Raw genomic sequence first — 72089 nt, 5'->3', positions numbered from 1 at the left:
TGATTCTTTATTTAAAAAAGAAAATTATAATTATTTTCGTTGTATATTTGTTTTTTCGAGCAAACCAACGTTTCGGGCCCATTACAGGTCACATGGTGTCAGTTGACTGACCAAGGGACCTGTAAAGGGCCCGTAACGTTGGTTTGCTTGAAACAAACAAACCAACATTACAGGCCGTTATTTTAAAAACAAATATACGCTATTTAAATCCGAAGAAATAGTTTCATTTCCATGTACATACGTAACCAGTTTAACAGCACCATAACTTTTTTTTTTATAGTGTAATATTTTTTATTTATTTATTTATTTTCAGGTTACAAAAGACCCATAAAACACATACTTTATAAACTAACATACATAATAATATGCTAAAAACAATTTATTTATTTACACGTATGGACCGCGACGTGTGACGCAAGGTGGATGTCCGATAGCCGTCCTCGGAAATGCCGGAACATGACACCCTTCGGCCCAAAAGTCCTCCTTCATGAAGGTTGACAGATGTTGAGTTGGTACTCTCACCACCTATATAATATATTTTTTTATTTTTTTTTTTATAATATATATATTTTTAATAGTGACGAGACGAACAATCGTACGCCTGGTGGTAAGCTACACGCCTGTCCATAACAGTTGCAGTGCCACTCACAGCTTTAAATTACAAAGATCTGAGGGGCACTGCCACTGCGCCCGTCACCCTAAGACATAAGTTGAAAAGGTTAATTTGTGCCTGTAATTTCACCAGCATCCTTAACCTTTCAAAACCTGAACGCAGTATTGCTAACATTACTGCTTGGCGGCAGGAATAAGTAGGTGGCAGTACTTCCGTGGACGAACTCTTTCATAAGGAGCTCTACCGCTGCTACTTATTATTTAGGTACTTCCTAAGTAATATCTAAGTTGTGCAGATAATAAGTTGTGATATAAGTCACCATTACACGATTGTAATAACCAAAAATAGCGCCTGTCCTGTGTTAAAACAATTACAATATAGGAAATGAAACTATTTTTCCGGATTTAAATCGCGTATATTTGGTTTTTCAAACAAACCAACGTTTCCGTGACCATGGGACCTGTAAAGGGCCCGAAACGCGCGTTTATACGCGTTTAAATCCGAAAAAATAGTCTCATTTCCTACGTGCAATAATCGCGAAAACCTAAGAACTCGATAACAATTTTTTCCAACTAATCAAACGTGTTATTTTCTTCACGTGGATGGTCTATAGTCACTACCACTCCTGTTTGAACGAACGGCGCCTACAGCCGTCACTTTCCCGCTTTATTGACAATCAATCGCGCAGATCAGGTCTTTGTTGCACACCGACTGTGAAACAAAGTAATAACGATGTTCATACACGTTTTCTACATAAGTGCATCGCCCATACGTGGCGTTTGTATGGTGTGTGTGATCACCATAAGAGGCCGTCCATTTGGACCACTAAAGGCGTTAGTAAACACTCTAAACTGTCGCACTAAAAGCCGTTAATAAAATTTTAAAACAGCTAAACCATAAATGGAATATACCCGGAATTCTTTCTAAATATGGCTGCGGTGGATAGCTTATGCACCTAATCATTGAGTAGGTAAACTGTTTGATTGTCAAACCTTTTAATTCATCGTAGTTTCTTTACTAAGCGCATAAAAATGTCTACAAATAAAGTAACAGACAAGTGAATCATAAAATGTTAAAACAGACATTGTACAACAGATTAAACATCTGTCAAACACACTGCGGGCACAAATGAATATAATTTTAATATATTGGTATTAAATGCTCTACAAGAAACGATATTCTTTCTATTAAAGGAACAAGAAAAACAACTTTAAAATCCTATTTCACGTGAAAACGAAGTTATAAAACGGTAACAGGGATATAAAGTTATTCTACAGCTTTTACTACAAAAGTAATAGAAACACATGTACTTGCACCTTGTTTTATATGTACTTATTTTGTCTTAGAAAAGTAGCTAAGATATCGCAGCACCCGTCGGTATATTGTCTAGCATTACAATACTGATATTTATAGGAAGCCAGAAGTGCTTTCAGTCGGAGCCGTTATTAATCTCGCTTTGTCGACCGTCTAACCGTCTGTCACTGTAAAATACGGAGATCCTTTTAGCTATCGATATTTTATGGCTCTGTTTTTCAAAAACAAATGACTGTGTTCAGAATATCGAGAAATGAATTAGAAGAAAAATCCTGGAAATAAATCATTATGTAAACTCCAGGTACTTTATCTCGGCTTCATTACAATCTAGTGAATTTGTGAAGCTTATTGGCTACGTCAATAAGTTTTGTATACTTTTCACTCACAATTACTTAAAAAAGAGAACAAACTCCTAGTGGTTAAAAAAAAGGTTCTCAGGAAGATACTGGGACCAATCCGTAGAGAGGGTGGCAGTTAGAGAGTACGCATTAGCGCCGAATTGAAAGAACTCGTCGCCTCAACAAACATTATCGGCGAAAGTAAAGCTCACAGACTTGGGATGACACAGAATGAGATCATGAAAAGAGCTGATGTGGATCGGCCTATTGGAGAAAACCAATTGATCGCCCCAGACATAGCTAAAGCGATGTCGTGGAAGCGCACCGGCGTGAACTCCAAGGCAATGATTGGTGAGGGATAGCGCAAGATTGAAGAAAATGACGTTATATCATCTCGATGATCAAGACGTTTTGAGTCGCTGACCCAGCAGAGTGAGAAAGAAAGTACTTGTTGAAATCTCTTGCGAGCCAGAACAATTACACAAACTTTTGTGGTTTCTTTATAGAAAAAAAGTTTTTTGTAACTTAGTTCTTCATTTATCAATTCTAAAATATGAAAATATTTTACACAATTTCAAACATCTTACTCCAAATTTAACGCTTAAAGATAAGCTCTATTCAAAAGTCATTATCACGAGTATACACAATATACACAACGGAACATCACAGGCTTAATAACGTAATGGATACGGTTATCCATAAACAGCTTCTCAATTGGGAGATGGATAAGAAGGTACATAATATACTGTACGTATTGTTACCTAATAACATTTAGGGCAATGGAAGTGATTTGGTTTAGCTCAAGAGCTAAGCCTTCGAGTGGATTATGTGGCGGATAAATTCAGCTTTGACAGAAGCTTGTTCGTCCTTGTATAATATTGAACTATTGAAGCGAAATTGATGGAAGTACATTAAGAAGCAAATGAAAAAATTGGTTCTTATACGTCACGTTTCCATAGTATAATGTCCTATTGGATTCTCATGTGGGGTGAAGCGGCAGATATTCAAACCATATTTGTATTGCAAAAACGAGCGATTCGTTCTGTGTACCGTCTAGGCTCTCGGGTTTCTCTCAGAGAAAAGTTTAGGGAGACTGGTATCATGACTGTGGCATCACAGTACATTTACTCATATATTTTATATGCCCGTAAAAATATACATAATTTCAATAAGAAAGAAGATATACACAATATTAACCTTAGAACTAATTCCAAACTCATGGTACCACGATTTCGTTTAAGCAAGGTTAATAATCTTCGGTCTTTTATGGGGAACTGTACACGTTTTTACGATAAGATTTCGGAGCATATATTCAGTTTCTCATTTCCTAAGTTTAAAAACTACATTAAAAATATTTTGATCGAAAAATCATATTACAAAATTGAAGACTACGTGTTAGATAAAGATGTATGGAAAGACGACACGGCTCCAGAATCCACACAAATTTGATTCAAAGTGTATTCCATAGCATTTAAGTTTATTTGAAAAAAACTATCCTTAGAGTTTCTTGCTCGTTCTTCTCAGGGAGGTTAACGTAGTGAACGAGCAGTAGCTTAAATGTAACGTTTTCAAGTGTAAATTTATTTTACCTATGGAATAAATAATCTTTGACTTTGACTCACCCTTTTCAAAATATTTTTTTTTTTCTATATTTCCCTTGAAAACTGGAAAATTTGTTTCTTAACGGTGGCATGCTATGCATCTCATTATCGTATAAGACATACGTTTGCATGATAGTTTTGGTGACTTTGTAATAAGGTTGGAACTGTTAAGTACATACAAAACCAATACTCAATCTGAATAGATAGTTCTGTCTTTTTTTTTTCAGCCCCGTACTAGGGAATCCCTGTATCGCAGGTGCCATGGACATACACATAGACAACCACAAATCACACTAAAACTCACGAGATAATTAAATGTAGACCATAAAAATATTTCTCTCGGCACGGAAATCGAACCGGGACTTCTGCCTGGCAGACCAGCATGATAACCGTTCGACCATCGAGATTGTTAAATAAATCTATACTTTCTTGGTCAATGAAATGGTATCAATGAAACTATACACACAAACAATCACATCGAAACAATCTAGAAATGTCCAAAATATATGCCAAATTCCTTCACATCTAAATTATTGGAAATATCACTATACTAAAACCATTACATTGAGGGTTCGCCTGGTCCTGCTTAATATCTCCGAAGCAATTAACTGTTCATTCGTGTAGCCCATCCACCCGAGTAATGTAAAAGAGGATAAATCAAAGATTTTCTTTGACTTATTGTTATTTCTTCCCACGTAATGGTTTTATGGTACAGATTAAAATTATGTAGCAAAATTTGATTAGGAAATAAGACATACTTCAATAATCTACAATGTTAATAAACCCCTGATAATTACCAATTTTTATGAAATTTTACAAGATTTTTTGTGATCATAATACTAAAGAGCTAGTTTTGTTAAAATAAGCAGCGAGGCTTTTGAAATAATATCACAATACGATGAGCTTTTGGCATTACAACTTCTTATTTACAACTCAAATTTCAATTCCCATTTCAATTAAAGGATAACAAAAGGTTGATTTCGGTGTTCCATGTCATAACAGTAAACAAACAATGATAGGCTAGCAGTATGAGCAATGATAGGCATACGTTTCGTTACCTGAAGTGTAACCGTTTAGTAGCAGTAGCGCTCCTTGTGAAAGGGTTCGTCCAGGGAAGTACTGCCACCTTAACTATTCCTGCCGCCAAGCAGTAATATCAGCATTACTGTGTTCCGGTTTTGAAGGGTAAGGGTGCTGGTGAATTACTGGCACATGGGACTTGTCAACGTTTGTCTCAGGGTGACGGGCGCAGTGGCAGTGTTCCACAGATCTTTGCGATTTAAAGCTCTGTGGGCCTGCCATAATCTTTCCAAAAACAGTCTTATTTCAATGTAAACTTAAACTAAGCTTATTATAATATTAATCATATTCGAACCATGACGAACCTGTTTACCATGTAATGTATTATTGCAAAAGTGATTGAAAGAACGAATGATTTCCCAATATGTAGTGTATTCCTTACTAAAAGTATGAAAGAGATAACCCTATGTGAACTATGTATATAATGCCATCTCTTTCTTTTTTGATGTTTCAAATCGTCTTATCGTAGTATAACACTTAAGTACATATATAATTGTACGTCAATGAGTACATAACGTTATTTATATTCAGAGAATTTTAAATGCCAAAAAAAGAAAATTTATGTAATAATGAAATATATTAAAATTACGTTGTTTTCGAAAAGAAAGAGAAAAAGAAAAATAAGTAAAACAAGCGGAGTATTAATAGTCACATTGTGAATTCTGAACCATAGTCTAGTGTCAACTGTTAGTTTCTCCACGGAGCATATAGATGGCACTGTTATGATTTTACGAAATAAACATCGCGTATTTTTATTTAACGCAAAAATTATTTACTATGTGCTAGTAAATAAAAAATAAACAAAATATTGAAGAGATACATGTAAATAAATAAGTACAACTTTATCGAGTTCCTAGGTTTTCGCGATTGTTACACATAGGAAATGAAAGTATTTTTCCGGATTTAAATCGCATATATTTGTTTTTTCAAACAAACTGACGTTTCGGGCCCTTTACAGGTCCCATGGTCACGGTTGACTGAGGTGGTACAGTCTTCAACCAGTTATGTCTAATATTGATGCAAACCACCCTATTTTTTTTTTTCATTATAGTTACAATAGTTATTAATTAAATACCTTATTTTTAATTTTACAAGGAAAACATTTCTTTGTTTTCAAATGTTTATGTTTATGGACAAGCGTGTAGCTTATCATCAGGCGCACGACTTGTTCATTCCATCACTTAATATTATACAAAAAAAATACAACAGGAATTTCTTTAATGTATATGTACCATTGACTTACAAATAAATGGACGACGGGTCTAATACAAAAACCACGAAAAAAATGTCCCAAGTCAATCTATTCGAAATTTAAATTGTTATGTCATCGCAGTATCGCGCTGTCCGTAGAACAAATGAAGACTAAAGCGGAGTGTCGCGCTCTGTATACGATTTTAGCGCCTTACAAGTGCGGACACTTTTTAGCGCGGACCCGACGTCCATATAATTGTAAGTCAATGATATGTACCGTAAATATCGTATATATCATACAAATCTTGTTACACTTTTAACACCTATCCGTACCTACCTACCAGTCCTACACTATCTTCTCTTGTGTGAATGTGATCACACGTCAAAAGTGCTTTTATTACATAAAAATCATAAAAATAATCCGAAGTACATGAAACCAAATTATTTATTTATTAAACTGTATTGACCACAGAGTTATGGTACAAAAGGCGGACTTAATGCTAAAAGCATTCTCTGCCAATCAACCATTGAGGAATACGAAATTCACGAATGCGGCAAATGAAACAAAATTATAAATGAATAATGTATTAATAACATAAATATAATAAATATACAATAATATATATAACAAACAAACCTAATATATACCTATATAGATAATACATATATATGTACATATATTGATATATGATACAATCAATAACAGAAGATGATGATGATGATGATGATTATCGCTGTGACAAACTATTTAAATGATGCTCTTGGACATCCTTTTTGAAAGAGAATTAACTAGGAGTCCGGGAGAACATTCCAGAGACATGTTGAATGGAGAATGAAGGAATCAGACATGAAGCCAGATTGAAAGAGAGGTATAGAGAGTGAAAGAGGAATTGCATATTCAGTATTACGGAAATTATGTAAAATTATTATGTGAAATTTTATAGCTCTTCTAAAGTTACCGACTAATTTCGTTCGTAGAATCTTTAAACCTCTCTCCTGACAAGGTATCACTTTGCAGATGTGACCTTACTACATGAAGGATGCGCATTCAAATAATATTTTTCTTTTTAACTGCATATGGAATGAGCAAGGTCAATTTTTAATAACATACAAAAATATTATGACGTCACTATATTGCAATACAATAGTACTACATTAATCAGGAATAAACATGTTTCAGTGTTCAACTTGAAGATTAGTTATAACGTTATCGTGATTGTATTATCAAACAATCTTCACGCTTTACCACCTTAATGGTTCATTTTATATACAGGTTGCTTGTTTTCATAGTGTTTTTTGTACGTTCTTTAAATCGTCCTTATCTTGAGCGTTGTAAATAGCATTAGATTATTTTTTCACGTAAACGCATTAGGTACTGACTCGTGTTGATGTCGTTATAACAATATATGTTTATGATGGTTAGTGGCGAATATTCGCTTTTGAGTCGAACACGCGACGTCTTACTTAATTGTGATAATATAACCTAAATAATTTGTAAGGTCTGAGAAAAACTTTATGCTACATAAAAAGGACAAATAAACAACTTATACTATTAAAATGTGTTGTACGGCGTCCGATTGTCTAAATTACAAATCTCTAAGTTCATTACGTAATTTTTGACGTTTCGTCGGATAAATTCATAATACACAAACGTCATAATTACTAAATATAGGACAATACGACAATCTATTATTATACATCCATGTTATATATAAAAAAGGATCTAGAAATTATAAATTAAGCTTTAATTGCTCGATATTGCGCTTGAAGAGTAAAAACGGGATTTCGTCCAAAAACGGAGTTACGAGGTTTTCAAATTAAGCCGAACGTTGTGTTTGTTGGTTTTTATTTGACAACGTCACATACGTTGTTCGAATCCCAAAGTAAGTAACTAAATCAGTTGTATCCAGGAAACGACGACAGTATACAAATACCCAGACCCGAGACAATAAAAAAGTTAGATTTTCTACATTGACCCGGCAGGGGATCGTACCCGAGACCTCACAGATTGCGACACTACGAAAGCCGGTGCGAAAGCCAATCGACCACCGAGAAAGTCAACGTTTTAATGTTACACAAATTATTATTACCATTTATTGTTACAATTTACCCTAATTATCATTGAAAATTAATCCCTATAACTACATGCCACCACATTTAAATTACTGCCTGACTTATTAATTCCCTGTAACATGGAATTATTAATTATGCACGCCCATGTGATATTAAAAAAAAATATTGAAGTGCATGTGATTAAATGTATAATATACCTTCAATATGTTTATAATTATGCCGAATATTTAGCTGGGCGCTGCATAACTATACTTATTAAAAACAAAAATAAAGAGTAACAAACGCATTCGAGACTTCCATGGTTTGCTGACTCGATACGTGGCCGAGCCGAGCCGATATGTAACAGACACGGGTTCGGGTCCTGTCAGATCGAATGGATTTTTCTTTGCGTTCGATCTTTGTATTAATTATTAAAAAAAACTAGTAGAGTAATTCCACATGTTCGAACTCTATATTAATTATACAAAAATGTAATCGAGTAATTTCACACGTTCGATCTCTGTATTAATTTAAAAAAAAACTAGTACAGTGATTTCACATGTTCTATCTCTGTATTAATTTTCAAAAACTAGTGCAGTAACTTCATAAAAATTAATATCATAGTCATTGACTTACAAATAAATGGACGACGGGTCTAATACAAAAACCACGAAAAAAATGTCCCAAGTCAACTTATTCGAAATTTAAATTGTAATGTCATCGCAGTATCGCGCTGTCAGTAGAACAAATGAAGACTAAAGCGGAGTGTCGCGCTCTGTATACGATTTTAGCGCCTTACAAGTGCGGACACTTTTTAGCGCGGACCCGACGTCCATATAATTGTAAGTCAATGATCATAGTAGCAAAACATCATAGTAATCATTGCAATCAATATTATAAAAGGATGTCAAAGTGACTACAAAAGTTATTATAGTAATATTAAAACAAAAAAATTAGGACCCATCGTCAAACTTCAGTGCTTCTAATGGTACCTTTTTAAAAAAAACGTGTATTGGCAAAAGTACATATTAAAAATTCGAGAAACCAAATGATATGTGGTAACTTTTTTCTTGTTTGTGAATAATGACGCGATGTGACTACTTGGGTCTTGGCCACACTCTAGCTTTTATCGCTAAGTTATTTCCGCCTTATCCTCTTTACATCATAATTAAATGCAAAGACATGGACAAACAAGCGGAGATACACGCGATTAAATTGCTAGTGTCCTAATCTCCCTGACTGGACCATTACTCGACCACCGCAGAGTAATCACTGATAGCTAAATGAACCAGGACATTAAGCCGAATAAGGCAAATGAGACGTTCTATAGACTCTAGGAGGTCTTTTATCGAGAACGTGGGACTGAAAGTTCAATGTTAGAGCTGTCTCTACGATTGTGAATTTTACACAGGGTATTATTATTATTATTATATATATTTATATACACTGATTTACACTTTCACGATTTTACACATTACTTCATTTTAAATTGGTAACTTATACGTGAATAATAACTTATTTTTATGTTTCGGACGTATTGCAACGTCCATAGACCCGACAGGACTGAAGAGGCGAGTATACCTAGACAGTATTAGATTTTTTCAATGTCTATCCTAGATATATTAGTGTCTTTAGGCAATATTCGTGTTTTGGCTGTCGTCGGATTTCTAACCGTCGGCCTTTGCACTTGGTGCAAACCGGACGTAATAAACGACTTGGAAGTAGATAGTGTAGCTAGAGAAGCTAAATACTCTTTATTATGGTTATGTTTTTGAAGAACGGATTAGTAACCCGAAAAAAACTTTAAGATTCATTTTTAGTTATATGATAGAGGAACACTTTATTTAAATAATGTTTTTATTAATTTACTTGGAATGTAATGTTATTATAAAAAGGGAAATAGTGTTAGAGCTCTATACAGAGCGTCTACGACCGTGAGACACGCAGGAAAAGTACTTTATAGATATGATAGGATATTTTGCTTCATGGAGACATAACACTATTTTTAAAAGTAAGTTATGCATTCAAAGAGTTTCAAAATCTACTTATCTCGTTTAGAATTCTGATTGACAAAATACGAAAAAAAATCACCATCAATCATTTTTATAATGCCGATCGAAAGGGTCAATTATAACGATTAACTCCTTATCATTAACGTAGTAAATTTAAAGGAACTTCTTGTTTCAAGAGTAGATACTACCTGAGTTCAAATTCAAATCTTTCCCGTACTAATACGATCCTTTTTGGTTGGGCCGAGCGGCAGGGACACTGGCTTTAATTCAGAATTTATTTTTTTACAAACGAAATTATGGCCATTTAAAAAATGTATACCGTATACTATACTTGTACTATTTAGTTCAGTTGAAATAAAAAAAATCATTGGTATGTGTAAAGTACCTATTGAATACATCGGTTGTTTGTAAAATTTCGAGGTAAGTTTGTGGTTTTTTTCGATCGTGAAAATTTTTAGGTATCGTGTTTTCGCACCGTAAACAGCATATATCCTCAATTTTAGTATATATTTTTTCCAAGTGATTGATTCAACACTTTCACTGTTATGCGGAATCAACCAAAGCCATTTGAGGTTATATCGACTCTATAACGTCTCACTGCGGGGGCTAGATCTCGTACATTAAGCCCTTATTTGGAATTACTTATGTTCTGTTGTTGCTTTTTGTAATAATACAAAGTGACGGAAGGGACGGACTGTCCCTACGGACACGCAACTGTTATCAGTTGCAGTGCCGCTCAGAGCTTTCAATAGTAAAGATCTGAGGGTCATTGCCACCGCGACAGACATAAGGTAACAGGTCCTATGTACCTGTAATTTCACCAGCACTCTTACCCATTAAAACCGGAACGCAGTAGGTAACGCTCGCATTACTGCTTGGCGGTAGAAATAGGTAAGGTGGCAGCAGTTCCCTGAACGAAGTCTTTCACAAGTAGCTCTAGCTACTGCTACTAAATAATTTATATATTCTAAAATTTTACTAAAAATTCGCTTTTCAAAGTTGGTAGGTATTTGTGATAATGATGGGTGTCAAACTATTAAATTTTTAATATATCTCGGTCCAATCTGTAAAGAATTCTAAACCAGTTGCATAATTGACGTTTTATATTAAAAAATAACGATGGTATATGAGTCACATCGTGAGAAGTCGCCGCAGCGGCGCGAGCACATCGCGTGGGCGAGCCGGTCGCGCAGGCGTACTAACAAATTACGTTTACCTACTCCACAGATCATGAGCCGAGTAAACGTGCGGCATATAATGGGTGAACAGTGTTAGATACGCATCTAAAATATCTACGCACAGGTTTTACAATTCTAAACTTCATTTGCTTTATATGACAAGGTTTGTAAACCATTTTAAGTACTAAATTGTAACAAACTATAAATCTACTTGTTGCAATAAGTCTCTTCGTATATGTCCATTTTCTCTTTGTACTTTTAGTTTGGCTGCTTAAGATATTTTTCTTTCTTTTGTATAAAACAATAAATGCGCATTTCACTTCCATCTCACCTGATGAACGTGACGATAAGGTCAACGATGTAGCGCACCTAAATAATGCCTATTCAGTATCACCTCAAAAAAGCCTTCGCCACACAAAATGGAAACGAAAGGCTTCGTGGTGTTCCACCCCTATGGGTGCAGCATACAGCCAAAAACCAGCCGTACGTCTAGACGTAGGCTGGTTTACGGTGGGGGTCTAGTTCCTCCGTTGATGGAAAGGTGGAGGTGGAATTTAAAAATGCAATTTCATCGCACACTCTCGGTTATACATTCTGTAGAATACATAAGCTGGCAACTATAAGGCGGTCTTCAAGACTGTATGAATCACCTATAAGCCTCTTGGCATGCTTTGGAACTGACTTCAAAGTGGTCAATTGGTATTTAGCAGAAACATCCCCAAGGAAAAGGTGAAAGAGATTTGTCAGGAGCGTTGCGAGTGAACGTTCGTGGTATCTACCTACCCCAATGTGAAACAAGCGTGATGGTATGTACCTGTGTTATTGTAAATCCTAACTTTATACTTCAGTATGAAAAAATAAAGCCTTAATATAAACAGACTTTAAAAACAAACATTTCAAAACGGACCAGCTGACAGAGGTGTACATTTGGAGTATTGCATTATATGGTAGTGAGACACAGACATTGACGATAGAACGGTACGACGTGACGATAGAACGGAGATTCTGGCTTGGTTGACGTGCATCCTTTCAAACAAAAAAAGAATATTCAAAATAGGTCTACAATTGAAAAGATATCTCAAAACATACATACAGCCGAACGCATAACCCCCTCCTTTTTTTGAAGTCGGTTAAAAATAAATTAAAATATACCTTATGTAATAAACGAAATTCCTAAAGAAATAAAAATGTAGTTAAATTATAAAAACATCGAAACTAAATTAACAAAATTACTTTTTAGAAAAATAAAAATTAATACTAATATTGAATAAATAATTACACCTATCTAACTATAACTAACAATATCCAACTCCAAATTTAATATTAAAGTACTGTTCACGACCATTTGTTAGAAGAGACTCATGTTCAGCGGTGAGATCTACATACAAGGATTAAGGTTAAGTGACACCGTTTATTAACGACTCTCACGCACACTACGAGGCATATCAACATGCAACAATACGAACGCATACACTGCTCATAGAAATGTTTTTGTAAAATTAGTTATGTTTATGTTATATAGCAATGTTTTGTTTTTAGCTCATGAAATATATAATAATGATAACAAAAACTATAAAATTCAATGAATATAACTTTTTTATTAAAAAAACCGACCTCAAAATTTTGTGGAATTACATCTATTTGCCAAGTTTTACTGAAATTGCTCATCGGAAAGTGCGTGAAATGCAATAAACCGGATTCATCCACTAATTTGCCACCGTTAGAGGTGCAATATTTTCTTCAAATTTGAACGAGACCACTACTGAGGGATAATCGGTTCACAAATATAGGAGTAATCGCGTAACATATACACAAAAAATACAAGCGAATTGAGAACCTCCTCCTTTATTTTGAAGTCGGTTAAACTCGACTACATACTCGACTAATACTGTCGATAGAGTTACAAGAATTGGAGCGGATGTGGGTTATATTTTTCTGTATTTAATGCAGCAATAACATTTTTGACGTAACTCCACTTATACCATTCTTCCATGAGTGGTGCGATTTTATTTATCTGGCAAATGCCCTTGCCTCGCTATCAGCGCTTTTTTCAGTTATTGGTCAATACAGGCATGTCAATTTTAAATAACCAAACAATACCCACAATATTTTTATATTGCCGCAGTATTCAGTGCAACTATTTTCCCAATTTTTCGGGCACTGGAATACTAAAACTTAAAGCTAGTACTAACACTTAACAGTGGGCAAGTCATCGAATTTAAACGACTCCAATTTGTATATATTTTTTTATATAATCACTCCTGTTTCATAGAAAATTTTAAAAATAAATAAAAGAAAGAAGTTTTCAATATTTTATACTCTATTTGGATCCTGAATAATCTACCTTCGGGTGTTACAAAAAGTTAACAAACATATACAGAGTGAAAAAAAATACGTTGGAAATTTCATTGAATAACTCTTTCCACAATACGGAACAACTTTCCCTAAGGAACCCATAACCAATTAGCAAATTTATTTTAGGCGATTAACACACTGCCCCGCGCCAAGCAACGATTCTAAGCTTAGCTCATGCTAATCCTGCAAGGCAGTGTAATAATCACTTTACTTATTCGGAAAATTTGTATTTAATGTTTCGTTTTAAAATTCAGTGCTAAGACGGAGTCACCCCAAAAAATTTAAACATATTTTTTATAACGTAGGTGACAATTAATAATATACATATACAATTACTACCTTGTCAAATAAACACTGTTATATCAAAAGCAGAGTTTAGAGAAAAATATAATTATACACACAAGTTGTGTTTATTATTCTGCGATGTTCTCAAATTGAGATAACTTTTATCAACGTCTTTATTTTTTATTTGCCTGTTATGCTACAAGATTATTTTGTTATCTAGTTTGACATATAAGCAGACCTATACAATTATATTCAACATAAGTCGTAAGAAACACCCGTATGGATTCGTGTTGGTTTTTTAAAAAATACGAGTCACCAAATCGTAGCTAAAGAAAGACAGAAATTTCTATCATAGGTATACTTTTTCGTAGCTTGCATAGTATTTCTCGGCTGTACAGCACATTGCAGTAATAACGCGTATCTGGCCTTAACACAATTTTAAGCTAAGTAATATGTTTTAAGTTAAATTGTGTGTGTATGTCCTAGCCAGTTTCGGCAACAGCGACTGCTATGGTTTAGAATTAGAGCTACGGTTGTTTGCTCTTTCATGTGCCCTTAGATGGCTACAGTAGCCAATCTTATTGGTAAATGTGGAAGGTTCAATATATTTTTAGTAACAGTAGAGCACCTTGTAAAAGAGTTCGTCTTACTTGCCTATTTTTGCCGCCAAGTAGTAATATAAGCATTCCGCTTTGTGACGGGTGCAATGGCAATGCCCCTTAGAACTTTGTGATTTAAAGCTCAGAGTGGCATTGCAACGGTTATAGACAGACGTATCGCTTACCACTCGGTGCACAACGTCCCGTCACTTGGTATCATAAAAGAAAGTATCAGAAAAACCAAGCGCAAATATAAGCAAAAGTAGTTCGCTTATAAAACAATGCTCTATAGCAGCTAAAAAACATTATTATCTAACCTACGTTACTGTAATCTTTACATACATCAAGGCCATTAGATAAAATTATGTTCTTGGTTACATTTAGCATTTATTTTTGTTAGTGCCAATTACACCAGTGCCCGAATTACTTTGTCACAGCTGTGTTTTTATTTATTTGTTCGATAACATGTCTGTACATAAAAATATTATATTTGGCCACCAAAACCTTGTCCTGCCGGTTCATATGAATTATGGAAAACACTTTCTTGAACAAATTATAGACTTTGAGGATAAAGTTGCTCTTGTAAGTCCTTTGTTTATAGTCTGCTTAAAATTGTTTGCAAAGATCGCTTAAGGACCTTTTCAAGGCGAGAATTAATGGCATTATTTACATGTGTATGCCATCGGCGACCTCATCATAGCTTTCCATCAGGTGAGATGGAGACTCCCACTGTGCCAGTCACCCTGCGACATACATAAGTTGACAAATCCCATGTGCCTGTCACTTTACCAGCACCTTTACCACTTCAAAACCGAAACGCATTAATGCTCACATTACTGCTCGGCGACAGAAATATGTAAAGTGGCAGTACTTTCCTAGGCAAACATTTTCACAAGGAGCTCTACTGCTACTAAATAATTTTGTGTGTTATTTGCTAACTTTACTTAGCTTCAATTAACGTATCAAAAACATTTTTTTTTTAATATGTAATTAGTTTCTTTGTAGATAAATGGAGTTACGGAACAACACATTACATACGCCGAATTGGCCCAGCAAATATTAAATGTCGCTGCGAGCTTGCAGCGTTTCTTAAAGAAAAATGAAGTGGTTGCTATCTGTAGCGAAAACAGAATTGAATTCATAGTTGCTGCAATTGCGGCGCTTTATATTGGTTCTGTGGTTACCTTCATTAATAGTGCTTATAGCAAAGGTAAGTATTTGTTTTTCCAAAAAAATGTTTCTGTGAAATATTTTTCAAGGTTGCCTGGAAGAGATTGCTATTTAGCAATAAGGCCGCTCGTTGTACCTGTCATTTTTACTTTTTTTGTATTTGTCCGTGTGCAATAAAGAATGTTTTCAAATTGTGGATTTTAATAATATTTTCAGATGAGCTCGTGCATGCTGTCAGTATTTCAAAACCAAGATTTGTGTTCTTGTCAGAGGACGCATACAACAAGCACGCCAAGAGTTTTCTCCACGTTAGATTTATCCGAAAGTACTGCGTTTTTGGTAACTCTCTTAACAAAGCAAGAACTTTATCTTTCACGGACCTAGCTAAGGAATTCGCTGATAGTAAATCCATAATACCCGCAGACTTCTACGGTAAATATTAGAATACACAGTATTAATATGTATACTATAACATTATTTACATATTATCCAAGGTATGGAACGATCTTCCTCCGCCTTTACGAGACTGTCTTATATTGTCATAACGTAATTTCCGTAAGAAATGCTTTAATTGGTTATTGTACAGACAAACCTTAGAGGTAGACGTTGTCGTGTAGTTGTATGTGGGTAGTGCTCTATGTGTAATATAATATATATATAGGTAACGATTCTTGTTTTGTGATAAGTATTTAATAATCTGCTTACACACACACTCATAGCTCCGCACTAGGGAAACCCTGTATCGCGGGTGCCATGGGCACACACATAGGTAGACAATCACAAATTACACCTAAACTCACGAGAGAAATAAATGTAGGTCATACAAATATTTCTCCCGGCCCGGGAATCGAACCCGGGACCTCTAGGTGGCAATCCGGCATGGTAACCGTTCGGCCACTGAGGCAGTTAATATCGTAGAACTTGAACTATGGTGTGTGTTAGTTCGTCTTCTTTTTTATGGACTTGCCAGGCTGTAACAGAAAATCAGCGGCGCTAAGACACTCTCGCCATTGTGCTGTTCTACAGACCTTTTTCTCTCACCACTATTGTTGTTAGTAAACACTGTTTATATTTATTTATTGTTTTGTATTGTATTTGTTTATATTGCGATAAATAAATTATTATTACTTATTGTAATAATACTCAAGAATTTAGTATGGGCCGGGCACTGGTATGGGCCGCTACTTGTGCAGACACACTTGCCCCATCCCTTCTCCAGCACACCAGCAAGACGGCGGGCTCCGCAGCTGAGCTGGCGTAAAGAATAAAGAGTAATAAGGACCTCGGCTCCGACTACCTATTTACAGCATTTGGAGTCGAAACCCTTGGCCAGTGGGGTCCCGGTGCCCTCCATCTGTACATAATTTTGTCCAAAAAATAATACTCCCTAGGAAACCCAAGGGTCAACAGCTATTTTGCCCAATGTATTAGCATAGCCATACTACAGGGGGAACGCCACCAGCATCTTGCCGCGGGGATGCAATTTTATTCATATAATTGAGTCCTAGTGTTAGTTTCTAGTATTTATGCTTTTATTGTACCTTACCTGTATACTTTTACTTATTGTGTAATAAATAGAATGTAGTTGTATTTCGCTGACAGATTTACCTAATTTATGAAGTTATTACCAGGGCTTATTATTAACGCAAGTTTTCAATCAACAGGCAGATCAGAAACAGCCATCATTCTCTATTCATCTGGTACTACAGGTTTACCTAAAGGAGCTAAAATCACACATGTTAACATGATTGTTACGTCACAACAACCAGAGTTAGTAAGTCCTTGGTTTCAGAAAATTTAATAAATTTTACGTAGTTGTTAAATCCTACATTTAGTTAGGAATACAGAAATATTTGTTTAACTTTTTAAAATAAGTTCCGATTTTATTCGAATCAGCTGCCAATTTTCATAATTGATTATTTAATATTTAAGTATATATTGGATAACATTTTTGCAGACCAACCTCGCGAAATTTAAGAACACTCATGGTCGCGCCGTGGTGTACTTGTATGGGATGGGATCTTACAACAAAATGCCTCTTTAATGGCAAAACTGTTGTTTTCCTTTCTAGATTCAATGAGCAATTATATTTAGAGGTTATTGAAAAATATAAGGTAAGATAATTGTTCCTTTAGCATTTTTTATTCACACTCACTACAGAGTGTGATGGAAAATACCAAATACAGAAGCAAGGAGAATATCGTAAATTAAATTATTTGTTTTTACAGGTTGGATTTCTCGTGATAGCTCCCCCTTTAGTAGTAATGTTGTGCAAGTCAACAATATTAAAGAACTTTGATGTGAGCTCGGTGAAAACGATGATAAGCGGTGGTGCACCCCTTGATGATAAGATAATCAATAAAGCAAAGCAGAGGTTTGAATTAAAAATATCGACTTTAAACAAAGATCAATGCAGTATTAGAAGTATAATGCAATAAATGTATATAATATGTGCGTGTAAGTACAAATAAGTACCTATTATCCTTATTTCAGATTCCCAAACCTGCGTATCGTTCTACAAGGATATGGCATGACTGAAGCTACGGGAGCCGTTACCACAGAAACGGAAACCATGAATAAGCAAGGCCGCAGTTGTGGAAAAATTATGCCTGGAATTGTCATCAAGGTACAAATTACACACATTTTACTTTAAAAAACCGTTCCAAATAGACAAAGAAAAGTATCGTAGATATATTAAAAGATTCGTTCGTAACAACTAAAGGTGAATTGAATATGAAACTTTGTATAGCGATCGCAAAAATTTAAGAACTTGATAACTAGAGACGAAATTTGAAAAACAAAATTCACTATTTTTAATTTAATAATAGTAAAACCATCACACTGATGTTTACATTTTTCTTCTAGGTGGTAGATTTAAAAACAAGACAACCTTTAGGGCCCAACCAACAAGGTGAAGTATGCGTGAAAGGATCAGCTCTGTTCAATGGCTATGTCTGCAAAAAGCAAGAGCTTGATGAAGATGGCTTTTATAGAACTGGCGATATTGCATATTATGACAAAGAAGGTTTCTTCTACGTAGTTGATAGATTGAAAGAACTCATCAAATACAAGGCTTGGCAGGTTAGTGGCTATGAATATTTGATAGCTAATAAAATTGCGTAACAAATGCTTCTGATGTTAGTATAGTCAATAGATTGAATTGAGCAAGACGGTTCGTAAGATTTCTATCAGTCTTTTAATTGGAAACAAATACGTTTGGATGACGGTGAATATTGTTACATAGTTAAGTCTTTGAAGTATCATTTTAGTTTGTTATTATTTCAGGTGGCACCTTCCGAACTCGAATCAGTGATACTTCAGCATCCAGCAATAAAAGATGTTGGTGTTGTTGGTATCCCTGACAAGGTGGCTGGTGAGGTACCGGTTGCATTTGCTGTGAAGAAAGGCATAGTCAGTGAAAAAGAACTTATGGATTTCGTCTCATCTAAGGTATGTTAATTTTTATTGCACAGAAGCAGCTGTTCAGAGTTATGCGGTAGATCAGGTTATAAATATTATATGACGAACGTCTATGGAGTGGAATTCCTTACGTACCTACATATTCCCTGAACGCTATAAGTTAGGCCTTTGCAACGCGGGGTGAATAGGCATTATTTAGGTTCGCTTGCTCCATTGTCGACCTAATCATCACTTGCTATCAGATGAGATGGAGGTCAAATGGGCACTTACTATGTCATTAACAAAAATATTACCGATGGCTCTTGAAAATTAAACTATTATACTAATATATATATAATACATATAACTATGTATATTTATTTTCTTTTTACTAAGAATCATGTGTGATTGTGAGACCTGTAAAGAGCCTGAAATCTTGATTCGTTTGAAAAACAACCATAACAACAACAACAATCGCGAAAATCTAAGAACTCTTATAGTTTGTTTACACCGCCACAACACAGCTTGTGTTTAACACAAGCAAACATTGTTCATATCATTGATATAAGCAGTAAGAAGTTTGTACAATAACTACATTTGTTTGTTTCATTTGCTAGGTATCACCATGGAAAAGACTAAGAGGGGGAGTAAGATTTATCGACGAGATCCCGAAGACTGGAAGCGGAAAGATTCTTCGAAAACAACTGCGCGCAATGCTTGAAATTGTTCCTACGAGCAAATTGTAATTCAACCTTTAGAAACTATGTAATTGATTCCTCAATAATATGCTAAGCCTTGAAATCAATACATTGATAAGTTTTACACTGTTTTATTAAAGTCCTAATGTTGATTCTCGATTTCAAGTTCGTTTTGATGATGACGTATTTTTGAAACATAATCAGACCGCTGCTTAAATGATATATAGCTTGTTTAGTAATCGCTAAACCTCATATTACTGAATTTCTGTAATGCAATAAACAACTTTTGTTTTACTTTTGGGAATACGCTCAATTTTTATATTATTTCGCATATAAATCGAAAAACATAGAATGGAGGTTTGAATGAGAAGTAAAAATATCCGAGATTTTAACGTCCTAAGAAAATATTTAGATAAAAATGTTAGGACTCCGTGAACCGAAAGAAGTGAATGCATAAAAGGGTCAGATGATTATGACAGCTATGTCAGAAAACTCGGAAAGAATCGTTTCTTTGTGTGCACTTGAGGACTGGTTTTACCAAACGCGCAATAATGCGTACTACGGCAAAGCAGACTTCGCTTTGTAGAATAGATTGGATGAGCTTATCAAATACAAATATTGGAAGGTTAGTGTCGTCATGAATATTTCATGGCCAATGAATTACATAACCAATGCTTTTGATGTTGCTGTTTGTATTGTCAATAAATTTGATTGTGCAAGAATGAAGATCTAATAAAATTGTTATAGATTTGTATCAGGCGTTAGCATTGAAATAATATATCTGAAAGGGAAATAAAAATGTCTATGTGCATATCACATGCGATTGCGAATTATAGGAAAGCAATTACCCACATAGACATGTGAGCTTAAAAGATTTTCATTGTAAATTTTCTTAGAAATAACCTGGAATGAGACGCGATATGAGACATCTAGATAAGATAAACTACATAATATATTATGTCTATCTTATGATTTAGAGAAAATAGGAAGAAATAAAATTTGGCTTTAACAAAGAGATAAATGTACATTTAAGAGGTGAACTAATATCTGCTACAAGTTTACATAAACCAAGAACTTGTGTCTGCTACTCTAAGGCTTGATTCACATCGCGGAGACGCTACGCGACGCGGCGCGGGCTTGCATTCAAGCGAGCAATGCAAGATAAACTTTATCCTCAACAAAATAAGGCAACATTTCATTAAACAAACAAATGAAAACGAAGATGCAGTAAGCGACGGCGGGCTGCAGAGAGCTGCGGTAGGCCCACTTTATAAAATGCAATATACTATAGAACATATTCTCCACTAAATAAGGTGTACATTTCTTCAAACAACAGAGAAAAGCAGCGCTGCGTCACCTACGGTAGGTTACGGTTGGCGACGTCGGTAACCGTAGGCGACTTGTTCCGCCTTCAGCAATGCAAAGTGTAAATTAGCTTCTCAACAATAAGGTATATTTCTTTGAAAGGCATATTGCGTGGTAGATGCAATGTAGTATAGAATTTCATATTTACTAAACAAAGTCGATATTTCTTTCTTTTCTTTTTTGGATATTATTTCTCAAAAAGCAGCGCTGCGTCGCGCTGCGCCGCCAACGGTCGCCGACGCGGCTCGGTTTTTCTCTTTTGATAGAAGCAATATATACTTTATTCTGTAGATAATATGTTCTATATTATAATGCATATTATAAAATGCTCCCGGCGCAGCTCGACGTCTCCCACGGCCGCTTGCTGCCGCCTCTACTGTGGTCGTGTTTAAGCAATTTGTAGATTATATGTACATGCAAATAATATTGCGTGGGTGAGAAAGTCCCGGGTTTCATTACCGGTAGAACCAATTTCGAAAATGTACTTGTGTAAAGTGTTTTTGGCCTAGGTGTTTTGGGTAGTGCCGCGGAGCGAACTTTGTAGCTCTTGGTTCCGGGTTCGACTCCCGGTAGAACCAATTTTGAAATGAACTTTTTCTAAAGTGTTTTTGGCCGCCTAAGTATTTTGGGTAGTGCCGCGGAGCGAACTTCGTAGTCTTATATTCCGGGTTCAACTCCCAGTCAAACCAATTTGAAAATGAACTTTTCTAAAGTGGTTTTGGCCTTGGTGTTCTGGGTTGTTCTGGGTTGTTCTGGGTAACTCTTGGTTCCGGGTTCGATTCCCGGTAGAACCAATGTTGAAATGAACTTTTTCTGAAGTGTCTTTGTGGCCGTCTAGGTATTTTGGGTAGTGCCGCGGAGCGAACTTCGTAGTCTTATGTTCCGGGTTCGACTCCCGGTAGAACCAATTTAAAAAATGAACTTTGCTAAAGTGGTTTTGGCCTAGGTATTCTGGGCAATACCGCGAAGTGAATTCCGTAGCTCCTGGTTCCAGGTTCGATTCCCGGAGAACCAATAATAATAACCCTTTTAATTGCATCGTTGTAAAACGATGAAACAAAAAATCGTTCATTATCAAATAAACAAAAAATAAAATTTTAATAAAGGCAACATAGCTTTATGGAGTGTATGTCACGGGGATATTTATCACATATTGCATGCGATATGCTGTCATACTACGCATGCTGTTTCTTTTTATTGTTTCTGTTTATTTCGTTTGTCGCGCTCAATTTTTACGTTGATAAAATTACCGTGCAGTACCGACAAAATGTTTTAAAATCCGCTGTGACCATGTTTGACACTGCAATATTGTTTCGCGGCCATTGATTGAGGCGCGCGCTGTGCGTCAAAAATGTGACGTCACGGTGCTCGCCATATTCGCTATAGTGAAAAATAAAAATTGCAGCTTTATCAATTTAATTTGATAGCTAATTGCGGCGTCATGCTACGGGCTATCGACTTTGTTTATAATAGTTTATTTTATGTATAATATTATATACTTAGACTTGTCAACTATACATCTCAGGATCACAAGTGCAGTGCAGCTCTTCAGGTGTTTGCGACTTAATGCAGCTGTCATGCCATGGGCGTGTCGCTTTCCACCAAGCTTGTCCATCCCGCCATATCATATCATTAAAAAGAATAGAAGAAGAGAGAATCATGTCAATAACTGGCAAGTGTCCGATGAAGTTTCCTTTTTGGACAAGACTTGAAAAAATTTAGTATACAGTTAAGTACCAAGTTCAGTAATAGGAGTAGTAGATCGGTTCAGAGTTGCAGGAGAAGGTGTTACCAGAGAGGCTGCTGGATGGATACATCACAAACAGTTACGTAGAAGAAAGAACTAGCATCGAACTTTCCATCGTCGGTCACATCGTCGCTTAACATCAGGTAAGATTGTGGCCAAGCGTGTGTCTATTATACATTAAAAAAAACTACACGTTGCCACTCTGCATGTACGCTTACTACAGCTCGTCTAAGTCGAAGTAACTTCTAGCACACATTGATTAATAGCTACACTCTATTGGAAGATTGGGAGATATTTTTTACTACCCTGATATTCAATTATTTTTTGAAATTACTCCTCAAGTTTGTTATAATTATTAATGCAAAGATCAAACACAAAGAAATATTCCTCCTCATACCTAAATTAACCTCGCCATACCGTGGTTAAAGCTCTCTCAACTGAGCTACGGAACGAACCAGCAGACCTTACAAATTTTTCTATATGCAGATCTTTATTTTTGGTTTAAAAGATTTTTTTTTGGCGCAGCTCCATCTGTGAGAAATCTATGAGTTTTTTTTTTCAGGACAATATTTCAACAGATAGGCACATTCATGTATACATACTCGTACTAGTAATTAGAAGACGGCCCAATACATAAACCGCACGATAAAAAACACCGCTTGATTGCGTGGCTACACGATACAGTCATTATTTGATAACTGTTTTTTTGTTCAGACACATATCTTCGCAGGATTTGCGGAAGTCTTGATTTTTTTTAGAGAACAATTACTTTAGTAAGTCAGTATGTATAAACATTGTAATTATTATAATAAATCTACATGTTTTAAATAAAACTGAAAATGCCTATATAAATTTTATTCATCATCTGAATTTTATATGCATTGAAATCTATGAATCCCGGGTTTTTTTATCATCACGAAATGGATATGTCCAAACCAATAACTTGGTCCATGGTCCATACTAAAAAAACGTTCAAACTTTACGTAAATAACACAATACTAAATGTATTACTTTATCAGATAAGTCGAATAGTTCATTAGGGTTCCATAAACTATTTCATTATAATGTATATTTTTCATTAATTATCTTTTATCTTACGTAACAAGTGGGAATTAACTGTAAATCTACAATTTTGGTGCCAAAATGTAAAAAATCTTATACATCCCCAGCAATCGTAGGTCAGTGCGATAATCTAATTAATAGTTAATGCCACTCTCACGCTATAAATATAATGTAGTTGTGTATTAATTTGAGTGAATCATCATATATCGTATTAAGGAATACATATTGTACACGCTTTTAGCACTGTAAAATAAGACCAGGTAGGGCAACTCCCGTTTGTTGGCACATCAATCTACAGTTCGTTTGGAGCATAGGGTAGTCACATTATTATTTTAGTTGTCGCTACAGGTTATAAACATAATTTGAAAATATTAAGGTATTCATCAGTGTTTTCGTGCTATATTGAAATGAAGAGAAAAGAAAAACATAATAATAATAATATAATAAATATGCCAGGCGACCACGCTTAATACCTAAATTAAGGAATTCAATGTACTATGAGTACCAGAGCAACGAAATTTACCCGGGGCATCATCCAGGACACCCAATTCAGAACCTATTTAGAATAGTTCGTTTCGGGAACTTTTCATCTTATACCCATCGTGCTAACCACCGAACTACCAAAGTCGTCAAATAAACAAATAAATAAAAAATATGTAACTTACTTCACATGTTTAGTAGGTACCGAGAAGAGCGACAATACTGAATTTGAGGCGTTCTTGTTCTACCAATAAAAACACAACAATAAACACGTTTAATTGATGTCATTTTTCATTAATTATTTTCATTTTTAAGACATCGAACGAACGCTTAAGTACTATTGTGAATGGAGCATGCGACGACCCGCGCTATGCAACGCCACTGCAACGCAAGTGCACTCACCACGAGATTATGCGAATGCGTGCATTTCTTTATAAAAAAATAAGTGCGCATTTGACCTCCATCTCACTTGATGGAAAGTGACGATGAGGTCGAGGATGTAGTATGCACAAATAAATAATGCCTATTCACTCTCGCCTTCAAAAGGTCCAAGTTATAGCGTTCGGGGAACAAGTCTGCAGGCAGGGAAAAACCACTCCCTAGCCGCTCGCCATCCAAATGTGGAAGCGAAACGCTTCGTGCGTATCCGGGGAATATCCGCAACATAGGGATGGAACCCCTTCCCACATCTTTATCTCCCGATGATGGAAAGGGGAAGGCGGAATCAATATATGCAATAACATCGCACACTCTCCGTGATATATCCTGTAGAACACCGATAAGCTGGTAACTCTACGGCGGTGTTCAAGGCTCTGCAGCTTCGCCTCTACTAATTCCGAGTCACCTATAAGCCAATTATCACGCTTGTCTATTGAATCCAAGGTGGCCAGTTGGTATTTAGCAGAGCCATCCCATAAGTGGCAGCAGTACTCCATACACGACAGGACTTGTGCTTGGTACAGCAGAAGCAACTGTCCCGTTGTGAAATAACGCCTCGCCTCGGAAAGGATGGATTCAATGTATCTGCCGAAGTTCAGATTGGACGACAGGTCCGTTACAAGTAAGTGAAGACGGTCGGCTATCGGTATGGATATATCACGAAAAGTCGGAGTCAGGTGAAAGGAACTCCGCTTAGTGGAGAAAAGATACGCCTGCGTTTTGGTAGCATTAAATTTGACAAGATTGGCATCGCTCCAATCGAAGACTACCGTAAGTGTCAAATTCAAACGACTAACCATGGACTCTCGACAAGACTGGATTTCTTCTCCACTGACCCTTGCGTCATTACACGACGCGCGGTGGGCGTGCATACAAGACACGCTGCAATTTTTGTATAGAGTTACCCTACTGGGACTTATTCTACAACGTTGTTTATAAAATTGCCGGCCACTGAACAGCAATACCGTTCCACCTTTGCGATTTATAAATTTAATTTTGCATACCGAATGTTAACATTGACCAAATATGACCACCAATACAAACAACTGTTATTGGTCATATCAGGATGACATGCAAGCATGACAAGCAATAAACGGCCCAAGTCTATCTACAACTTAAACTATAGAAATATAACATTACGGAACCAAAGCTACGCACTGGACGAATTTATTTTCAACGGCTAACAAATTATTATCATTCTTCTACGAGATTGCGTATGGTAAAGACAAACTAACTCTTTAAACAAAATGAAAATTAAAGACAATATTCTTTACGGAAATCAAGACATAGTCATACCTTCTCATATGAATTATGGAAAATTTATTTTGGACAAGTTTCGACGATTCAAAGACAAAATTGCTTTGGTAAGTAACACTTATTTTTAAGACATTGTACTAAGATTATAGTTAATTAATTATGTATGTTACATCTAAGATTGATGGCGTTACTGAGGAGAAGATTACATACGAAGATATGGCTCAACAGATATTGGATGTAGCACAATCACTTAATAGACTTGGTGTGAAAAAAGGGGAAGTTGTAGCTATTTATAGTGAGAACCGAATTGAATTCATAGTGACAATCTATGCTATTATTTACATAGGAGCAATTGTAACTTTTATTAACAATGGTTATAGCAAAGGTAACTAAAACAACTACTACATGTCTCTTACATAATCATCTTATTTCACTTCTCACCTTGAATACCTTCATCTATCACCTCAAAGTCGTAGTAATCTATGTAGTTTCATCGATTTCACGCGGCGAATTTTAACAGCGCGTCTTCAGCGATTCCGTTGCAATGCAGACAATAATCGTCTACCTTTACACACATGCGCGATGTACGTTTTTAGTGATTGAACATAAGTTTGCATCGATGTAATCACGCATTTGCATCGATGCAATCGCGCATTTGCATAGATGCAACAGCGCGTTACACATACGCGCGTTTGTATCACTGCTAAATATCGCTGTGTGTAACCGCTCTTATCCTTACTCACCCTTCTTTTCTTTGACTATCCCCGGTGATGTTTTACTGAAATTGTGTCGCATAAAGGTAATCCGTCACTTTCTTATACGAGTATTCTCTTAGTATTTATTATACTTCCTTTTTCTTAACGTGTGCTAACTTTCCCTCATTTGTCGCCCAATTAAACCAACTTATTCCCTTCATTCTTCTTGTCTATATTAAGTAACTAATAATAATAATACTAATGATAAATTTTTAGATGAAATTCTACACACAACGAACATATCTAAACCGAGGTACGTGTTTTTTTCTCCAAGCACCTATGTGAAAGGTCGGGACATATTCAAAAATCTGAACTGTATTTCCAAATTCTTTATTTTTGACGGTGAAATGGAAAAAGACACGATAAGTTTTAAGGAACTTGTAGGATCCAAAGTTGATGCAGAAACTAGCACACCTGAAGTAGTCGATGGTAAGTAATTACATGTATAACTACATCATTATCATATAAAAGAAACCATATTAATCATATAAACTTTCTACAAGTAGTGCTGCTCAATATGTAACTAGTTACATTCATACTATAGGTAAGCATTTCTAATATCAATATGTAACTAGTTACATTCATACTATAGGTAAGCATTTCTATAAAGTTTTTGAGCATAACGTATCAGGTATCATATTAAAATCATTTATACACAATAAACACATCTAGAAGTAATATTACTTTTACTATAGGCATTGTCAGTTTTATGACACATTATATGTATATTTTTTAGGGATAATATTATTTGATCCTCAAAGATATAATTGATCTATTGTAAATGTGCACTTTTTTAAATAAACGATTTTTTTTACATTTGATATATATATTAATTGTTCCATCTATATTAGTTGATCTACAGATAAATTATAAATGAACTGCATTCAAGGTAACACTATCACTATGTTTAAGTATACTGAATTAAAATTTGGTTTTCAAAAATAATATTCCATCCTCTTTTTATTATAGGTCTTTTACTTTAACGATTGATGACATTTATAACCAATATAATATCTTGATGTTGATCTCCCAATGAATCTTGGGTGCTTGGTGGCGCTCTTCATTCAGTAGGTTAGGTTAGGTTTGTATATGAATAAGCAGCACGAACCGAGCGAGCGAAACGAACTTTTTGAATGAGTTTACTTAGTTTTAAAAATAAGTATATAGATTTTATTTTTATTGCATTTGTCTTAGTTTTGAAGCCCAACATAAAACTATCAAAGTTAATTTATACAAATCAAACATTTATTGCGTAGCCCAGAATAGATTAAAATATCCATTGATTTAATTTAGTTTGTCTCAGAGAAAGAGGATCAATCATTAAAAAGATGACCGTTTTGATTTTTTTGCCTACTGCTTTTGCAATTTTAAAATGATCATATGAATACATGCCTATTTTTTAATACGACATGATACGCTGTACATGCTGTGTTGTGTTGGTGGCAAAGACTTGGGCTGCAACCACACCAATTACTCAAAGTAGGGAATCCCCTGTACTATGATTACCAGATCTAACAAATGATTTAACTTAACTTAACAAATTGATTCTTTGTTATTCTATATTGAAGTCAATGTAAATAATCCAACTTTGGCTAAATATGATTTTCTGTCTATGTTATGTATATAAATGAGTAAAAAACAGGAAAATCGTATTAAATGAACATTTTATACTTCTCAATTAATAAATCAAATGACTAAACAAAGGCAGTTGTTATGTAACGGAAACACGTCACTATTAATATATGAAATGAGGTACCACCTGAACGACATTAAAACTGACAAGGTTATCTGCATTTTATAGAAACTATTCAATAACTGATAACAATGGACACAATATTTTTATGAAAGATGCAAGATCATCCTTACAATGATAAGAAAATGATAATTATTATTATTCGAAAAGCACTTTTTAACTCTATATATATAAATAAACAACAATGTGTATAATTCAGTGATTGTATAGAATACCTCGTCATTCTATACAATGCCGGGTTTCTTTAAGCAATGTATAAAATAGGAAATGAAACTATTTTTCCGGATTTAAATCGCGTATTGATTTTTTTTTCAAACAAATCAACGTTTCGGGCCTTTTCCCGGTCCCATGGCCTCGGTTACCTGAGGTGGTAAAGTCATCAATCAGTTGTCTAATATCAAAGCAAGCTACTCTATTTTTCAATATAGTTACAAAAATTATTAATTAAATACTTTATTTTGAATTTTACAAAGAGCATTCCAATTTACTTCTATTATTTTAATCTAATAGCATTTATTTGTATGTGTAACAATCGCGTAAACCTAAGAACTAGAAATGTATAAAATAGTTAACGTTTTCCAAATGTTATGCACATTGCCTAGACATTATATGTAAATTCTAGGTTTGTATAGAATGCCAGCGGTAGATTTGGAAAAGTATTAAATGAAAGACAAAATAATCAATTTTGTAATACTTGTTTACGTTTCCGAACTGCTTTGGCCTTCCATTCTGTGGGTTGAAATTAGGTCAGTATATGAAAAAGCTAGCGATATTGTGTAGAAATACCTTATTTTATTCATTGAGTGACTGGTTTAGGCATTATATAGAATACCGAATTACATACATTATCAATAATATATTACGCTAAAAAACCATCTATCTCTAACCATTGGACCCATGTTTTTTTACATATATATTTCTTTGCGAATAATCAAATTATTATACATGACGTTTCTGAGTACATATGTACAAATTATATTTAGTTTAACTCTCGCAAATTGGTGTTTAACGACTTTAACGGAGTGGCTATCGTAAAATTTATTTAGCGTAATTTTATTACCTGCTATTTCTCCGCTCATTGCAGAAACCACTTTTCCAGGTTAGTTAATAATAAATTATTTTTATTAAATAGCACTTAAGAGCCATTCTAAACATATTTTATGATTTTTGTAGGCAACGTGCATACAGCTATAATAACATATTCGTCGGGAACAACAGGATTACCAAAAGGTGTAAAGTGGACACATCTTAATATGATAGTTTCTGCTTCACAACCCATGTAAGGACTATTCGCTACATTTACTTGCAAATATCTTCTATCAGTATTCCTTTTCCAGATAAAAGTCGAAAACGTTATAGGTGTGTGATAACTAGTTAGTTGGACTAAATGATCGCAGGGTCTATAGAAAATGTTTTTATTGATGAAGAAATGACGAATAACATTTTTTTATGATATCATGTACCAAGTACCAGGACGAACCTGGTGGTTTTTACACAGGGATGACTCCTACCTTTTCGGTACGTGAATTTGCCCGAATTCGACCCCCTTGTTTACACCGAGTGGACTGCCGCCTTCGCCGAAATCACAAAATTATCAATACGAGTTTACGGACGTCTGCCGTCAAGCAGTAATGTGAGCATTACTGCGTTCCAGTTTTGCAGGATAAGGTTGCTGGGTACCTGGTTACTTGTTGGTTACCTTTGGGTAGATCTATGGTTCATGGTTAAATTACAGGCACATGGAACTTGTCAACTTATGTCTCACAGTGAAGGGGGCAGTGGTTGTTCTAGGTAGGTAGGTAGGTAGGTAGGTAGTCTCCGGCCCCCAGTACGGGCATCGTGGTGACGCCGACATGTTACAACTTATTTGGCCTACCATCCGTCCTTGCTAAAGGCGACCGAGTCACCCGACAGTGTTTAGTGATTATACCTATACTCTAACCAAATTCGATGAAGAATAAATGTTAACAAACAAAAAAACATATGATTTAAAACATAGTATTTGCACCTCAGATTGTTTCACGGTTACCACAATTTCAATATTCTTCCCCCAAATTCGATCAGGCTATTGATAATAGCAATGTTTCTTTTTTTTTATAATAACGCAACACTCAACATAGCCCAGCACTAGGGAAACCCTGTGTCGCGGGTGCTATGGACACACACATAGACAGCCACAAATGTTGAAGTCATATCGGTGAATTTTATTAAATAAACGTTTAAAATCACCTAAAAATAACATGAAAATTATCATTAGTTAATTTATTTATAAAAATGTGTCATCCTGGATCTAGAATATTCCTGTCGACCTAGTGTAAATGCGCCCTAACAGTTGCAGCGCCATTCAGAGCTTGAAATCGCAAAAATCTATGTCTATCACTCCGAAATATAAAATTGATAATCCCATGTACCTGTACTTTCACCAGCACCCTTCAAAACCTATTACTAACATGATACTCATATTACGGTTTGGTGGCAGAAATAAGTATGGTAGCAGTACTTCCCTTCACGAACTCTTTCACAAGCTGCTACTAGAATAATATCATGGCCTGGTCAAGATTATAAGTGACTTTATTTCTACACATAAATAGCACCTAAAATATACCTATCTAAATTCCATTTTTAATATGTTAAATTATAGAAATAAAATCTTCTTACAGACCATCAGAGCGGGATTTAATATATCTAACTGTAGCCCCGTGGTCCAACACAGTCGGGTACATTAACACAAGAGCGATTCTTGTATATGGAAGAACTATAGTATTTATGTCAAGATTCAACGAACGCTTGTATCTTCAGTGCATCGAAAAATTTAAAGCAAGTCCCTTCACTCACGTTTTGACTTTCTTAAGATAATTGACTTGATGAGAGCAAGTTTTGAAAATATTTTACTTCAAGAACAACGTAGCATGTTACGTTAAGGTTTCGATACATATTGTACGTTTAACGGCCTTTAGCTTCATTTTTTTTATAACATCAAGTGACAGGACGAACAAATCGTGCGCCTGATGGTAAGCTACACGCCTGTCAATAACAGTTACAGTGGCATTCAGAGCTTTAAATTGCAAAGATCTGAAGGGCACTACCACTGTGCCTGTCACCCTGAGACATAAGTTGATAAGTTCCATGTGCTTGCATTTCACCGGCACCCTTACCCTTCAAAACCGGAACACAGTAACGCTGACATTACTGATTGGCAGCAGAAATAGGTATGGTGACAGTACTACCCTGGACGATCTCTTTCACAAGGAGCTCTACTGCTACTTGATTGATGATTGATTATAATAGCGTACCCGGAAACACATTCCATTAAACAGTTTGGTTTTCTTAGTTAAAAAAAAATCTAAAATTGCCGGTCCTGTGGAATATTAGAAGATGCAAATCACTTGTTACTAGAATGTGTCCTGTACGACCAACATAGGGTAGCGTTGTTGAGAGACCCGCAGATTACTGTTAATCTACCGTCGGAACATCCGAAGGTGCTATAAATTATTATACACTGGGCAACTTCCATACGAAAAAAGGCAAAAAGTCTGTTACCATTTGTTGAATCGGCTCTTTAACAGCGCCGTCCAGACATATAAGCTAGTTTAGGCTACACTGGTACTGACGTATGCATTGTATGAAAGTTTCTAAATAAATAAAGATTGAAAAAGTACTCAGTACATTGATGTAAAGGCCTCACACCAAGGTTAAAGAATCTGGATTATAAACAAATGTGTATATAAATAAGTTGTTAACAGAATTCATACCATTCGCAGACATAACATACGGTATCTAGACGTTATTGGTTTAAAGCACTTATATGAAAATTTCAATATACAGGTGAACTACTTGATGGCAGTGCCTACCTTGGTAGTGATCTTGAGCAAATCGACTATTTTAAAAGATTTCGATGTCAATTCTGTTGAGATAATTTACTCTGGTGGTGCACCTCTTGATCCAAAAGTAGTAGATGAAGGCAAACATAGGTAAGGCTTATCAACTCGAATGTTTGTAAATTACAGGTATGTCTAGTTTAAAACGTGTCACAATAATTCTTGATTAATTATGTAATCGTTACCTATTCCGAATTCATAACATTCGTGATGAAACCTTTTCATTGCTGTGTTCTGTACCAACCTTGTTTATTTAATATAATAACATATACGTAAATACTACGTGTAGAGCTTTTTTGTTATTACAAAGTTACACCATCGGGTGGGCATTGGAAGAGTTATTTAATATACTAAGTCAATATCGGACTAGTACTAATTGTTATAACTCTCACAAATCACAGATTTACAAATCTAAAATGGGTATTGCAAGGTTACGGAATGACAGAAGCGTCAGGAAAAATATCGGAAGAGGATGAAGAATTTAATAAGCTTGGCAGTGTCGGCAGAGTACAGTCTGGACTTATTTTAAAGGTAAGTAAGGTATCGCGAAGTTTGAACTTTTATTTTGTGTCCTTTACATTTCAATATCAATCCATTTATATGTACCACTGCTGTACACGAGCCTCCTCTCAGGTGAAGATTTAGGCCATATTCTGCCACGCTGAGCCCATTCGGGTTGGTGACTTTATTCTTGTTTATTTAACTGCTTCCGTAGCAGAATAGTTACCATCCATACCGGTCTGCCACGCAGAGGTCCCAGGTTCGATTCCCGGGCCGGAAGAAATATTTGTGTGGCCTACATTTATTTCTCTCGTGAGTTTGGGTGTAATTTGTTGTTGTGTAGCCGCCAGACCCAAATAAGGATCTCGACGAGCTCGTAAAATTAAAGATGATTTAAGTTGACTGTAATATATTGCCAATGGGTTACTGGTTTACAGGAGTAGTGCCATTAGTCGCTAAACAGTGGTGGTTTCTTATGGAAGTACATTTCAAAAGTGAACGTCCTTTTTGACCTTTGTTAGTTCGTATAAAAATTTCGTTAAATTGTGGTAGGGATGAAATAACTTGTATGTGGTGTTAGTTGATTGGTTCAAGATATTACCCCCGGCCTACGCAATGTGCCCTTAACGAGAGCGTATAGTTACTGCTTTGAAATATCGAGTTCTTAGATTTTCGCGATTGTTAAACAAATATACGCGATTTAAATCCGGAAAAATAGTTTCATTTCCTACTGCTTTGAAAGTTATAATAAATTTTACTACAAAAATTCCGTTGTGTTCGCAACAGGTTGTCTATGTGTGTGTCATGGCACACAGGGTTTCCATGGTGCGGGGCTATGTTGAGTGTGTGCGTTATCATTGTTATACTATTATTATTTGTGTTCCATAATGTAAATTACAGATGTTTTATATAAATATTCAACTATAGACCCTGGAAAGGGCACAGCAAATAGTAGAAGAGAGGACTAGTCTCATCAGTATTAAATTGTTATATTTACTTAATATGCAATTAGATATCTACCAATAGTTTTATATAATTTAATGTAATGTTGTTATATGTATGTATTTTTCTACTGTAACTAAAAGTAAATAAAAAAAGTATGTCTATTATCAACTAATTAACAAACTCAAGTACCTACCTAGAATCTATCTCCTAAAAACTCTTTTACATTTTTAATTTATAAGCTTTAATTTATAAGAAATTTTTTTAAGTTTAAAAAAATGTTCAATTTTTATATTTTCTGGAAGTTTGTTGTATATTTCTATTATACAACAAAAATAATGGTGTGTGGTATGGGCTAGAAAAATATTATTAGCATATTTAATTTAGAAGATGGTAATATTAATCTGTTTCTATTACGAAATGCATTATGCAATGCAATTAGCAGCAGTAGAGCTCCTAGTGAAAGAGTTCGTCCAGAGGAGCACTGCCACCTTGACTATTTTTGCCGCCAAGCAATAATGTCAGCATTACCGTGCTCCGGTTTTGAAGGGTAAGGGTACTGGTGAAATTATAGGCACATGGAACTTGTCAACTTATGTTTCGGGGTGACGGGCGCAGTGGCAGTGCCCCTCAAATCTTTACTATTTAAAGCTCTCGAGTGGCACTGCAACTGTTATGGATAGGCGTGTAGCTTACCATCAGACGCATGACTTGTTCGTTCCGTCACTTAATATTATTTAAAAAAATTTGATTGGTGTGTGTTTACGATTTTGATATAGGTTTTTGATAGTTTCGTACAAGTCTACAAATTTCTAGTTTTTTTTAATAGCACTAGAGAAACCCTGTGTCGCGGGTGCCATGGACGCACGCATAGACAACTACATGTGACCAGTAAGGTAACCATTCAGCCACGAAGGCAGTATCCAGAAACAAGGAGAGTCAGGATTTTATGTTTGATAAATTGGGGCTTACAACTATTTGTTTAGGTGAACTTAGGATTTTCCGAGGGTTGTGAACCTTCTTCGACGTGCCGGTTTCATCACGATATTTTCCTTCACCGAAAATTTCAAATTAAATTTCTTTCTTTATGTATTTTTTTCTTTTTTATAATATCAAATGCGGAACGAACAAGTCGTGCGCCTGATGGTAAGCTACACGCCTGTCCATAACAGTTACAGTGCCACTCAGAGCTTTAAATCACAAAGATCTAAGGGGCACTGCCACTACGCCGGTCAGCCTGAGACATAACTTGACAAATCTCATGTGCCTGTAATTTCTTCAGCACCCTTACCCTTCAATACCGGAACTCGGTAATGCTGACATTACTACTGCTTGGCAGAAGAAATAGGTAAGGTGGCAGTACTTCCATGGATGTACTCTTTCACAAGTAGCTCTACTGCTACTATTTTCTACTCCAATTTTCTATGAGCTGCAACATTACAAATATTCACTTGTGACTTAGGTCATATTTAACGGTAAATACATTATTAATTAAATGACAACCAGTATAAGCCCGCTGAAATCCAGTAGGTTCAAATTTTAAAATAACTTCTCAATTTTTATTTCAGATAGTAGATGTAGAAACTCGAAAAATTCTAAGTCCTAACCAGCAAGGCGAAATATGCTTGAAAGGACCAGCTTTATTTGGTGGATACATTGGGAAAAAATCAACTGAAGACTACGACGACGAAGGATATTACAAAAGTGGAGACGTTGGTTACTATGATGAGAAAGGTTTTTTATTTATAGTCGATAGAATGAAGGAACTTATTAAATACAAAACCTGGCAAGTAAGTAAGAAACAATGTATAATGTGAGTACCATAAATAACTAATTCTTATAATTTAAACTAGCCTGTAACAGAAATGTATGTTTTCATGTTACCCCTTCATGCAATTATACAGTAAAAAAAATAACGTTTGTTAATAATTATTAAATACAAAGATCGAACACAAAGAAAAGAAAGTTACTTCAACCCTACAGGACTCGAACCGGGGACCATGGGATTCCGTCTCCATTGCTCTTCCAATTAAGCATACAGGTCGAGTTATCAAGTCGATAAAGTTCACACAGAATCTGTTACAATCTTTGCGTTTCAGCTTTCGGCTTTTGGCGCCGTAAGCGACATCTGCAAGAGATTTTATGAACCTTCTCACTCAGCTGGTAAGTTTCCAGTTACCACAACATGTATTATTGATTTGTTTTTTATTTTGTGAATTAACTCCACTACTTTGCTGTAATTGTTAAATACAAAGATCGAACACAAAGAAAAATTCCTGCGACCCGACAGAACTCGAACCTGCTACAATCTCTCAGAGATAGCGGCAAATTTTCTTTGTGTTCAATCTTTGTATTTAATAATTATGGCAAACTAGTGGAGTCATTTTACAAATAAAAAAAAACAGTAATAAACGATTGTTAATCTTATTATTTATACAAAGATCCAACAAACACCAATAAAAATTCCTTCGATCCTACTGGATTCGAATCACCGTCTGTCGTCTCAACGTGACAATAAGAATAAAAAATAGTAGAACATTTTCATAAAAATAGATGAATATCGTAGTAGTAAAATAAACTTATTGCAATGAATATAGCGACATCTCTGTGATTCTTTTGGTAGGTGTAAAGGTATCTGGCTGAGTGAAGTACTTTCATAAATTCTCACAGGTGGCGCTACGACAAAAAACCTTTAAAACGTTTTGGCATTGGGTTTTAAAAAACGTTTAACCCAATACCAAGACCTGCAGCAAGCACATAGAAACAATCGCAAGATCTGCTGAATGGATCCGTAGCTCAGTTGGCAGAGCGGTAGCCACGTTGAGGCAACAGACGCAGCGTTCTAATCCATTTGTATCGAAAGAATGTCACTTGGTGGTTGTTCGAACTTTGTATCAATAATAATGACAAACTAGTCGAGTATTTTCACAAACACTATATGAATATCGTGGTAGTAAAAACAACATGATATTCAATAAACATAGTTTTTGTTAATCTTTTGAAATTAATTTTAAAAAGTAAACTGCATATGTTTTCAAAGGTCTCACCATCAGAGCTGGAAGCAATATTACTCCAACATCCAGCAGTTAAAGACGCAGGAGTAATAGGAATACCAGACACACTTACTGGCGAAATTCCTACAGCTTTTATCGTCAAGCAAGTAGGTGCTAGCGTTATGGAAAATGATGTTGTAGAATTCGTAAAATCTAAGGTGAGATTATTCCTAATATCAAAATAGTGCCTTGTGAGGAGGCAATCAGTATACGAAGGAAAGCATATCATAAAAATAAACTGTAACGCGAGGTTGTAATCTTCAGGTATCACCATGGAAACAACTACGAGGGGGAGTAAGATTCGTTCAAGAAATACCAAAGAATCCAAGCGGTAAAATTATGCGGAGAAAACTAAGAGAATTGTTTGATAAAACTCCGAATAGCAAGCTTTAGAGAAGATTAAAAATAGAAAAGTCGAAGACCGCTAATGTGTCCAACGAAAATCAATTACATAAAAAGCCAGCAAGACCAGAGAAAAGGCAAAAACCAACTTTCCGAAGTGATAATTTATTCAATTAGCACAGCAAGTGTAAATACTACACAAAAGTGTACGCTTGTCTCTACAACTTGCAATGATGTCATTCGAAGCACTTAGCCAGATATAATAACTAGATTCTGTTATAATAGTTCCATAGATGCATTCATTGGAGTTGTGCTTTCTGTAACTAACTCCATATTATTATTTATTATCATTTGTTATAAAATGTAAATTATTAAAGAGACATTCTAATATACTTAGGACAGTAATGTTACTTAGCCATAACTTATGTGTATTATTTCAAAAATGTTTCACTAACCAAATCAGATTAACACAAAATAAACTTAAATGTTGTAGCTAATTATTACTCCTTCCTCAAATTCCATTGCTCTAATTTGTAATTAAATTACAAAAGACATCAGAATTAACATAAAATGGTTATAAGGCAGCTATATTTGCATTAAAATCGAGGAATATTCAAAGTATGCACCTAATATGTATATAGACCACAAGTGTTTGGAATTTTAACGCCCAATCGAGTAAATTGCATAGTTGTAATTATACCCACGTATATAACCACGTTCCGACCTCCGCCCACGCGACGGCCGATGGCGTTCACAGACCACTCCGCCTTTGGCGTCAGTAATGACACTGCAAATAGCCTATTTAGAAATTTTAGTATTGTCCACTGACATTTGGAAATTCACTTTATTCCTATTACCGCTTTCGTGTTTAAATTAAATTCTTATCTACAAAAGACATAATGGCTCAAAACACCTTATTTTGCCGTTGCACTACTCATATTTAATACATTGTTTACTAAATTATTAAAGGTTGTCCTCGAAAACGTTAAGGCGTTAATGGACGGACATGCCCTATTAAAGTTACAAGTAGTAAAAGCAGTAAGGCCTTATTAGCATGATTCATTAATGTACCTTTTATTAAGTTGACGGACTAATGGGACATAAATTAAACACATAATGGAGTGCTCCAGTAATAGCCTAGTGGGATATGCACATTCTTAAGTTACAAGTTGCAGAACAACATGCAATAATTCAAATGACTGTAAAAAAGCTTTAAAACTTGTTTATCTAGTGGACACAAACGCCGACGCCTTGTGGCGGCAAAAATTTACCTTTCAAAGCGGCATTCACTCTATCCAAATCATAAAGCGACAGAGGTAGAGGCTCGTTCAACAGCCGTAGTCGCGGCTTGCTGTCGCCAGGAAACTTCTCATGCAAACCATCACTCAAAAATATACCCGATGAATGTCTATACAGTTTATAAGCACATTTGTTCGACCTAAGCCAATCTACAAACACAATCGCCCCATTTAAAGTTCGAACGTCGCCGCCAGCAAACACGTGGGTCTTCAACTCCTCCACATCTCCTTTCATAACTAGCCGTAAGTATAGTTTGTACAGCATAAACACTTTTACGTTAGGCTTAGTACCACGCTTTATCTTCCTCACGCTCAAGACGCGGGCTGTGAAAATGTATTTGGATTCAGACACAGCTGACGACAGAATCTCGTAGTCATTAGTAATCGTCTCGTTTGGAACACATTTGGGGACATTAATGTTTTTCTTGCGGTGAATCGTGTCTCGCTTCCTTACCGCACCCCTTAGACGGAAGTGAGCATGAATTATAGTCAAGTAGTAGAGTAATAACAGGAGAAATCGAATCTTCATTTTTACTATCTATATGTGAAGGTACTGGAGATATATTGTTTTATGTCATACACAAATATAAATAAAAGCCATTTCAGTAAGTTTATACGGTAACTTTTGATAGAGGAGGCTCGTAAACACGCGGCGGACACAAAGTTGCGTAAGAGGCCGTGGCGCCATCGAGACGCCTGCGCCAGCGCAGCCTCGCGCGTAGACTGGGGACCTCGCAATTCGATGCAACCTTCATCAACGTAAACAAACGTAATTTAGAATTATTCAAGTTAATCTTTCGTTACTAGAAAAGGATTTGTTAATTATATGATTGAATGATGAATCAGTTGGAGTAGTTGACGTCATTCCAGTCGTTGCAGTGAGCTTTTATTGCCTTCGCTCGTATGGTAATCGTCGGTTCACCAATGACATCAAACACTGATCTTCCATCTGGTGAAACGTTTCGGGGTATTAAAACCAGTGTATAAAGAGCGAATGATGGCAGGCGAGGGCTTTCGGCGGTGGCGTGGTGCGAGTTAACAGTTATTGCCGAATGCGCCCGACGCTTGAATACGCCTCTGAATATTCATGCACGATTGCCGAAAGTGGAACTCTCGCGTTATTTTCGCCGCATTTAATCCAGCTCTGATATGCGAATTTTATTGAAAATTTTCTGTAATGTACTGTATTGCAAATCTAACTCTGAGAATCGAAATAAAGTAAAAACACTGAGTTTTATATTGATATACATTTATTTTTTACACCTTAAATTTCATCTCATTATTTTCCAACCTATACTTAATTTTCAAAAGCTATCAATATAAATTATTAAATCTTTGCGCCTTAATTATATGATGGTGGCATTGCATTTGCTAATGGGAACACAACACATACTCTGATTAGATTTTGATCAGAACCGATATGCGAAAGTACGTGTACTACAGCGACTACAAGAACGTTTACTAAGTGGTTTCACAGCTCTATATTCTGAGATTAAGTCAATCACTGACTTAATGAATTCAGTTATCTATCTTGCAAGTTTAAGTTAAAAATAATATTCTTTTTACTACATTAATTAACGGTAACATTCCTATGCTTTACTCTAATTAATATTTTCAATAAATAACTTCTATATTTACCTACGTAAAAAAATATATGTACTTCTTACTTTTGCAAAACAAGTTGGAAGTACATATATGTAGAGGTAGCTTGATTGCAGTGACAGGAAGAAGGGTGAGCACACTTACTAAGTAAGTATTTTTGAGCGAATATACAAAATCTCGTTATATGACTATCATAGTTGTGTGCATATCTTCATAGTTGTGATCCCATAGTTATGAGTAGTATTATATCTGCTTATTATCAAGTAGTACTTAGTGCAAAAACAGTACGAAGAATACAAAAAAAGAATATGAAAGCCACCCCTTTGCCGTTTACCAGACTCCTGCCAGAATTCAACCACCTCATGAAAGCTGTAATATTGTTGTCTTCGAGAAATTTTCTTTTTTCATCTCACTCACAGAGCGTCGTAAAAAATCATAGTATATGAAGTTTAAATATAAAATATATAGAATACCCGTGTTTTGTAAATGTTATTTAGCAAGTTCATCCAATTAGAAACTCTGTACCTAAGTAAATATGTTTGGTTAGCGCCAACCTTAAAAAGCATTCATTACAAGTAATTTTGGTGACTTTGTAAAATAAATAAAAAGTAACGTGTTCAAGACTTAACATAGGCGATTGCGAGCAACGAGAGGAATTTGGAAAGTGGTACATGCGTGGGCGGGCTAGTCCGCTCGATCGCTTTCTTGACGAATCTTCAAAGACGCACTTTAGCACTTTGAAACTTTTTCATAAAGCCGACTGGATTAAAATTCAGTTTTATAACTTGATTTGGAAATAAGACCCATAATCGTCAAACATTTATGTTAGGTTAAATGTTGGTAGAAATAGTAAATTCTAATCCGTAGTCGTAGGAGTTATAGAAATATCTCTTAGTCCCATGAGATATTCGGAGTTATTGGATTTGTTATTCTGTGTTCGGATATTGAATTTTTTATACGGTGTAAGATCAGTACGAGTAAGTACGTATTCTGGTAGTAGTATAGGGCAAGTTGCTACAAACTCATGCTTTCAAAAAGTGCTTACTTAACACGAACCTCATATGGTTATAATTTTTTTTAATAAATATTACTACAGCATAAACACTTGAGTTAATAATAATAATAATTTATTCAGCAAGTCTAATTACAAAATAACTAACTAAAATTAAACAAGGTGCAAAAAGTTCCTTTCGGACTGTTGGTTCCACACTTGGTTCCACTAAAATTTTGATAGTACTAATGTCCCCCCTACATAACATGGGTGTAACTATTACGATTTGTGAATCCTTTTGTCTACATTCCTGTTGTAAAGATGCTGAAATATATAATATTTCCACTGTCCGTAAACGTAAAAGTGTACGTACTACTTGTACAGCAATCTTGCTGTCATAATTATCAAGTGCATTGATGTCATTGTCATATTAATATTAAATACGAGTAAAATTTGGCGTTACCTATTATTTTATTTCTGAAATGGAGGAACATTTAGACTGTAGATTAATTATAAACTAAATGACCACTGACTTCTCACACCAGAAAAAGTCTATATTGTCAGTGTGTGGTGTCAGTCATTCTCCGTGACAGCTTACAACCTTTTTTTATATAATACTAAGTGACGGGACGAACAAGTCGTGTGCCTAGTGGCAACGACACGCCTGTCAATTGCAGTGCCACTCAGAACTTTAAATCACAAAGATCTGAGAAGCACTGCCACTGCGCCCGACACCCTGAGACACAAGTCCCATGTGCCTGTAATTTCACCAGCACCCTTAACCCTTCAAAACCGGAATGCTGACATTACTGTTTGGCGGCCGAAATAGGTAATGTGGCAGTACTTCCCTGGACGAACTGTTTCACAAGGAGTTCTACTGCTACTAAATTGACAAGGAATTTCAAATAAGCGCTGAAGATAAATGTTTATAAATAGACCGATGTGTGTGTGTGTGTGTGTCTGTTACAATATCATTGTCTATAAATACAATGGGGTGCATACAGGATATATCCGTGCTAAGTAATTACCTGTGTAATGCTTGTACTAACATTGTTTGTAATAAATAAATAAAACAACTTAATGTTGAACAACAAACTTGAAGAACATTTTGGGGAAACTGTTAAAATTAATTTAAAAAAAAACGTACGACAAAACTAATACACACTTATCGCTTATTTATTTAGAAAGTTAAAGTATAATAAAAATACAATAAAATCTACTACTAAAACTAGGATTAACATATATGAATAAAATAGGAACTCCCAGGTCCGGATCCCTGAACTGCTGGCAGCGTTCCCCCTTTGTATAGCTGTACTAATACGTTGGACAAGGTAGCTGTCTTTCAGTTTCCCAGGCAGTCTACAAAGATAGAAGATATAATAATAAATACTAAATAATAATAAATCCATTAATTACTCATAACGTCTTTTAACGTTTCCAAACAATCATAAATTTTACGGTAGGCACAAATTACACGTTTATTGTAATTTTTCTTTTCTATCTTCGTGTGTGGTGGTTTTAAAGTACTTTCTCCGAGGCCTGTGATGCTAGCCTAAAGATAATACCGCTTCGAGCGCAGTATCGATGCATTCTCAGATATCGATGTGTATGGTATAAAATATTCGTACCGATATTTAATCGTATTGTGCAATGTTGATGCTTAACAGGAATATAATAAATGCCTTTAGGTGACGTGAGTGGGGACGTCAGTAATACAAAAATATTCAAGATTGTAGAAAACATATGTCTAAAGAGTATTGTTTAAGATCTACAATAGTTAAGTAATAAACGAAGAAGTTTAGAACGATGATTTCCAAAGCGGTCCACGTCAGCAAAAAAAAATGGGAGATGCACGAGACCTTTATGGGGGTCCACGAAAGTGGGACCCATTTTGGGCAGATTCTGATCAAAATTATGATTTTCCATAAAAATATTCGGTTTTTTTATAAATTTTCTTACTCTACAGTTAAACTTATCAAATCATACCTATACGAGTATACTCTGCTCACACAGTGCTATATTATTATAGCATATGCATATGAAATTGACGAATTTGTAAAAAAATCCATATTAGAAAGTCTAATCTACGCAAAATAAAAAAAAAATATAAGTAGTCTAAGTCTAGTAGAGACAAAAAGAGGGAACCTCTGGCTTAACCTCTGCCAGAATCTAATAAACACATTCACCTGAACAAAGACTGAATTAAAATTATACAAAAACACATCACATAACACATAAGAAACCTGCATAAGGACTCTATTTAAGTGCAATGACCAAGTGATCTCCTTAATTAAATTAAGTGGTAACAACATGATGAAGGGTTATTAAACTTCATTATTGAATTCGAGTAACGTTTTTAGAATTCTATTTAAAATAATTCTCGTATAACACAAACAATAAATTCGTAAAAGAATAACTTTTAAAAAAAAGGACACAAAAGTTTTAAAGTAAAGTTTTGGAATTACATCTGAAAGTGGGTGAAATCCAATAAATTCATCCCCTAATTGTTAGTGGTATATTTTCTTGAAATTTTTTTTTATAAATAAATAAATAACGCACACACTCAACATAGCCCCGCATTAGGAAAACCCTGTGTCGCGGGTGCCATGGACACACACATAGACAACCACAAATTACACCCAAACTCGCGAGAGAAATAATTGTAGGCCATACAACTATTTCTCCCGGCCCGGGAATTGAACCTAGGACCTCTGCGTGGCAGTCCGGCATGATATCCGTTCGGCTACGGAGGCAGGAGGCAATTTGAATGGGACTATTACTGAGGAATCCCTTTTCCAACAAAAAAATAATCATCCAAATCGATTCATAAATGTCGAAATTACGGCAACCATGGACGAAACAGTTACGAACGAAAACAAATATTCCTCTAACTTAAAACCATAACAAAAGTAAATAAAAAAAAAATAACTCGCGTAATCGTCAATGAGCATCTCGGAGCGCCCTAATGATGCAGATTAAATACATACGTTTGCTTCCAGAGTTTATCTGTAGGATTCTCACGGATCAGAGGAAGATACGAATCTGTTTGACGAACCCACATTTGTATGTACATTACAGCTAATCTAAAAGGGAAAAGGGCATCTGGGTGGTTTTAAAATGTATAAAATGTTTAAAAACTTCAACACTGTATCCATGGGTAAGTGGTAAGTATAGTCGAATACAAGTACTTATCTATTAATTATAAGCACCACTGGACAATGTCAAGTTCATACATATATACATAGGAAATGAAACTACCAATAATATTTAGTAACACTGCAATTGCTGTGGACAGGCATGTTGCTTACCACCAGACGCACAATTTGTTCTTTTCGTTACTTGGTATCATAAAGAAAACTGAAATCTAAATCACATATTTGTTTTTTTTTCTAACAAAAGCTGGATTTACATTTGTCTGACGTGTCGTGTCGTGACGCGTCAGAACGGTATCGGTTTTTTACATTTAATTTGGTTAGATTTATATCTGCGTGTTGCAATCTGACGTGATAGCTTGTCTTGTGTGTCGTTGAGGCGTCACGACACAACACGTCAGACAAATGTAAATGCGGCTCCAACGTTTTGGGGTCTTTACTGGTCTCATTGTCTTGGCTGAGTGTGATGGTAAAATCATCAATTAGTTATGTCTAATGTTATTGCCACCACCCGGAGAAAATAGTTTGATTTCCAACTATGAAACAAAGTAATAGGGAATATTATAATAACCGCTCACGCGATACATGCAGCCGTAGACGCATACCACACCTAGAGGTGCCTGTGATTTTATACCGATTTATCGGATATCGAAGTTATAACAGGTAAAAGAACTAATACTAATTGCTATTTCGGTAACTACTCTAGCAAACCATAAGGTTTTTAATGCCTGGGTCTGTCATTTAAAAAAAATAAACAACTTCAAAAATACGTCACGACAATCGTGTGTATTATTGTTTGGGAAATCACCAATTTCGGTGTTTATTTATTGAAAACATACCGTAAGTAGCGTTTTTTAAGTTTACCCTGAATATAAATGTTTATAAACTATACTTTAAGGAGTAATTTCGTGGTAAACGTTAGAACCACTCAAACGGAATATTATCATATTTACCCAAGTACACCAAAAATTTCATTAGTGCTTTTTAAGTGCAGGATTTGCGGTGTATTACTGCATTTTATTTGAGATGTTTTTGTTGGTATTTATTTAGCAATGCAGAATAATAATTTTTATTTATAAAAACTTGTATTTAAACTGAATCCTTTTCTAATTTGCGAAACCAAATAGCCGCCATTTTGCGGTAGGATGAGCGCATCGCATGAGCGGGTATGTTGTGGGTGATGAAACAAGAAATAAATTACGGAAAGTGATTTTTTTATAAAAAAAGGAAACTTGGAAAAAAATGGTATACGAAAGTTTGACGCTTCAAGTTCCGTGTGCAATTTTGTAGTAAGGAAAAATTGGCACAATCAAATATATAATTAAGACACCTATTCGAACGATCGATGGGGCTATTATCGCTTATAAAATTCACTTCTAATATTTTTTTTTATTTCATATTTTTATCGTTAATTTATTTCTGATATGTACAGCATATGTATCATACAAGTGGGTAGGTAAAGTTACTTAAAACTTCAAGGCGATTTTTCACAAGAAAGTTTTTAAGATCTCTCCCACTAAACAGCCGAAGAGACGTTAGACCCAAGATGAATTTAAAGAATGTGGTAACATACATTTTAGCAGAAAATATCCACTCGCATACATATTTTCCAAGAAAAATCTCTAAGTGGTTATTTTCTTACCAACATTTTCCATTTCCGTAATAACGCTTCTTATAGTAAATGTAAAAATGTTTACAGGCGTATTTTAAACGGGTGGAGTGGAGGAAGAAATATACATTCGTAGTCTAGAAGGCGATATTCATCTCGACGCTGGATTATGCGAGGCTTAAATTGGATCTTCTCGGAATTTTTAGGTTAAAATGTCTCTCGCAATAAAATTTATTGCCAAGTATTTGACTCGGAGTAAAGTCTATTCGTGACCCATCCAGAATTCAATTAAATTACCGTAACACATTTTTGTTTAAATGTTATTTTTCACAATAGCAAAACATGAGGAAAACGTATAACAATAATCGACGATTTGACAACCTCCGTGATCAAGTGGTTTACACACCGGTTTTCAAGGTGCGTTATCTCTGGGGTCCCGTTCAATCGTGGGGTTCAATGTAGAAAACTAACTTGTCTATATTATTATCTCGGATATGGGTGTTTGTGGTACCGACGTTGTTTCCGATTTCCATAACACAAGTGCTTTAGTTACTTAGTTTGGATTTAAAGCAACGTATGTGATGTTGTCTAATATTATTTAATATATAATTAATAATCTCGTCCAAAGAGAGCAGACCTATGCTACTTTATACGAGATATATTTTATAACATAATCTAATATCAGAGGGTACAACGTAAAGTTATCTCATTTACGACTTCACTTTTATGACATTGAGATATTCCAAAAACTTAAGCTATCGTGGCTGGGCCTTATGGAGTCATATACTATACCATTGTATTCACACATACCCCATTTTCTGATAGGAATTTTAAAAAAATACTTTTTTTTAATTTGTTATATGTGGAAGAGAAGATAAACTATACCATAAACGAAGAAAAACTTTCATAGATTTCTCACTAATAGGTAAAACAATAAAAAACAAACATCTGCAAAAAAACAGAAAATTTCATAAGGTCTGGTTTGTTCCTAAGGTCAGTAGAGAGAGCGTCAGCCACTTTGTAGTGAAGGCACTGGTTCGAATCCATTGAAATGTTTTTTTTCTTTGTGTTCGATCTTTCTTATTAATATAATAAAGCAAATAAACCACAAAACAATCTATGGCAGCTTTAGTTCCACGAAACAATAAGTGTGGGTGTATTAGATAGAACTACAATCGGGTCATTATAAGATTAGTCATTATATTTATGTGCTATATGGAGACCATGACACATATAATATTAAGAAAACTAACTTATACATAGTGAACATACTAATTGGTTTGAATATATTCAATATTCAAACCAATTAGTTCATATTTTCTGAGTAACAATTGCTTTATTAACTATGTTAGTGACAATGAAATCTAATTTATTACTTAATACTATGCAAGGTGTCTTTGGAACAAATGTGAAGCGAACCCACCCTATCTTGAATGCCAATTTCATATGCAATGAAATTACTGGTACGGCTATTAGCCTTAAGCGCAAAAAAGTTTCTTTTTTTTTTAACTAAATAGACTTGCTTTTGACCAGCCATGGACCAAAGATAAGGTCTACGATGGAACGGCTCGCTCAGAAGATGCCTATTCAGTCCCACCTTAAAGATACTCGGGTTTATGTGCTCGGAAACACAGTCGCAGGCTGGGAATTTTTATTTATATGCCCGCACTTGGGAATCCCTGTATCGCGGGTACCAAGGCACACACTTAAACCACCAGACTTTATACCCAAACTCATGAGAGAAATAAATGTATATATACAAATATTTCTCTCGGACGGGACCACTACGTGGCAGTCCAGCCTTAGTACGCTTAGCGCTTAGTACGCTTGAAGGTAATATCGACCAAGTAGGAATGATATCCCGACATACGTCTGAATGTCCGATGGTAAAAGGGGGCGGGCGCAATGAGCTGTTGGAGCTCCTGAGCGCACTCACCGAAATATATGTGTAAAAAGAGACAGGCAACGTTGCTCCGGTAGATTCGAGCTTAACACACTTCAAATCTACTATGATTATTAGAAATAAAGGCCGCTAAGTTTACTAAGGTAAACTATTATTTTATGGGAAATTGTATACGCTTCTACAATAACAATGCAGAGCAAATTATATTAAAATTATCATTTCATAAGTTTAAAACTTACATTAAAAGTCATATTATTGAAGACTAAGTGTTAGATAAAGATGTATAGAAAGACGATATAGGTCTAGATTCCACACAAATTTAATTCAAAGTGTATTCCAAAGCATTTAAGTTTATTTGAAAAGAGCAATCCCTAAAGTGTCTTGCTCGTTCTATTCAGGGAAATCAGCTTAGTGAACGAAAGTAGCTTAAAACATTACGTTTTCAACTGTTAATTTATTTTACCTATGGAATAAATGATTCTTTGACTTTACAATATCACATGAATACGCCAAAAAATGTTAAATAAGACAAACATAGTTGAATTTAAATTTGTAGAACAGCCTTGCGATTACGACCATAGACTATGACGCATAAAGTCATCGTCTCTCCATAGAGACAAATGTGCCATCTCTATAGTACTTTATAATGTTATAAACTAACACGCAATATTAAACAATTTGTAGTGAACAACACACTGTGTTTTACTGTTATTTTCCTAACTTCGTAAATAGAATATAGTTGCGCTTATATTCCTCTTGTTCGTTTCACTATGATATAGTTTTTTTTTATGATACATATTTTTTATGCCGTGCGCCTGGCGGTTAGCGACATGACAACCAGTAACAGTCGTAGCGCTACTGAGAACTTTAATAAAAGTTGACAACTCCTGTAGTTTCACCTGCACCCTTCAAAACCGGAACATTGTCACACTCATGTTACTGTTTGGCAGTCGAAATGACTATGGAGGCAGTATTATCCTGGACGAATTATTTTACAAGGAACTCTACTGCTACTAAAACAGATAGTTACATAAGTTTGATCTTCAACAGTTGTAACGCCGATAAAGTCGCGAGAAACTCAGGGAGGTCAATATCAGACCATGTGGAACATTAACATTAAGATTAAAGTGCAGCCATTCGTTCTTCATACCCATTAATTAGGTACAACTATGTACACAACTCTAAAAGATAACTGTCAATTTCACCCAAACATTTTAAGGCGTTTCAATAACATATTACCTATGAATAGATGTAAGTAGATAAGATACCGCAAAATGCTAAAGACCAATAACCTACATAGCTTAGTACAGAATATAATCAATATGTGCCTCCCACATGTCCAAAGTAATGCGGATTACATGCCCAGCAAAAGCAAAGGGAACATAACAACCATTGGCGCTGTTTGATTGATCCCCATATCTCTACCAAACTTATGTTTGCGGATGAATAACTCGGGAAACTAAGGAATAGCTCCGAGCATGTTACATCGATGTTGTGACGGTTTGCGGCACAGATAAGTCTGTCCCAGTGTATACGTATTTATGTAGCCGACTGAAGGCCGAACACAAACGGACCGCCCGAATGCACCGCTCCATTAACTTAACGAACAGTTGTCAAGATGTCGATCAAAGCCACCACTCAATGGTTTAGCACCGCATTACAGATACACCTACACATTATTGTAATTTTCTTTGCAATTGTATTAGGAATGAATTAATATTCCTTTGCACAGCAATGATGGCCCGACATCGTGAATTATATGAATTCATGTTGCAGTACAGTTGTAAAGTTCATCAAGATAGTTAAGGTAAATGTTTGCTGAATTGAATGCATCTGCAGTCATTATCGACATAAACCTGATTCACATCATAATCCCAATCACCACAATGTTGAATTCTGAAACTCTCGTGTCTATTGAAACTTCGTACGTGTTCTAATTATTTGAATTAAATACTCACTACTATAAATACTTAGCAAGTTTCTGTGTTTCATACCTTTTACAGCTGCATTAATCCTGTCAAGATGATACAGCGTCAGCGGCACTGGATCTGTTACCAACCGCAACCGTGGCACAGGTCCTCTAGTAGCGTCAGTATAAACATTGTCACTCAAGAATATCGCAGACAATCGCGGCCGCGGCGCCGGCGCGCACGACTCCCGCGCACGTGGACGTTCCGCCAAAATCGTAGACCCACTCAATGTCTCCTCGGATCCATCTAACTTCACATAATTCCGCAGCTCACTTAAGTCACCCTTCAATACTCTCCGCAGATAAACTCGGTAAAGATTAGATCGCTTTTTCGCCCCTTCCGCTGCCTTAAATTTCTTTACGTTTAAAACTTTAGCAGTAAAAATGTACTTGGATTTCCCTATAGCTTCCATCAACGACCACTCATCTTCAATTATCGTCTCATTAAAATTACAAGGGGGCAGAATGTCCCGATGCCTTCTATGTGTGGTGTACCTTTTTCTCACTTTGCCGCGAATCCTGATCTCGGCTCCGACTGCGATTACCGCAACGATAATATAAACAATAACCATTGAGAGCTTCATGTCGCTGAATAGCTGGTTAAACACATCTAAATGCGGTTGCTACAAACGTATCTGTCACATTATGAACTTAATTTATGTTTCTTGAAGCGCGTAACGTTGCGGCGTTTGCTTATTAAAGATCCGAGGCGTTGACATCTCACTACAGAAAGTCTTTAAATTGAATATTTAATTACTTGATACAATCAGTCGAATACGGTAGAGATAATATGCCTTTTATTCAAGAATATGTTCATATTGGTTGTTAAAAGAGGCGCAGCGGCGGCAGTTCTCACGGTGGATCGATGTTATCGTGTTGGTAAACAAACAAAGTCTCCGAACTGGCTGTGAAAGTGGCGCCAATACGTGCGCGCGCGCTGCTGGCCGGCGCTGACTGAAGGCTGTCACGCGCAGCCTCCCGCTAGAAAATAAAGAGTCCCCTTGCCCGTTGGTATTGTATGCAAACATTACTACTAAACTACCAACTACCGTAAATTATCGTCGATTTGTCAATAAGCGCCACGGTCATGCGTTCATATTTACTCACAAATAGATTTTCTAACGTGGAAAAAAATTAATAATGGATAGAATGTGAGTTTCAAAAGCTGCGATAGTGTAAGTTATTGTAGTCAATGAATTTTCTTGAATAGTTCTCGAAATTAAGTGTACAAAGAAAAAAGGATATCTAAAGAGACGCTAAACAGAAACCCTTTTTATTATAAAAATGTTGCAGATAAACGTCCAAAGCTTGTGGTATTTCTACAATTTTTCATTGCAAAACAAGTTTTAAATGTATCTTTATCGAGTGTCAAAGAAAACTAAATAGAAGTAAATAAATCGGTCGTGGAGATATGCATCGATAAAAGGGGCGCAGACGCGGCGCGCCAGTGGCGGCGGTGTGCCGGCGCAAGAGTTCGTAGTAGTGTTGTGAAAGCTCGCGCGATGCGTGCAACCTCACCGCGTGGGCGAACTGGATGAGGCAGCGCCGCAAACACCACTTGCTCAATTTACGACACAAGTTATAAACAAAAGTCACCAACCATCATCGTATTAAGTACGTAAACTAGGTATTTACCTTGAGTGAGTATAGTATTTACTCAGGAAAAGAAGCTATTTTTCCGGATTTAAATCGCGCATATTTGTTTTTTTTGTCAAACAAACCAATATTTGGGACCTTTTACAGATCCCATGGCCACGGTTGACTGATCAGTCAATGGTGTGTTTGAAAAAAGAAATATATGCTATTTAAATCCGGAAAATATTTTCATTTCCTATGTGTAAGAATCGCGAAAACCTAAGACCTCGATAGGTAAATACTGATAAATTTGCCAATGTTTAATGAAAGGCACGCGTTTAACAAACACACTCTTGAGATTAGGAAACTAAATACATTGATCATAACCTACTTCTGAGAATAATACCCCACATTAAGTATGTCACCGTCATATTTTGTTATAATTTCTACACATTTGCAATCAAGGCATTGTCATAAGCAAGCGCATATTTCATTCTGTAATCAAGTTTACGAAATAAATTTGTAAGATTAACAAGGATTCTATATTTATCAAAATCATTATAAAGATAGTTTGTATTGCAAGATCAAGACGCGAACAATACTTTTAAGTCACAAGTTTTCAGTCGTACTACTGACAAAGTGCCTAAAATTTCAATTGCCAAACGGGACGCGCGGCTTTTAATTAGTGAACAATTGAACTTAAGAGTTAAATCAGTTTAAAATGTTTATAATACTTACATGTGTTCACAAAAAAATTACTAAAATTAAAAATAGCGTGATAGGAAACGTTTTTGGGCATCGTAACGTTATGACGCTCAATGTAGAGACAACACCCATGAGGACTACGAGACAAAGATGGCTTCCATCCTCCTTTTCATGACTTACACCAACGCGGATCGTCGCTAACAAATCTTAGAGGTGTAATTGCAGTATACCTACATTGATACAGAAACGTTAGGGCCACGGAACGGGAATGTTATCAACTCCGTTACAAACTACAACACTAATGGCAAAACGCTGTACACAAACGAGCAAGCAAATTTATACCATAATTCTAAAGATAAAATTACACAAATTTATTAGGACATTAAAATAGCAATAACAAGTAGATATTTCAGTGCTTTGTACAAATTGTTTTTGAGACGTGAACCTCGTATTTTTACTTTTGGTGAATTCAGATCTCTTACAAAATATTCTATATATAGAAAGAAAGTTCAATACATATTTCGTTTGCACTGATAATCGCTAAGGAACTACCCTTAAAATAATAAATGTAAGTACTATTATTTTATTTTTTACTTATAAGTCTCATCCCACCATCGCTGCCTCTACAATACGAAACGAAGCGTAAACAAGATTCTTTTATCTCCACAAAGCTGTGTTTATTAAAATAACACCGTCTCGAACAACCGCAGCGATTCTTTTAAAGAAGAAAAAAGAAATGGTGCCAGTGTTACCCAGCGAAAGTAGAATAATTCGCTAAATGTGTGAAGAAACTATTGGGAGATCGTGGAAGATAATGCGAGTTGTTTTAAAACAAAATAAAATATATTTTTTAATAAGTATATTAGAGTTACGAAAATTATATACTTTTTAAATCACAACTCGACGCAATAACATCTTTTCGAGAAAAAAAACTCAGCTTTCACACTGGAAAAAATAACGTTTTTTTATCTAAATCGTTACTGTTTTTTCAAGCAAACCTACATCTCGGGGTCTTTACAAGTTCCATGATCACGGCTGACTGAGATAGTAAAGTTATCAAACAGTTACGTCTAATATTAAAGCAAACCACCCTATTCTATTATTATTAAATAACTTTTGTAACTATAGTTCAGAATAGGGTGGTTTGAATTAATATTAGACGTAACTGGTTGATTACCATCTCAGTCAGCCATGACAACGGGAATAGCAAAGAGTCCTGATCGTTGGTTTTATTGGAAAAATAAATTTACCTACGCGATATTGATCCGAAAAAAAAATTCATTTTCCAAAAAACAATCTACATCAGAATAAACGTTTGTATGAAAAAGGCAGACATTTCATTAAATAGTAATTTTTTCAACTCGTAATTGGCCCATACGACTTCTATGAAAGCATGTATCAAAAAATCGATTGAAAAATTTAAATTATAATGTGCAAATCATGTATTGGTTTTTATTTAACGCAAGATCGGAAGACGGAAAGGACAATCTGGAGATTTCCCGTAAAATCGGGAGATGCGGAAACACTGAATGGTGCTGATATAATGCAGTATAGTCGCTCTTCCCACACATTCGAGTGCAGTATAATAACTGCATATAATGCTGGCATGCCTTTGTACGTATGTTCGTAACTTTATAATTGATGTGAACCCCTTTATGCTATATGAGCACTAAACCACTACAAGGCACTATGGGCTGTTTAAAGCTCAACAACAAGTGTTCCAGGCAATTAAGAATGATAATTTTAATTTGAATTGTAAACGCCGACACATTGCAATATTTCATATCTCGGCGTGTTCTTGTTTTGTAAGTTTAGTAGGTAAAACAGACGCAGGCAAAATTGCTTTGCAAAAGGAAATATTTACTTCCCGACTATAGCTTTTGTATAAATTTAGGTAAGGCTAATTTATACCAAATAAGTAAACATCAATAGCTTAGTTGATATTGATTTGTTACGATCGTTGAATAAAGCAATAAAGTATAAACCGTATGCCTAAACAGACGATGGATATTTTACGTTTCGATAGTGAGAACGGACGGGCCAAATATTTATAGATCGAACGTAGCCTAATATCGGCGAGATATTCGCGCCGACTGCGAGAGCCCGCAATAATTCACGGTTCGGACTCACCCGAACTAATCCCGATTTACTGAAACGATCACGGCTCGATATTAAATCACTCTGTCAAAGTACAACAAGCCGCTCATTAAGCTGCCCCGCTCGGTGAACATCGATACACCCAATAGTTATAGTCCTTACGGGAGTTGGTCAGTTTTCGAGTTGCACTTGACCCGCTTTTACTTCATGTATTTGCTTTCCTATGATAAACATCTCTGTTGAGACTACCCAAAAATGATAGAAGCTTTTGTTTTCCACGATACGATAGCAACTCCAATTGTGCTGACTCACTATCATCAAAATATAGCATGTAGAAAAAGTATTTAAGTACCTACAAAAAAAAGTTAGATTAACAGACGTCTGTCAACTACGCTTAACTATATCTTTCAATAATTTTTATCTACGTTAAATTGAAAATGCAGAGAGCATGGTAGGGTTATTAAGATTACCCCTTGTTTAAAATATTCTTTACGAAGCGGACGGATAACCGGACGAGTAACATCACTTAATGGGCGTTTTCAAGAAGAATTATCGTAAAATGATGTCGTCAATTTTCCTTAGTCTTGAAAATGCAATTAAGGTCCTGGTTTATAGGAGGTTCGCCTTTGTATAAAATACATCAACCCGGATTTATTGCTATTATAGTGGCAGTCTTGAGAGTTATTGCGTAGATACTTAAGTGAACAAGCCTGTCAAGTTGTCGCAGAGAGAGCGGCAGGTTTTGGTGAAAAATGAAAGAAATTAGGGAAACGGAATCGATGTTTTCTCGCACCCATTTTTCTCCTCCAATCGCAGCGCCTTCCGGCTTTCAAAAGGTTGGCAGAGAGATAAATTTAATCCGCCTGACACAATTTATTTGTGCAAACAAACTTTCGTATCGTAAATCATAGAGCAATAAAAGCAATAATAATTACTTTTGCAATTCGAACCAGCGAACTCGTTGAAATAAAAGCTGAAACAGTCACCTTTGTAAGCCGCTTTCGATTTATGCGCATCCGGCAAAGCCTGCGCTGCTGAATCGACTGTATGAGCGCAATACTTTGTAAAAGAGCTTACTGGCACACAGCCATTTGCAGCGTTAAATCAAATTATACGTACGTTAGACCAACAACGATGACTGATGATTGCCTTTGCAACGTTCGATGATCAAACGTCATTAAATGACACGCTGAATCGTTTCGTCACTTGTTCTATTTTCACACTATACATGGAGCGTTATTTTATTTAAATACTTCACAGCTTAGTTAATAAAAATCCCACAGTCACAAAAACCAAACCTAAAAAATGGCATGAAGCCACGAGTGGAATGAAAATTTCCCGACTGAAGTAGAACAACGAGGAGAGCTGAAAATGGGGACATCATTAGTCTTCACGAATCACAGTCCAACAGTAGTTCTTTAACACAAACGTGGCTCGCGGCCCGGACGGTTCTCTAACTCCCGAAATCGTTTGAATCGGAGCGACGATGCGTTGCAATGCTCCTGTGGCGCTATGTGGACTCCCTCCTTTTGTCAAAAATACTCAACTGAGTACCTAGACTTAAAAAATGCATTAAGTAAATACAATAGATTCTTTCTTTAGACATCTAGGTAAACTTAATAATGCTTGATAAAGACTTTTACTGAAAACGCGAGACCTTTTCAACCTATTCAGTCTCTTCTCAAAAAATTCCTGAAATACAAAAATACCTATATAATACGATATAGGTATTTTCTGTACGATACGATAATTTAACACGAAATTGACACTAGAAGTTATTCTATAAATGTTAATCTTAAGCTTAATCAGACTCGAGCCTCAATGGCGGTGAGCGGCAGTGGCAGCCCGATGACTACTGGTCTGGCCGGAACTTCACTCGACACGTGGATGTCACATCAATAATTCAATTTATCTCTCCACAGTCGACGGAGCTCGCATAAGTTATATCAGCTGCCCCCCCATCCCGTCCCCGGGGATAGCCGACGAATTTTCAACCCGTACCACTTCACGGTGCTCGCTCAAACAAATATACAGCGACTCGGCTTGCAGGTCAAATAAAGTGTTTCTTAAGAGTCATACTTGAATTTTGAGGCATCTTGCTATATTTGAGTAAACCCTCCAGCATTGGTACGAAGCAATTCCTGTAACGATAAAATTTCTCGACATTCCTCAATGTTTATTTCGCTCCCCAACCGTTTGCTATTAAGTCATACGCTCAAAGAACCTTTTTTCGTAAATATAAAATCAAAATTCGGTCTACAAAATAACCTAGGAAATAGGATAAACAAACGGCCATTTTCCGTTACGTATTTATTTTCCGAACAAAGGGAATCAAATGTGACGTAGATTCCGTCTGACTTACTAATATCATGAATATAAATTGAAACATCATGGATATTTATGCGGGGTTGGCCACGGATATTGCTCACAGCATCGATGCGACGGCAGGTGTTCAGACAATGTGCCCGCCGGCAATAGATTCCTGATACCGATATTTATGCCTATTACCGACCCGTTTCCCAAGAAATACAATAGCGTAATTTTGAAAACAACATTTTTCATCGACGAACTTATAAAAATATGAGGCCTACATTTTGAACCACCTTCTTCTACAAATCCTTCTTTTTTTGTAGGGTATCACTCAAACATTCCATAGCAAAACCTTATGGAGATAAAGGGTCGTGATTGTTCAACAAAGAAACTAAAACTAAATGTTAATAAGTTTAAAATCAAACTCAAATTTTTATATTTAAAAGGAAAACGTGTATCTGTTGGTAGCAATGGCAATGTCGAATGCTATAACCATAATCGTATAACGAGTGACATTTATGGGAAAGTGACACAGCTTTTGAGGTTTCTGCATGCGGTTGCCTGTGACATAAATGGAATTCATTTCGCCTAATATTGTACTACTATTTCGCATAAAGTAATTCATAATATTATACGGAATAATCTTCTCTGGCTCAATGCGAGAGCCAGTTAACGTCACGATCCTTGACGTAAACTATTAAACGTAGGAAACATTTAATTAGTGAGGCTGCTAATCAAATCAGGTTCTTACGTAAATTTAATTTTACAATAGAACGACTCTTCAGTACTATAGTACCACCATAGAAATTGGATAGAAATGTCAAATGCTATTAGAGACTGAGAATTATGATTCGCTGGGTAATATTTGATAATATATTACAGCTAGATGGGATATTGTAGTTAATGAGACCTACGTGCCCAACTAGCACACAAGCTCTATAACAAGCCGTACAATCGACAGTTAGAAGTTCTTAATAACGGCATAGGCTGCATTAACAAGTTCTATAGTAGATATATAAGCGGCTACAGCATCGCTGTACCTCCAAAATGGGCACCGATTTATACGCTTTGTGTCGTGTAATAGTCGTAAATATGTGTTAGCACGAAGATGCAAAGGTGATATGCGGTTAATGTGCGCCTAAACATATATATAACAAATATATATAACAAAGGTGCTATGCGAGCAATTAATATGCGCCTAAGCAATACAAATGAGCTATGCGAGCGGTTAAAGTGCGCCTAAGTAATACAAGATGCTATGCGAGCGGTAATGTGCGCCTAAGTATCTAAAATAATTTGTTGTAGTGCAACTACAGCGCTTGCATCTTATTGAGACGCGACTGTATCTCTGTATTAGAGTTCTTAGTTATTGTTCATAAAGACCGTGACTTTGCTATCTGAAAAGTGATGGAGGATACGATTGTAAATAAAAAATGTCAACAGATATATAACAATACATAAATAGTATATAAATAATCATAAATATATAAATAATCATAAAAATTGTTTTTCTTAAAAACTGTAATGGCGTCTTTATTACAACAACCTTCAGAGTTTACTAAAACCGTTCTACTGATTTAAGTCGCTGGTATTCACCATTGTAAACCTTTCAATTGTGGTAATAGGGGTTAAAGTATGAAATTGCCGATTTGTACTGAAAATCTAAATTGTTTATTTTTTAAATTTTTAACAAATTTATTTAATCAAAATAGTTGCCATTATTATCTATACATTGCTGCCATCTAATGGGAAGGTTATTAATGCCTTTGCGATAGAACTCCGACGATCTAGACTGCACAAACTGTGTGAAAGCATTTTGTACTGCCTCCTGGGAAGAAAACTTCTTGTCACGTAGATAATTGTCCAAATCACGAAAAAAATGGTAGTCCGTTGGAGCATGGTCTGGTGAATACGGAGGATGACGAATGGTTTCTAACTGCAGTTCCTGAAGGGTCAAAATGGTTTCTCGTGCTGTGTGAGGTCTCGCGTTGTCGTGGAGCAATAATGGTGAAGATCGATTCATGAGTCGGGGCTGTTTTACTGCTAGTTTTGTCAACATGGTTCGGAGTTCGGCACAATAGACATCTGCCGTTATTGCTTGACCAGATCGGAGAAAACTATAGTGAATAACACCATGCTGAGACCACCAAACAGTTACCATTACCTTTTTATTGGTAAGTTTTGCTTTAGGACACTGTTGTGGCATTTGACCTGGGGTCAGCCATTGCATTTTTCTTTTCCGGTTATCATAAAGAATCCAGTTTTCATCACATGTTACAATTCGATCCAATATTCCTTCATTTCTGTACCGGTTCAACAAGGCAACACAAGTTTCAACACGCGTTTCTTTCTGCAGATCAGTCAAATCATGAGGCACCCATTTTTCGTATTTTTTTATTTTATTGATTTGACGCAAGTGAGTCAATATTGTGGGTAAGGTAACGTTAAACCATGCCGCTAATTCCTGGGTAGTTTGACTAGGATCGGCTGCCACTATCTCTCTTAATTCATCGTTATTCACCTGTGTGGGCGGTCTTCCTCGTGGCTCGTTCTTTAAGTCGAAATTTCCATCACGAAAGCGTTTAAACCAAAATCGCACGGTGCGTTCATTAGTAGACCCCTCTCCAAACGCAGCATTGATATTGCGGGCTGTTTCTGCCGCGTTAGTTCCGCGTCGGAAGTCGTATTCAAAAATCACTCGAATTTTCGCAGTATCCATCTTTCTTGTCTAAATTGAATAACAAAAACAATTGAAAGTCGATATTCAAATGTTTCAAATTTAAAAAAAAAAATCACAGAAACCATTTGAAAAAAGTTTCATTCGAAAACCTCAAACCATGAAGATTCTATGAAAATTCAAAGAACCTATTGCAATAAAACGGCAATTTCATACTTTAACCCCTAATATTATCGCGCTATTGTACGTTTTTAGAAGTACCTCAGCAGTTAGTATCTTCTTTTAAGAGCCCAAAGTTGTAAAGCAAAGTATTAATATTTTATTATATGGCTAAACCAATCTAGTCCTACTTTAGGCGGTACAGTGACCATACGGAACCTTTTTTTACGCTTTAGGCTGTATAAGGCGTGATTATCTCGCCTTATCAAGCTAGGTACAGTAAAGTTGCTGTAGAATTCTTAAATATAACGGCATAAGCGCTACTTTAGAAATATATTTCTCTGCTGGAGATATAGCGTTCCAAAGGCTGTAGTAAAATTTAATTAACAGCTCGAGGCTTTAGAAATATACGACACATCACCTAAAACATTTTCAACGCAGTTAATAACTCGTGTCAATACACATACGTACGAGTCTCGGTATAAACGTTATCTCCAGTCAAACATCGATGTTCAACGGTCGACATGAACCTAACATTCTGAAAACAGAGATTTGCAGCTAACATATTTAACAATCGTGGAACAGGCTCTCATACCCACACAGGCGGACGATGATCGTAGATATGCGAGCCATCCGCCCGTCGGACAGCACCTACGGCGAGATTGCATTCCTGCAAACCGTGCTAATGTAGGCGGTAATAGATGGAAAGTGCCCTAAAACAAGAGTTAGTAGGTGTAGACTAGTGCTGGATGTAGATTAGAAATCGATACACTTGAGATACATTTTTGAATAATGATGGAATGCAATTGAGTTGATAAAGATATCCGTTCTATAAAAAGAGTTATATGAAGTTACGTCATTGCAAACATTAGAAACCAATAAGACACTTAATAGTTAAAAGCTATCGCCACACTATACACTGTTTAATCAATCCAGAAACACTCACTGGTTCAAAGGGCATCAGAAATCAAACATTCCTCTGAGGCGGCACCGGAGACATAATAGACCCCAGGGTGTCATACCAGCCAATACATCTCCAGCCTTTGTGTACAGAAGCATGAAGCGAATCCGTACGATGCCGAGGTACCCGAATATAGACGTTCCATTAATTAGCAGTCAACTTACATTCGACAAACAAACGGTCAATCAACGTATCGAAACACAATATTGACTTATGCGTAATGAGTAGGTAGTTATTATAATTGATTATGTTATTATAGGTAACATTATTTATTATTTTTTAATGAAAAGGCGACACTTAGTAATTTTGGGCGTCGATCGCTTTGATAAGATCTTTTTTCTCAGCAGTGATAGGCACAATATGTAATCACGTATGTCCGCATGTGAATTGAAGCCACGTTATTCATTAGAATTCAATTTGTAATGCATAATTTTAACGGCACTTATTCATTAGTAAACGAACAATATTTTTTTCGCTTATCTGCTTAGTAGTCACACCGACTTTTCATTTATGATAATTGAGAAGAGCAAGCTCGTCTGCATTTCTTGCCGGCGACGCGTGACTGGCTTTAAGCAAACTGCAAACAGATTTTTAAGGTCGCAATATGATCCAATCCGCTTTCGTTAAATGTCATAAGACCTACTCTGAAATCAACTTATTAGCTGCACTTATATGTAATTGAGAGTTTTTTATTATGGTAAATGACGGGACGAACATGTCGTGCACCTGGTGGTAAACAACAGTCCTGTTCATAACAGTTACAATACCGCTAAGAGCTTTTAATCGTAAAGATCTGAGGGGCACTGCACTGCGCCCGTCACCCTGAGTGATAAGTTGTCAAGTCCCATGTACCTATAATTTTACTAGCCCTAACACCCTTCCCTTCAAAACCGGAACGTTGACATTACTGCTTGGCGGCAAAAATAGGTAAGGTGACAGCACTTCTCTGGACGAACTCTTTCACAGGGAAGAGGCTTATAGGTGACTCGGAAGTAGTAGAGCCATGAACACCGCCGTAAAGTTGCCTGTCTGTATTCTGCTTATCGGTATTCTACAGGATATATCACGGAGAGTGTGCGATGGAATTGCATAATTTGATCCGTTTTCCCCTTTCCATCACCGGGGGACTAGACTTCGGCTGTGGTGCCACCGCTATGTTGTGGATTATATTTCCAGGTTTCGCACGAAGCTTTTCTTCCACATTTATATGGCGAGCGGCTAGAGAGTGGAATTCCCTGCATGCGGACTTATTCTCCGAACGCTATAACTTGGCCCTTTTCAAGGCGAGAGTGAATAGGCATTATTTAGGTGTGCATGCTACATCATTAATCTCATCATCACTTTCCATCAGGTGAGATGGAGATCAAGTGCGCACTAATTTTTTATAAAAAAAAAATTAAATAAAATAAGAAAATGTACAACTACTCGTTATACTTTTAATTAAAATTATCTAAACTATCTCAGTAGTTCGTCATCTTATTTTCAACATCATCTTGAAGTACCTTCAGGAAACTGTAAAGCAGAATGTGATTTCTCGAAATGAAACTATTAAACCTCAATTTTAACAGGAATTTAAATAGCTCGCTCGTCAAAGTTATGTACTGTACCGTACATCTCATTATCGCAGAAACATAAAGTCTTCGCAATAATGTCCTTGACCATTTAAACTGAGAGCTCACGTTCAATATAAATTGACTAACCATAAAGTGATTTAAAATTTAGCAGCAGTAGAGCTCCTTGTGAAAGAGTTCGTCCAGGGAAGTACTCAACCTTACCTATTTCTGTCGCCAAGTAGTAATATGAGCATTACTGCGTTTCGATTTTGAAGAATTAGTAAGGGTGCTGGTGAGGTGAAGTTACAGGCACATGGGACGAGCCGGGCATCACAACGGAAGAAGGAGCAGCTTCATACCGCACACAGACTTGCCACAATAAGCTACCAGAGAATCCTACAGTATTTTGGTCGTATTGCTCGCCGACAACCAGACAACCTTGACAAACTGGTTGTGGTGGGTAAGGTGGAGGGAAAGAGACTCCGCGGTTGATCATCTAGCCGATGGAGTGACCATCACTGGCCTCCCAATAACAACTGCCCTGGAAGAGGTCGAAAACAGAACCAGATGGAAGAAAATCGTCCATAAAGTCTCGAAAACCATTCGGGGACACAACCTTCAGCAATGAAGATAGCGACTAAGAAGAAGAAGGGGCTCGTCAACTTATGTCTCAGGGTGGCGGGTACAGTGGCAATGCGCCTCGAGTCTTAGGGACAGGCATGTAGCTTGTAGATTTGTTCGTGCCGTCACCATATACCAAATCGTAAAAAACTGTTATGTATTGTTGAAAGAAGCTAGGGGCGGAACTTATATTCGTCAATTATTATTGTTTCTCCACATCCAATGAAGGATTCTTTCAAATGTACAGAAATTTTTGTTAAGATTTCAGCGTGTATTAATTTAGTCTCGTACAGATAAATCTGAAGTGACGCTATTTGTTACTTCAAGTTTTTAGCTTATTGTGCTTTGCGGCAAACCTAAAGGTGTCAGCGTCAAACACCTTTTAATTAACCTACCCATGAGATGTTTGAGGCGTACATACATTTGTTATAACGCCCTTTTAATAGTGCTCCACTCAAACATCTTTGTGTGCGCAGTATCTTGGGTTGTTTCAAGACATTGCACCACGTGTTGGTTTGCCATTAAAGCCGCTTATTATGTACTTACGGCAATATATTTTTAATCTTGCATTGTTTTTCACGATAAGAAGACTTCACAGGTAAACAAAAACGCATCAATTCGCATCACTTTGAGCTGACTAAATAGCGCCAAACATTCTAAGAAAATCATATGTCACACGTCATATATTTTTCTTAGAAATCCAATCATATTTGCTACAAAAAAAAATTATGTAAAACTACTTCTGGTATTTCACGCGATACTATTTTAACATTGTTAGCTAATATTTTCCTTAAAAAGTATTTTTAACATTTATGCATTTGGTTTGCACCTTTGCTTTTAATTCTTTGTTATTTTTTTGGAAATAATAATTATCTTGTCGGTTAGACCACGGGATAAGGCAGAATCTAAACTCGATGTCCGAAATAATAATAATGCAGAAAGCGGTCCTGCTTAATATGTGATTTTAGTAGCAGTAGAGCTTTGTGGAAGATTTCGTCCAGGAAAGTACTGCCACTTTACCTATTTCTACCACCAAACAGTAATGGGAGTATTACAGCGTTCCGGTTTTGAAGGGTAACGAATGCTGGTGAAATTATGGGCACATGGGACTTGTCAACATACGTCCCAAGGGAACGGGCGTAGTGGCAAAGCCCCTCAGAAGTTTGTGATTTAAAATTTAAAGCTGGATGGCACTGAAACTGCTATGTACAGGCGTGTTGCTTAGTACCAGGCGAACGACTTATTCGACCTGTCACCTTAGTATCATAAAAAAGGCTCGTTTTTCGTCACCGACACTTGAACCTTAGTCCCTAACCCACGCCGACTAGGCCGTTGCCGGAAAATGCCGCCTCTCCCATTAAATAATTCAAAATTAATACTAACAAAAACTACTAAACTTTTAGGCCATGAAAGAGGCGAACGCCTAAAATAGATGTCCAATATAATAGTAATAAATTTATTTGTCTATACAAATTTACATCAAATTTTACAGAGTTATTAATGTAAATATTTTACACTGTATTATATACAGAAACAACAAAGAACAGGAAAGAACAAATTCAGTATTCTAAATGTTATGCAAAATCTTATCTCTTATCAGACATCTTCTAATTTATTTACATGGCAAATTACGTGACACTATAAATTTTTCACATTGAAATTTTTTCATCGACAAATTAAATTACGAAACTTTAACGATTTCCTAAATTCAGCGAATGGAAAAGGTACAAAGGTCAAGAGTGAAGCGATGGATTTGCGTATCTATTGGTGCGCGTGGACGTTGCATGTTGCACTCCCTTTAATAAATCCATTTTCGCTTTTAATAGAACACTATTTCAAATTTTATGAACTTTGTAACACTTTACGCAGAACCATGATCAATCAAAGCCAATAAAATTATTAAAACGTACAGACGATAAAGTTTATAAAGCAGTAGCTTCTGACATAAAGTCATCAAAATTTTCGCCTCCATAACGCCGCTGATTATATTACTCAAAATACAACATCAAACGAATAGGAGCACTTAAGGCGTTATTCCCGCAAATTACACCGTTATGAGACTACAAATAACCGCAAATTTATGTAGATAGCTATCAAGTGGTCGGCGTTATGTAAAACGTGTTTAAGACGGTGGTAGAGGCGATAACACGACACTAGTGCCAACATCTGGCCTACCCCGGCTGCTAGCATAAACATCCCGATGTCGGCATCATGTCTTCATTTGCATGTTTCTGGCGAGGAAACATCGGCAGCCGTGCAGACAATGTCGATAGGCCCTGCTGACTTAATTTATTCAAAGTACCTACTCGGCCAGATAAGGCATCCGCCTTATCCGCTCATTTGTTACCGATTTGCTACTGATAATGCAACAAAACAAGGTTGCCGCCCTCTCATTTAAATATCGTTTGTAGTCGCGTATTTAGGCATTTTTTTTAAACCCCTACGACGAAGAACATTCATTGCCCATTTTTAAACGAATGAAAACCACAACACAACGAGTAAACCATAACAGTACTATAAATATCGGCAGAATGGCCTGTATGAAATAACCAGAGCTTTCGAACAATTCAAAAGCGCAATCAAGTTGGGTTGTCGTTTTCGTGCAGGATATTGCATTGGTTAAATCGATAGAGACACAATGGTACTCGTTTGCAGCCGCTATAAAACTGAGATTCCTCAATAACATGAGCATTCTCTCAAAATAATAATACGAAGCCGTTAAAAGCGTTTTCATTCCGCAACGCGTGTAATTTCTATTGAGTTAGAATTTCAAGCGTAAAATGCTTTCCTATAACAGGATAATAGGGCTTGCTACAACAATACTTATGTTAGTTCGTTTATTCAGTTGAATTTCAGAAACATCAATTCATCTAACACAGAATCGTTATTATTGTTGTAAATTTACGAGCTATCGTTGTGAAAAAGTTCGTACAGAGAAATACTACCACTTTACCTATTTCTGCCGCCAAGCAGTAACGTGAGCATCAGTGCGTTCTGGTTTTGAAGGATAAGGGTGCTGGCGCAATTACAGGCACATGAGTCTTTTCAACTTATGTGTCAGGGTGACGGGCACTGTGGCAGTGCCCTCAGGTCTTGGCGATTTACAGTTTCACTGCAACTACTATGAACAGGCGTGTCGTTTAACACCAGACGTACGATTAGCTCGTTTCGTCACTTTGTATCATAAAAAAATTAAACTCAATGACATAAGTACAGTTACCGGCCAACATATTAAACTTAATTACGTTATAAATTCCATTGAAAATAATCAACTAAAACCTTTTATATATATATGTACAAATACCTGCCGCATTTATTAAAACAGAATATATCCTTTTATCCGCGTTATCGGAATCGCAACATTTAAATTTTAAACACGATGTGATAGTAAACCGTTTTAAAAATTTAATGCCGATCCCTTTTGTGACAGACTTTACAGTAATCCTCGGTGCCGAAATATTCTCTCCGGTTGCCAAAAATTTTAAATTGACTCGGTCTGTCCTTTATCAATAAATGAAAACCACATTAACAATTCACCTACTGTGTGAATAATAAACGAAATTTTATCAAGTGACAATAAAATATTTATTTTATATATTAAGCGCTTTTCGTCATTCTTTGTTACGCGCACAGCCCAAGAATGGAATTCCCTGCCTGCGACTGTGTTTCCGAGCACATACAACCCGATTATCTTTAAGGTGCGACTGAATAGCAGCAGTAGAACTCTTTGCAATTTAAAGCTCTGAGTGGCACTGCAACTGTTGTGAACAGGCGTGTAGCTTACCATCAGGCGCACGACTCGTTCATCTCGTCACTTGATATTATAAAAAAGAAAGAATGGGCATCATCAAAGTGTGTGTTCGTTCCACCGCAGATTTTCTATTTTGCTCCAAGACTAGTGGTCAAGAGCAAGTCCATTTTGTTTAAAAAAAATATATTAACGAAAAATATATTTACTAAATCAAAATATTAAGTGTTAAAATATAGTAATTTTATTTGATTGGTATGTATGTGTTATGTAATATTATTTAATTTGAAATTAACCACGGACTTTTCGGTGAAGGAAAATATCGTGATGAAACCTGCACGTCGAAGAAGCTTCTCACTCTCCCAAAAACTTGTGAAGTCCCCAACCCGCATGGGGCCAGGGACCTAAATCCTCGCCTGGGAGGAAATCCGTGCCCAGAATGCTAGACGTATAAATGGGTTGATGATGATCTCGTACATCTTTTTCAGTGACGACATTTTTTTTTATAATACTAAGTGACGGGACGAATAAATGGTGCGCCTGATGGATGAGGTCTGTCCATAACAGTTGCAGTGCCACTCAGAGCTTTAAAACGCAAAGATCTGAGGGGCACAACCACTGCGCCCGTCACCCTGAGACATAAGAAGACAAGTGCCATATGCCAGTAATTTCACCAGCACCCTTACTGTTCAAACCGGAACACAGTAATGCTCACAATACTGCTTGGCGGCACAAATAGGTAACGCGGCAGTACTGCCCTAGACAAACTCTTTCACAAGAAACTCTACTGCTGCTTAATATTATATAATATGCATTTTAAATTTATTTGTAAGTCAATGATTTTAAATAATAAATACACACATTGACATGTTTAGAAGGACACTAAAAAAGATTATATTATGATAATAATGTTCCTATTGACCACTAGCCACTTATTGCAGAACTTTCAATTTAAAAAAAGAATTACTCTAATTGTCTTTTGATTGCGAAACATTCTGGTGTCTGTGGCCATTGATTTACATGAATGTTGTTATCGTAATTCAACTTTTTTTTAGCTTTCTTCCAAAGATGTTCAGGGGTATAAAAGCAAGAGACCACAATCTCGCACGATGTTAAGCAACGATGTGACCAAAGTTGGAGCGCGCTTAGTGGACGATATATAGTATATTTTCAATTGCCTATCCCTGTTACACTGAGGCAATGACTTTATTTAATGTGATAAGAGGCAGAAATATCTTAAGACTAGCGATTAAGATTAGAAGAAAACCGTGGTGGCGACCTATGAACATCAATAGACTAATGAAGAAATATTACACTTGATATTATATCGTAATTCATTGAATTGTTACAGGTTTTTATTCGTGAAGTCGCAGGCACTGTCGAATCTTTTGTCCACTTTACCCTGCGTAACGTTAGTATTAAGTTTTTACAAACACTTCTTGGAGCGCCTCACTTGTGTGAAAATCAAATAATTTTAAAAGATATTATGCTCACTTAAGGTAATTTCCACTCTGACTAAATACGCTTCCTCTTACACAATTTCATATAATCTTCGTTGCACAATATTCACACTTTATAAGAACATTTTATAGAGAGTTATTTTTACATAACTTTCATAAATTTTTATGTAATTATTGTCAATTCAGATAATTTTTACGAGGTATTTACCAGTACTTGTAATGTTACCCTCCTTTAGTAGGTTAGGTAAGGTTTGCATATGAAAAAGCAGCACGAACCGACCGGTGCCGCAGCAGCGGCCTGCAAGAGGGGGTGTAATGAATTTGTTTGCGTTTCCGAACATTTTTTAGGTCTTTATTTCTGTTTAATAACATATTTAATAATGTGGGATCCTGAAGATCTGTCACATAGGTTAACATCTAGTATTTATTTTCTTAGCAAAAACACAAGTTGGCTATTTATAAGTTTATTTATGTAAGGACCTTGATAAAGGACAATAAAGATTATTATTTTATTATTATTTATCTATTTTAGACTTTTAATTGTTATTATTATTAATGTAAACTAAGCTTTGTAATATATGATTCTTAGATTTTGATTTGTTATATGAAAAAAGTTTATATCAAATAAAATTATATTAAATGAGCGTTACTTTAAAAATATTTGTATGATACATTACACACCCCATTTCATTGCGTAGGTTTTTCTGTACCCAGAACCACCCCGCCCTTTTAAAATCGTTAGCTTCTATATTAATGTTTACCCAAATAATCAAAATTTGATTACTTTCATCAAAGTTTTCGCTTTAGCTTTGCCGCTCTTATTTCTCTACGGGTACCATGCATTATGCACATAACATTAAAATTATAATTATTCTCCATTCGTGGCTGAAACAGGCGAAACGCGAACTCCGGACGGCTCGTAAAAGGTTTTAATGGACGCCATAACAGAAGCTGCATTCAATTTTAACGCCCGCTCAGTGAGAACTGAGTTATCAAGGTGCGAAACTAATGAGCCCTACGTTGCGTCGGGTAAGATTTTGTTACCTCCTTACATTTATACTTTATGTTTGTTATGTTTTGTTACTCGGCTTTTAGCCTTCTTTATATTTTCGCTAAGATGTAATACGAAAATGTACTTTCATAAAATATCAGTTGCGTAATATGTGCTGCAATATCCTAAACATCAGGGCGTTGCTGTAAATTTAGCATCTCACAAGTTCCTTCATAAAAACTCATTTAGATTTTTAATATCATGTAATCGATATAATTGATCGCAAGTGATGTATAAAATTCAACGTAATTAAGGACTTTTTATAACTGCCTCTGTGGCCAAACGGTTACCACACTGGTCTGCGACGCAGAGATATCGGGATCGATTCCCGGACCGGGAGAATGTATGACCTACATTTGTTTCGTGAGTTTGGGTGTAATTTGTGGTTGTCTATGTGTGTCTCTAGAGCGGGGCTACGAGTCCGAGAATTATTTATTTATTTACCTACTTGATTAAAAGGCACTTCGGTTCATCGAAATGAAACAACTGAAGTAGCCTTTAATAGTATTTAAATAGGACACAAATTGATGCCAAATATAGAAGTTGCTTACCTACCGTAAACATGTTCAGTAAACTCGGTATAGGACTAATCGAATCGTCCTATAACTCGGTGGTAGAGACGAGTCGTAAATACGGTCCACTTTATTATCTGTACCAGATTTAACGTCTCTCACTCCGGATGAGACGTTACGCTTACCAAAACGTGATAAGCTGTGCCACTTAATTGAAATAGTCATCACTGGATGAATCACTGAACACAGCGCTAGCAGATCCAATACAGCTAATAGCTATTGGGAAACGCTTAACGCATTACCGGCATACGTTGTAGTTCTCTCAATCAAAGTTTATCTATCTACTCATTTTAATAACACCATAATTTCTAACGCCAAACATTTTACCAAAATGTATTGTCATGAACTATATGTACATTATAATTATGTGTGTATATTAGCATTAATCGAGAGATCTCGATTCTGATTGAGTTTATTAAGCATCATTGTCCGCGCCACATTTATCTGAATCAAATGATGCGATATTTCATATATGGCAGTGACAATTGCGCAAATTGGCTTGCATTTCAAAAACTCAGAGCTTAACTCGACAAGCAATTCAAGCCATATAAAATCATTTCAACAACAGTATTCACAGCAAATCATGATGGGGAAAATAAAAGGGCAGACACAATTGAAAATTATGAATGAAGACCGTGCAAACCGCAATGTACCACAACACATTATGGGACGCCAGCGTGCAGGCAATATTTTTATGAAATTTTATGCATTTGACCGGCCTCTGTCAGTTGCTGCTTTAATTGAATCGCGTGTCAAGCTTGTGATATACGAGAGCGGATCCGCGCCGCGCCGCCGACTGCCAACCGACTGGACAATTAATCCCGCATAAACAATTATGGAAGACCGATTTATACCCAATAAATTCCTCGAATTGAAACACCCGCCCCATCCAAAGCGCCAGCCATTTTAATCAGTGACAGTGTAATACAATCTACCGCAACTTCTTTACGATTCCATTTAAAATGCCACACGGTGATCACAGCTGACAGTAAGAAAAACCGCGTTAATACTTGTGTGTCCGAGATTTGGCGAGAGTTGAAGCCAGAGTTTTCTCAAAGGATCCGAAGTTAGTTCGAGTTGAAGCTAACTTGATCATCAACTTTAAGGACCTGCGAAGTTTGGACATTAAGCTTTCTCTTTTATGTAGTTAAGAATATTTTGATTAGGGACGTACAAGTGGTGTGACAGTTTAATGAGGCTTAGGTAACATTTCTGTAATCTTCTTGTAATTTTCCGTTTAATTATCATAGACATAACATATTTAAGGATATGAAAATCGATGAAGACAGAATTTACTGATACCACATTGTTATAGGATGGACTTAAGAAATTGAATAAACTCCAAACAGAGGCCGCATCATCATAAAACGCGGCATTTTATGTTTTCTTATAATCTCACTAACGACGACGTGTGAAACGCTGAACCGAAATGAACATAACATTGTCTCGGAATACATTTTTATTACTGGGCAAATAAGTCATTGTCAGAACTTCAGAGTTTATTCTTCATGATCACGTCGTAAACGTAAGCGCGGCTTTACGTAAACCTTCATTGAAATAGGGATGTTTTATTGTTATTTGCTTTTACTTCTTTTGTTCGGGAAAAGGAAATATTTTGGTTAAAGAATACCACATAAGTTACTTCACTCTCATATAAGAAATGGATCGTGTCAAGGAATCGTAGCGTTGGAGCGTTGAATGTTGGCAAATAAAAAATAACTTGTCAAACAAAGTTCACACTTGCACGTGCGCAAAGCTAAGCTATTCAAAATGGAGTATACTTATACAGTATAACAGCATAAAGCTGTAAAATTCCTCTATTTGCAAATATGGGACTAATTCTGAAATATTAAAACTAATTCTGAATAGATACGCTGCGATATTCTCTCGATTTCGCAAGAATAAATATCACATCCTCAACGTCTACAGGTAATTACACCTAAGTGTCCATTGCAAATAAAATTGTTCTTGGTATCTAGAAAATGGCTAAGGCTATAAATTTTGAAATATATTTTAGTACACGTTCGGTTTTGGTCAATAGTTTGAAACATCGAAATATTTTTTACACGTAAACTACCAAATCGATTTTGATTGAAATAAGTAATAATAGTTTTGTTTTCCTTAAGGGCGTCCACTAGGTTCGGGTCAGTTTCGTAAAAATAAAAAATATAAATGTGGCGATCATCGTTAATGTCACCTTATTTATATAAAAGCGTCCATACATATTTATTTACATTTTCCATAACAAAAGTAACAAGAAACATCATTGTGTCATTTCAGTGCTAATAACGTCATTGTTGAAAGTTAAAATATTTTTGTATATCAAAAAGAAAGTAACCACTAAATTGCCAGATTCCAACTTAGTAGATCATTTTTACGACAACTCGACGTCTTCTACTTCCGATCATTTGCTCACCATCGAGCTCTCTAGATCGATTAATGTCTATTGTGAGATTCTGAGAACAGCTTCATATCTTCTGCTAAGTTTTATTTATAATACCGCTCCCTATCAACCTTTGCTTATACGAAAAGTGCACTATTACCTGTGTCAGCAAATAAGGGGCCCTACTCTCAAGTGGCACGCGTGTGGCGCTGCAGCTGAGCTTCTAAATATTGTA

At 36.0% G+C, this 72089-nt stretch overlaps 2 protein-coding genes across 2 annotated transcripts; both read left to right on the top strand.

Moving 5' to 3' along the window:
- The first annotated feature begins 15022 nt into the window (after positions 1-15022).
- Positions 15023-19933, top strand: LOC113229948 (4-coumarate--CoA ligase 1-like). Its single transcript, XM_026463641.1, has 10 exons — positions 15023-15200; positions 15624-15828; positions 16005-16220; positions 17453-17558; positions 17746-17902; positions 18017-18162; positions 18282-18414; positions 18654-18869; positions 19074-19238; positions 19805-19933. Exons 1-10 carry the CDS (start codon positions 15084-15086, stop codon positions 19931-19933), a joined length of 1590 nt encoding a protein of 529 aa, XP_026319426.1. The 5' UTR covers positions 15023-15083.
- A 6291-nt stretch (positions 19934-26224) lies between these two features.
- LOC113229946 (4-coumarate--CoA ligase 1-like) lies at positions 26225-37576 on the top strand. Its single transcript, XM_026463636.1, has 10 exons — positions 26225-26341; positions 26412-26619; positions 27206-27418; positions 29916-30021; positions 31403-31559; positions 32568-32713; positions 33022-33151; positions 35632-35853; positions 37104-37274; positions 37381-37576. Exons 1-10 carry the CDS (start codon positions 26225-26227, stop codon positions 37507-37509), a joined length of 1599 nt encoding a protein of 532 aa, XP_026319421.1. The 3' UTR covers positions 37510-37576.
- Positions 37577-72089: the final 34513 nt, after the last annotated feature.

Source organism: Hyposmocoma kahamanoa, unplaced genomic scaffold, assembly GCF_003589595.1.
Source record: "Hyposmocoma kahamanoa isolate Upper Pololo Valley unplaced genomic scaffold, ASM358959v1 63, whole genome shotgun sequence".
In the NCBI taxonomy this organism is placed as follows: domain Eukaryota; kingdom Metazoa; phylum Arthropoda; class Insecta; order Lepidoptera; family Cosmopterigidae; genus Hyposmocoma; species Hyposmocoma kahamanoa.
Note: the sequence above shows the minus strand (reverse complement) of the source record. Positions and strands in the feature narration are given on the sequence as shown.

Bases quoted from the DNA above. Each gene is read 5' to 3' on its own strand.
- LOC113229948 (XM_026463641.1), top strand. From the start codon at position 15,084: ATGTCTGTACATAAAAATATTATATTTGGCCACCAAAACCTTGTCCTG. The intron at 17,559-17,745 runs GTTAGTAAGTCC...ACATTTTTGCAG, and splicing joins GTTACGTCACAACAACCAGA to ACCAACCTCGCGAAATTTAA. The intron at 19,239-19,804 runs GTATGTTAATTT...TTCATTTGCTAG, and splicing joins TGGATTTCGTCTCATCTAAG to GTATCACCATGGAAAAGACT.
- LOC113229946 (XM_026463636.1), top strand. From the start codon at position 26,225: ATGAAAATTAAAGACAATATTCTTTACGGAAATCAAGACATAGTCATA. The intron at 32,714-33,021 runs GTAAGGCTTATC...CACAAATCACAG, and splicing joins GTAGATGAAGGCAAACATAG to ATTTACAAATCTAAAATGGG. The intron at 35,854-37,103 runs GTAAGTAAGAAA...ATGTTTTCAAAG, and splicing joins TTAAATACAAAACCTGGCAA to GTCTCACCATCAGAGCTGGA.